This window comes from Chionomys nivalis, chromosome 18, assembly GCF_950005125.1.
Source record: "Chionomys nivalis chromosome 18, mChiNiv1.1, whole genome shotgun sequence".
NCBI classification, from domain to species: domain Eukaryota; kingdom Metazoa; phylum Chordata; class Mammalia; order Rodentia; family Cricetidae; genus Chionomys; species Chionomys nivalis.
Genome location: NC_080103.1, coordinates 52,447,240 through 52,519,328, shown reverse-complemented (window position 1 = coordinate 52,519,328; position 72,089 = coordinate 52,447,240). Strand labels below are relative to the sequence as shown.

At 41.9% G+C, this 72,089-nt stretch overlaps 2 protein-coding genes across 7 annotated transcripts in view; one reads left to right on the top strand and one right to left on the bottom strand.

Moving 5' to 3' along the window:
• Nucleotides 1-20,046: 20,046 nt before the first annotated feature.
• Odf2l (outer dense fiber of sperm tails 2 like) lies at nucleotides 20,047-52,942 on the bottom strand. Of its 6 annotated transcripts, XM_057793235.1 has the most exons (17): nucleotides 52,400-52,521; nucleotides 50,383-50,544; nucleotides 48,770-48,902; nucleotides 47,842-47,967; nucleotides 45,004-45,063; nucleotides 44,814-44,885; nucleotides 43,896-44,012; nucleotides 39,639-39,824; nucleotides 36,658-36,767; nucleotides 35,720-35,855; nucleotides 32,514-32,624; nucleotides 29,997-30,101; nucleotides 27,921-28,079; nucleotides 26,249-26,334; nucleotides 25,952-26,114; nucleotides 22,926-23,051; nucleotides 20,047-20,666 (listed from the first exon to the last, which is right to left on the bottom strand). In XM_057793235.1, the coding sequence occupies exons 2-17, from the start codon at nucleotides 50,487-50,489 to the stop codon at nucleotides 20,538-20,540; spliced, it is 1,926 nt and encodes a 641-aa protein (XP_057649218.1). In that variant the 5' UTR covers nucleotides 50,490-50,544; nucleotides 52,400-52,521; the 3' UTR covers nucleotides 20,047-20,537. The 6 variants fall into 6 exon arrangements, with proteins under 6 accessions (XP_057649218.1, XP_057649214.1, XP_057649216.1 ...); XM_057793231.1 differs by lacking the exons at nucleotides 27,921-28,079; nucleotides 52,400-52,521 and adding an exon at nucleotides 52,545-52,942; XM_057793233.1 differs by lacking the exon at nucleotides 27,921-28,079 and having other exon boundaries at nucleotides 50,383-50,591.
• Nucleotides 52,943-63,125: 10,183 nt separating this feature from the next.
• LOC130890132 (calcium-activated chloride channel regulator 2-like) overlaps nucleotides 63,126-72,089 on the top strand; it is a 22,843-nt gene continuing 13,879 nt past the window's right edge. Inside the window, exons 1-5 of the mRNA XM_057794121.1 lie at nucleotides 63,126-63,311; nucleotides 64,143-64,280; nucleotides 66,134-66,284; nucleotides 68,627-68,735; nucleotides 70,407-70,566. Of these exons, the coding sequence (XP_057650104.1) occupies nucleotides 63,126-63,311; nucleotides 64,143-64,280; nucleotides 66,134-66,284; nucleotides 68,627-68,735; nucleotides 70,407-70,566 (744 nt within the window). The remainder of the gene's footprint in view (nucleotides 63,312-64,142; nucleotides 64,281-66,133; nucleotides 66,285-68,626; nucleotides 68,736-70,406; nucleotides 70,567-72,089) is intronic.

The window sequence follows — 72,089 nt, the reverse complement described above, 5'->3', positions numbered from 1 at the left end:
TCCGTTTTCTGAATACAGTTTTCACTGAAAACATCACAGATCTTTCTTTCTAGACCAGCAGGGGCTCTTCTCTCCCAAATACTTTCTCTTTAGCTGATCCTAGCTCAGCTTAAGAATACAAACTCCTCATCTACTCAGTTTCTCAGACAGGGGTGGTGGGAGTTCTTCCTTGAGGGCTGTGTGTCATTGAAGTTTCAGGTGCTCAGGCCCAATCCATCAACGATTGTTTCGACTTATATTCTAGTTGCTTTGCTCTTTGCTGTGACCAGATGCCAATAAGAAGCAACTTAAAAGAGGAGAATTTTACTTGACTCAGGGTTTGAGAGGAGACAAACTCGCCTGGTGGGGAAGGTGTGCTGTGGAGAGCTGCCTGACAGGAGCGTGTGGTGACTGCCTGTTTACATCTCTGTAGACCAAAAGCGGGGCTAGAATGGAACAGGAAGTTGCCAGTGACCTACTTCCTGAAGCTAGACCCATTCCTAAAGGCTCTACATCCTCCCAAACACCAGCAGTAGCTGGAGACTAAGTGTTCAGATGCACAAAGCTGATGGGGCATTTCACATCCAAATCCTAACAACTTGTAGGAAAACGGGGAACATCTGCCCCTATGATTTTATCTCCAAAGCCATCACACTGGCCCGCGCATGTCAGTTTCTGTCTTATTCTGACGATTGTATCTATCCACTCATCAGCTCTCTCCCTCAACTCCACCGCGTACTCAGCACAGCTACCGCCTAAGCGTCCTGCACATTTGCGCTTACCTTTGCCTCTGAATTGTGATTGGCATGTGGTTGGGGAGTTGAGGAAGGAGGCGGATTCTCAATGAGGAGGCTTAAAGCTTCCAAATACTACTCTTTTCGCAAGCTATACGCAACACTGCTCAGCTAGAAAGGAACCAAAGGGCTTGCACTGGCCGCAAAGCTAAAAGAGAAATTTCCTTTCCCTCCTGAACCCTAACGAGCACACGAATCTAAAAGGTAACCCTCATGAAAAAATACAGATAACTACCCTTTCCTGGCCCGAAGCTACCAGGCTAACACGTAAGCTCGGCAGGCAGCACGAAGGAGGATCTGTGTCTGTGGGGCAGCTGGGGAAGGCCGCTCTCTGGGAGCTTCCCATCCAGCCTTATCCCACCTCCTTTAATTCTTGCAACAAACACCACCAGATGCTCTTCCCATTCTTTCTTCTTCACTGTGTCTCACCCTGCCTCCCCTTCCATTGCCTGAGCAAGCTAGCACCCACCTGTGGCCCTGGTACTCCCACCTCCCGCTGATTGGAATAACCGTTACATGGCTGTCTTCTGCCCAATCAGGTTGAAATAAAATTGCTCCCTCTTTAAATAAGTCGGCTGGTGTGTCAGTTTGTCAGTTCTCTGTTTTATTGATATCTCACCCAATATTTATCAAATGAATGCCTTAAAAGCATGCTCTGTAAAGCGCAGGAATGAAGCCATCCATTTGGTGGGAACTAGGGAACTAGTCACAAAATCGCCCTTATGATTGGCAGCTCATGACACAAACTTATGTCTCAGGGAAGGAGCATCAAGAACCTGAGCAAGGTCAGCTGGGTGATTCTGATTCATGCATGGTCTCTAGGTCTCTCCTAAGGCCAAGGCATCAGGAAGGACCACAGAACCAGTACTCCCAGCCAGCTTTGGTAGGAGGCTCCAGCTTCTCATTATGGGATCTCTCCCGTAGGCATTAGAGGGTGCTCGCAAAACATGGGCGGCTGGTTTCCCCTGAGTGAAGGATGAAGAGGGAGAGAGGGGAGTCCAGGAGAGAGTGAACTGTAGAGTTTCGTACCCCGATCAATCAGAAGTCACACACCCTCATCGCTGTTGTATTCTATTGGCCTACAAGCTGGGAGAGGAACCACACTGGTATAAAGGAGACAGAGGTCCTTGTGCACTATCTTGGAGATGTCACCATAAACTGAAGTCGGATCTAGAACTATACCTACTACCATTTGATTATATTTCCTCACTGACACGTGCAGCTACCAGTGGTCTGCTTATTCTATGCGTTGAGAAATCCCGAAGTGGGCAATACACAGATGCTGTAGTGGGATCATGGGCACCTCTGAGGCCCCAGGTCTCTCTCACTCCTTGCTCTAGACAGCCTCAGCACTTCCAGACACACTGGGAAGAGATGGGGTGACATCAATGTCCTATCGCTACCCATTCATACAGTATTTATTTGCAAGGGACAATAGGGAAATTGAATATTTAGCTACTACAACACCTGTAATAGACGAAGACAAGGAGAAACAATCAAGCCTGTGTATTAGACAAAATTAGGAAAAACAGGTATAGACAGTGATAACAGTGTCTACTTCTGTTCCAAATTAAGGAGAGAGCCTTAAACATCATAGGTGCTAATTAACTATTTCTCAAATGAACACATTTGCTGTGGAATATTATTTTAAGACGTGTTACATTTATTTATGCTGTGGAACATTTGTTTAATGATGAAAAGATGTGTTGCACTCTTTTACGTTATATTTATTTAACTCTGTGAAGCTGTGTTATTGTGCCTGCCTACAACACCTGATTGGTCTAATAAAGAGCTGAACGGTCAATAGTGAAGTGGGAGAAAGGATAGGCAGGGCTGCCAGGCAGAGAGAATAAGTAGGAGGAGAAATCTGGGAAAGATTGAGGACTAAGATAAAGAGGGGAACTCCAGGGCCAGGCAACCAGTTACACAGCAAGCCACAGAGTAAGAAGTAAAGAAAGGTATACAGAAATAGAAAAAGATAAAAGTCCAGGGGCAAAAGATAAACAGGATAATTTAAGTTAAGAAGAGCTGGTTAGAAACAAGCCAGGCTAAGGCCAGGCACTCATAAGAAAGGAAAAGGCTCTATGTGGTTTATTTGGGAGCTGGGTGGCGGGTCCCCCCCAAAGAGTAAAGAGCAAAGAGTCAAAGAGTTAAAAACAACAACAACAACTACACATACTACTCAACATCACATGCCTTGTGCATCTGTAATTAGCATTTCCCTGGAGCAATATTTCCCCCAGCTTTGCATGCTACACATTTGTATTAAAGAGGAAAACAGAATGTTGTCCCATTACTGAGAGTTAAATATAGTAAACAGAAACAGTAATTCTGTGTGATATATTTTCCTCTTATCTTTTCAGTTTGTACTTATGTTTTTGTCAGTATGTGAAATGCTGGGCCTATTTCCTTTCCAGAAAGATGTTTCTCCAACCATAGCTGAATCTCCTAACCTCCTCCCTCTCCCCTACAGTCCTGCCTTATGAATATATTTTTTTTAAAAAAAATATGGTTTTCTTTGATGGGCGCAAGGTTGGGGCTGTTGTTTTATCTTTGAGACAGGGTCTCATGAAACCCAGGATGGCTTCTGATGTACTATGTAGCTGAAGATGGCTTTGAACTTCCCAATCCCCCTGCCTCTGCCTCCCAGGTGCTAGTATTTCAGGCCTTCAGTTCCTTAAGCATACATTCTTTCCTATTATTTTATTTGCTCAGAATTTGCTTTGCAAAAATAAATAAATTCAAAAATAAAAAGGGATCAGGCAAATCTACTAAATATATTCATTCACTTTAGGACAAAGAAAAGCAAGCACGCTCTAAGAAACTACCTAAGTTCTGTGAAAGGGACCCAAACAACTCAATGCATCCCCCAAACACCCTGAAAAGCTAGCATAGTATTTCTGTACAAAAAACAAAGCAAAACAAAAAAAACTTTAATTTTTATACCAAAATTGACTTTAAAATTGAAGCTGTTAAAAATACACGCTTAATTTAGTAGCTTTTAATTAACTGAGCTTTTTTCATGGGTGGGGTGGCTGAGTGGTGAGTTGATTCCTGCCACAGAGGAGTAGCCTGCCTCTGTGAAAGGCGTGCTGTTTACTAAGAATAGCCGTGTGGGATACGGGATAATTAAAAAGCACTTGGCATAATTGAGGCTCTGGTGAGGAAATAATTAAAGTTGTGGCCTTGCATGCTGGGTGTACACAAACTACTTTAAGACTTCAGTACTGGAATGCATGGCCTTAAAAGGATTTTATTAAGATGAAAACGCCTTACAGCACCACTGATAAACCATACTTTCCGCCTTTAAATAGGCTGGGATCACTAAAATTACACATTCTATGCATAGAAAGCCCTGCCATGCTTTATATAGATATAGAAAATCACCCTTTAAAATCCGGTTCTGCTCTTATTTAAAAGAAACAATGGACTGTTTTTTTGTTTTTTTTTTTTTTAATGATCGCTTGCTACGTCATCTCCCGTCAATCTCTCTGCTGCAGGAGTTCGTCATTTCGAACGTAAGTGACTGAAGTTTCTCCTCACTTGTAAGAGTCTGAATATCTCTCCCCTCAGCGGGTTATCCAGAGAAGTGGACTTTCTTTCAGGATTAGGGAAACACAATGACAGTTAATTAGGGGCTGGGATCCAGATGAGAAGCAGCTGAGGTCTACTTTCCAACGCAGCATTGTTTCCATTGATTTTTCAAGTAAAAAAAAAAAAAAAGTAACTTTCATAACCGTTAACAGCAGACGAAGCTGGAAGCTTTGTGAGCACTGAGCACTGCTGAGGAGATGAAAATGAGTGGAGGAAGAGGGAGGCTTGAGAGATGGCTACTCATAGAGCACAAATAAACACATTTCAGAAAAATCCAACCCCAAGATGTGATCAGATTCAGACGAGAAAGCGTTGGGATGTTATTGCTGTCTGGAATATCTGTTGGCTGTAATGTAAATACGCCAGAGTGGATCTGTATCTGCTCCTTGTCCTGTGGAAATTCTCCAGAATAAAACAAAGGGAAAACAAAGACTGCCTCGGTGGGGGACGCTCATTCCTCCGCTGATGACTCAAGCGGCCATCTTACTTTCCTCCCATACTCCTTAGGTCAGGATAAATAACCAGTCGCCGGAGGAACTTTCCACATTGACTAAGCATGATAAGTAAATGTAGACAAATAATAGGAAAAAAGCAACCACCGTTTTACTACTCCCTAATGGAATAATGGATTTATGTGGGCGAGAATCAGCAGCTGCTTAAAGGCGTTAGGTAAAAAAGCTGACCTAATTCTTTTAATGGACCAGTCAGTCTGACGTCACCTGAAACATAACCATTTTAACCTTAATGGATGTGACAACCAAACATCACAGTGCCCTAAGTGATGCTCCAGGGACTGAAGCACAGCTCCACTCAAAGTATTTATGCCAAAAAAAAAAAAGTAAAACCTGAATTCAATCAAGGTTTTGGCTCTTACTGCTAGTTTACAGGAAATAGAGATGAGGAAACATATTAACTAATGTCATAAGAGTAAAATAACCAAATTCAGACTGTGGGAATTATATATGGTGAATGACCCAGCAAGTGTCATGAAAATAAAGGCAAGGATGATTACAGATGACAAGGACTCGTCTACCAAGACAGCTGTTCGGTCCTGATTGGAGCAAACCCATTTTTAAGGACATCCGGAGCTGATGTTGAATAATGGTGCAACATTAAAGACAATCCGGACAGTCTGTCTGTTTGTTTGTTTGTTTGTAGAGATGGGGTTTCTCTTTGTAGCCTTGGCTGTCCTGTAACTCACTCTGTAGTCCAGGCTGCCCTCAAACTCACAGAGCTCTGCCTATCTCTGCCTCCCGACCGCTGGGATTAAAGGTGTGTGCTACCACCACCCAGCTGGACAGCCAATTTATAGAAGTCACAAAAAACTTGTCAGAAGACTGACAAAATGAATCAGCACTATGCCTATGTCCAAGGTAAGAATTGCATCTTCTGTAAATTCTATGATCTATGAGGAACTGTGAGTTAGAAATTAGCATTACCTCCATGAAAGCACGAAATGCTGAAGACATGAAGACAACTCTACCAATAAATAGCTGTGAGGAGCTGGAATGAGTGAAACTAAGAATATGTACTTATCTGTAAATGTAACAAAGTATCATTAGGAATCATTACATTGACTTTTTTTTTTTTTTTTTTTTTTTTTTTTTTTTTTTTGACAAGCTGTGTTTGGTTCTACCCTAAGTCTCTGAGCCATTCAGCATCCAGTTCTTGGCCATGAAAGCAATGCTGGGCCTGAGCTCCCACTTGCAGCCTGGACCTTAAGATAGACCAATCATTGGTTGGCCTTTCTCACAAGCTCTGAGCCACCTCTCCCCTTTGCCTCCTGCTGGGTTGCTTCCTTCAGCGGTGACATCAGAGTTTGGGTCCAGTCTTAGCACATCTTGTTATGCCATGGACAGCTGCTGTCACTGGGAAGAGGAGAGCAGGGGATCTGTGGGAGAGGGGAGGCCGAGAGGACTGGGAGGGGTGGCTGGAGGAGAGGCTGCAGTCGTGACGTAAATAAAAAGACAAAAGAATGGCCATGTGATTACTCTCTGCAACTTAATTCTTTGTTTTGGTAAATATAACTCTCCCTATGAACCCCAAAGCCATATACTGAAGTGTGTCCTTATACAGTCACCTAACGACAGGAGGCTGGAGATTTGCAACCAGAGCCTTTCACCTTTGATGGATGCAGCGTAGCCAATTCATTTGTGGCATTGGGACTGCAGTCACAGCAGCCTTGTAAAGTTTTATATGGGAACCAGTCTTTACCATGTCCTGCGGCCTTGCCTTCAACCAGCGTTTGCTTGGCTCAGGCTTGCTCCTAGCATACCCATGTAGCCCACCAGTGGTGAGGCTTTCTTCAGCACCAGCCTTAAAGACTTGCTATGAGGCCTTACTACCTCAACCATCCCAATATCTCAATTGGAGTGTTTGTGTGATTGTGTTGTCAGCTATAATCTAATCCCACCAAGAATCAATTCTATAAAAGGAAATTACTTTCCCTACCTATTTATCTCACAAAAGATATCACCTCACACCAAATAGACTTCTCATATACGAATATATGCTGTCAGTCCTGCATATAATCCCTCAGTGAAGTATCACAGTAATATTCACAGTTTATTCATGGTTCAGCAGAGTCGGAATGTTGTGGATGCTATGTATGTGTGTGTCTACAGGTGTGTATACGGGTGCACTCACATGCATGCACCTGTGGAGGTCAGAGGTCTATATTGTGTCATCCCCTACCACTGTCTACTAGACCAGTGGCCAGCAAGGACCAGCGATCTGCCTGGTTTTAGCCTCTAGGACTGGGGGTATACTGCTGCTGCATTTTCTGTGAGTGCTGGCGATCTGAGCTCATGTCTCCAAAATTGTACAGTAATCAATTTACCCTATGCATGAGCTCAGGTCTCCAAAACTGCACGGTAAGCAATTTACCCAATGCATGAGCTCTTCGGTGCCATCTATTTTCAATATGGATTCTGTGGAGAGGGAAAAGACGGGGCTAAGGCAAAAACAGCCTGCTAAGAACCTGTGCAACTAAGTGTGAATGTTCAAGAAGTGCTATAGAACAGGAGTCCAGATTGACAAGGGATGTGAAGGGATCAGGCTTATTGTGTGTGTGTGTGGGGGGGGGGTGAGTGGTTGGATGGGTGGGTGAAGAGAAAGGAGGGGAGAGGGAGATAAAGAGAAGTAGGAGAGAGACACACACACAGAGAGGGAGAGAACACATATGCATGTATGATCTCAGGCCCAAAGCCCTCTATGCACCAAAGCTACGGATTGTTACCATGCTTCCCCTAGGGACATGAGACTATGCTCACAGGCTCCTTGCTAAGGAAATCCTAGAACATAAGAGGCAAGGCCAATGATGGATTCAGACACAAACGGATTATAAATGTGGAAGGCCCTACTCTCAGGAGAAATACAGAATGGCCTGGATCAGATCAACCCATACTGACCAGATAGAGAACTGGGCCAGAATGCCTAACTAGAAACAACCAAGTGGACTTTTAAAAGCAAGTTTTTCATATATATAAATATGTAACTCTTTATAACTCTGCCTACTGTTTGCTGTGGGTCTGTATCTGTGTCCATCAGTTGCTAGATGAAGCCTCGCTGATGACAACCAGGCCTGGCACCAGTCTGGTCACAGGAGAGGGTCAGTGCAGGTTATCCAAACTGGTTGTTAGGAGTCTTAGCTGGGTTATCCTTGTAGATTTCCGGAGATTCCCTTGTGCCTGGTTTTTACCTAAATTCAAAATGCTCCCCTCTTTCCAGTTGTCCCTTTCAGTACTCTCCCACTCTGTGGCCCCCAACCTGTTTGCTCATGGAAGCAGGGGATGTTTCTAACTGTTTTGCTGGCTTTGGGGGACCCCATTCCTCATACTGGGTTGCCTTGCCCAGCCTTCATACAAGGGGAGGTGCTTAGTCTTACTTCAACTTGATATGACATGTTTTTTTGATATCCATGGGAGACCTGCCCTTTTCTGAATAGAAATGGTGGAGGTGTGGGTGGAGGGGCAAAGAGGAGATTTGGGGAGGTGGAAGTGGGAGGAGAACAGGGAGAGGAAACTGCAGCCTGGATGTAACACACACACACACACACTGATTATTTTATTATTATTTTCTGCAATGGTTCTCAAAAGGTTAAGAAACTTTATCATATGTCACAGAAAGAGGCCTGAACCATCTTCCTGTGTTCAGGATCAAGTCCAGCCCTTGACACATAATGTTGTTCGCAAGTTTGCCCATTTCTTTATTCCCCTTCGGCCTGACAATACAGAACACAAAGGATTCACCACTCCTTCCTGTGGCAGATAGGCCACATCTGTAACTGGAAATAGCATTTAAGTCAGCAACACACCTACTTCGCCTATTTTTTTTAGCATACCCAACCATGCCATAATTTCACAGGCGCGGATACAGCACGGAAGAGCTGCTTTAGTGCAAGCCTTCCCATCAGAGCTGTATTCTTTGGAAACTGGCATTCCTTCTTGTTGTTTAAAAGTATGGAAAAGCAGGAGTGTTTTTCCTAATGCTGGTTAGTTAGTTAATCCATGATAATCACGCTTCCCGTTCTGAGTACGGGCAAAGAGCTTTGCAACCATCCAGACTTCTTGCAGATCTTTAGCTCCTCCAACAGTCCTGGTTCCCCCAAAGCCCTCCCAGTTTTGACACGGAAAGTCCTCTATCCCAACATCTATCTCGCTCACAAGCAATCTTGGATAGGTTGCCACTCCACGATAGCAAGAAAGCCCAAATAAAGTGTACAGATCTTTTTAAAAGGCAATGCAGAGCCATGGAAGCAGGGATGACTGAAGGAACTCATTTTCAGAGGTAAGCTAAGGATTCTCAGCTGCGTTTTTCCAGAAAGGTCACAGGCTAAGAATTTCGGCTTGGCCAGGCACAGACCCACAGCTGGTGTTCAGCACACTGGCAAAGGTGTTGGGGACCTCATATGGCTAAGAGTGACAAAGTTGGAGGCAGAGGAATCAAATGCATGGCTGGTTTATACTTCAAAATATTTGTCAGGCTCTGAAGCTACACAGGGTAGGAGACTAAAGAGCCAAGCAAAAAACCACAAAAGAGAGAAGCATAATTTCATGCAGACTCACACAGTGATGAAAGACAAAGACCTACTGAGGGTAGAAGCCCTCCAGCAAGTGGGAGGCGAGGGCTGGAATCTTTGGAGGGAGTTGCTTTTGGAGGGTACAACGGCCAATTCTGGACATGACTACAAGCTGGGAAATCAGGAATGGTCCTTAGCATGAGGCCACATTTGGAGGATAAGGGATATCAGAGAAACTGGCAGAGGCTTTGGTGGATAAAGTGGAATACAGGAAAAACTGAAGACAAACACAGCTCATGGTTTCGAAACGCTGGTCTTGAACACATACGGTGTGCGCCGATATCAAGACTGGGGAAACTGGCTAAAGTCTTAGGCTGAAAAGTTGTAAAGAACAAGGTAGAATTACATGTGTTCTGTCAAAGCTAAATAGGATGCAACTCATTAGGCATTCGGACAAAATCCCAAAGAACACATGGCTTCTCTGGACTGTAAACATGTTTGGTCCTTCCTCAACTGCTCTTCCTTTGTTGCCTGATATCTCTTTCTTCCACAGACAGATTGAATTAGGTTATACTCCAATGTTCCTAACAGCTTCATTTTAACTTGGTTACCTTTCAGATGATCTATCTCAATAAAGTTACATCCTAAGATGTTAGGGCTAGGCTTTCAACATATAAAATGTAACACACAATTCAATCTAATCATTGCGTTAGGATTATCAGTGCCTCTTTACACAACCTGCTTACACTCCCTCTCCCCACAAAAGGGAACTCCGTCCTGCTGAAAGTATGCCCTGTTTTAAAAATGCAAGATAATATCTGGAGCTCTTATGGCCTTTTAAAAGCAAAAGGGAAAGCGAAATGTAAAACATTTGACAATTTACAAGTGGAATCCAACAGGAGGAAAGGGAACATAAATGGATGGATGGAACAGAAGAAGAATACAAATAACTAGTAAGATGGTAGATATAAGCTGAACTATATTTAAACTATATTAAACATAAATAGGTTGATTATTTAATTAAAAGGTAATGATTGTCAAACTGAAAAAGCAGGCAAAGAAATAAAAAACAAACCAGCTAACAAAAATAGCAAGTTTGAGGCTAGCCTGTGTTGCATGGGATCCTGCCTCAAAAACATAGTTGGATCCAAGTTTACAGTCTCCTCTGTAACTCAAGGCAACTTACAGCTGTAAGCCTTTAGAAAGTAAAAATTAAAGTGCATACTTGCAGCATGCAATAACACAAAATAGCTGTTCTCATCTGCAAGGAGAAAAAAGGGAAAAGAGCAAGGTAAGATTAGACAGAAGACCAAAATTAAGGAGGGCACATATTAATTTCTGTAGTTTCATGATTCCACAAGTTGCTCTCTGATATACACACATAAAATAAAACAATATTTTAAAGTATTATGTGCGTACATGTCAAAACAAAGAGAAAAACACAACCACAGAGCCAAACCCAGAGATTGCTTAGACACTAAATTATCAAAAATCAACTTAAAAAATAATTATGATTAATGTTAAAGGAACTAGTGAAAGTGCATATAGAATGCTCCTTTGTCAGGCCAGAGAAAGAAAGGATGTGTCTTTAAGTATCTTTTATACTACCCAGTATTAACTTTGGTGTTTTGATATGGGTTAGCTCATTAGAGATTAAAATTCTTATTTCTTGGGGTGCTTTACTTGTCACATGAATGACTTCAGAAAGGCTGAATTAAATTCTGCAAATAAGAAAAATTCAAAATATAAAGCTGCTATATTGTTAGCCTAGAAATGCAAATTTATGAGCCTATACGTTAATTAACTATACTTACCCATAGAAACAGAAATAAATTAAAATAGATAAATAAGAAGTGTTCAAAGGGTTTACACACACTAAGTTAGTATCTAAGAAGTTTTGTTGAAGTGGGGCTACAGCTCAGTTTCGAGTGCTTCACATACAAGAGGTGCTGGGTTTCTTAGCATCAAAAAAGAAAGCCATCATCTTGTCACTATTATAATGAAAACTTTCAGTAGCTTCTGGGTCCAGGTCACAAAACTACTTCCCAGAGCTCAGGTCCAAGGCCACAGTGTAGCGAAGGAAACTTAGAAAGTTTCCGACCTGAGGAGTACAGAACGAACTCACACAAGCGCTGTCTGAGTCGTGCTCTTTATTCTTCTGCCTCTCTAATTCTCTTCTAGTTTTCTGTAATTTTCTAGCTTCCAATTCTTTAGTTCCAATTCTGTAATTCTAAATCTTTGGTTTCAATCTCTGTTTCAATTCTGTAGTTCTAAATCTTTTTTTTAATCCTCTGTTTCAATTCTTTCTTCTAATTCTGTCTGTTTCTCCATTCACCTATCTTAAATACCTTTTTTAAAAACAGGAGGCTTGAAGCAATAATAAAAAAATTACAAGAGTCACATCTCATTGGTCAAAAGCGCATTCCTTTGGTGAGCAACGTTCCAAGGCTTCTGAAGTGAGACCGTACCCAGAGAGATAAGCTTTGAGACTCAAAAGACAAAAAAATTGGCATATTTTTTCAGGCTTTTTTGTGTATATAACCTTGGTTAGACACCTACAACTCTGACCTTGTGCTTTGTGCTTAACTGTAAAGTTTTAAACTTAAGATCCACTTACAAAAGCCTTTAGTCTAGTTTGAACTTGATCTGAGGGGGAAAAAACTAAGCCAAATTGTGTGCAATTTGCCTTAGACTGAGGAGAAATTGTTATTTTCTTGTGTTAGTCTGAGTAAAGGAACAAAACAGGCTTTAATATCTTACAGCCTCATGGAACAATAGATCTAGTTATGAAGCATGTCCTAGCATATTTTCTACATATCAAAATTATACAGATTAATGAGAAGTCATCTTCCTGACCATCCACAGATCCATGTGTGCCCAGTAGATGGAATACTTTCATAAGATAAACACACAACAGTGGGAAAGTGACTTAGGGAGGAAATGAAGTGACTTCTGAGAGAAACAACAGAGACAAACAGTTATCTACAGCCAGTGTCCCCATAGCCCTCCCAAGTGAGGCTTCCCCATCAGAGAACCACTCATCTGGTAGGTCAGCCTATTGAACACTAGTTGTCACCTGCTGTATACTCCCATGGCCTCTGTCAGAAAACATTTTTTCCCCTAAAGATCATCTGCACTTGCTTACTGATCTGGATTTAGATGTCCTTTCTCTTATGCTCCTTTTTTAAAAGTGATTTTTACATTACATTATAGTAAGATTATTTTTAAAAAGTTGTAAAATAAGTTGTTCCCTGTATACAGTTACATTTCTAGCTAAATAGTTACACAATAAATTTGATCAGTGAGAGCTCACATATATGACCGTAGTCCCTTAAGGTTATTTCCCCTACATGGTTGCCTTAGTTTGTGTAAGTGTACCTAATTTGGGCTAAAAATAAAGCTGCGCAATAGTACATTCTTGTTACTAAACAATACAATAGGAAACCATAGATTTAATCTCTATGTTTTAAAAGTAATTATCAATAGCAATGTCATGTAGTAATAACAATATTTTTCCTACTGTTAACCCCTACCCAAATAATGCCAAAGTATAAATTAAGTGAGAAAAATGTTTCAACTATTATTGAAAATATCTTAAAACTTGAAGTTTTAAGCAAAATTTAAGAGTCACAATTAGTTATAGTAAATAAGCACAAAATATCGCGATTTTTTGAGAGCCAAGCACCTTCTCCAATTCAGTGATCTTCTAACGGTATCATGAAACACACAGGATTTTTATTTTATTACTTATTTATTTTATGTACATGGATATTTTGTTTGATGTGTGTATGCACACCATGTGGGTGTTTGGGGATACAGAGGCCAGAAGAGGTCATCAGATTGGGTGGAACTATAGTTAACAGGTGGTTGTGAGCCACCTATGGGCGCTGGGAATAGAACCCCAGCCCTCTACCAGAGCATCCAGGGCTCTTAACCGCTGGGTCATCTTTCCAGCCCCTCAGGATTTTCATTCATCAAAAAGAAAAAGAAAGTGGAAGAGAATGAAAGGAAGGAGGGAGGAAGGAGAGCCGGGAGTTATATAGCAACATCTTCTGAACAGTTCTATCCTGGAGGGTGCACCCTTAAGACTTTAATTCCAAATGCAAAATTTCCACAGTAGAGGAAAACCATTAAATCCCAAGAAGTAAACAACTCATAAATCTCAGGAAGTTCCCAAAACTTCTAAGAATCACAAGGCCCCTCCCTCCTCAAGGTTGTGCCATCATTAGAGTGCTGGGGGAGAAAAAAGACTTACCTGTCCCACGGAAACACATTGTGTGGAGAGTTGGGGATCCTGTTTCTGAGACCTCACTCACTGGAGGAGGCTTTTCATTAACGCCCGTATTCCTGAAAGGAAATCCCAAGAAAACGTTAGTTGGTCCAGTTCAACTTCAGTAGAATTATTTCTTTAGTCTGTTATTGGTGCCCTGTCGGGCTCAGGGAGGAGGAGAAAGGCAAGGGGAGGAGCAGGAAGTAGCATGTCTGAAGCTACAAATTCAAATTGCCTTCAGGACTCTCTCCCACAGCTGTTTCAGACGTTTCCCTTGTGGCCTGTGGAATGCGCAACTGATTACATACAAGCTCTCGTGCACCCTGAATCTCTTACCTCTGATGAAAGCAAAGGCTCGCCCTTTCTGAGAGGTGATGCAGCGGTGGTAGCTGCAGTCAGGACTTGGTAACCAGCCCTGAGTGAAAGTTGTGGGACCTTCACAGCAGTCCTGAGACCAGCAGGCTACCACTTAACAGTCACAGCAGCTGAAACATCACAGCCGCCATCAGAGATCAGAGCTTCCCTTGTGGCAGCCAGGAACCAAAGATCTGGCAGCTGAAGACAAATTCAAATCTCTGGCACAGCAGGTGACCATTGGAGCCCCGACGGGAAACCAGGGAAACCAAGTGTTTTTCCAGCCACTTTATGTTATGACGTCATGGGTGTGGGTTGGTCCTAAGTGAGAACACTTTCGGGTTTGGTGGGCTTTTTCTTTCTTCTCTCAGGTTAGATAGCTCTTTCCTGATTGGTTCCACTTACAGTTTAACTGACTGTCAGTTGTGATCCTGCTGCCCCTAGGGATCTATTGCTACCTAGTTTGAATTTGTCCCATGTCCGCTGGTGATTCTGCCTACTCCATTCTTGGAGGGAGGTCAGAGGAGAAGCCATGATAGAACTGGCCACTTTTTGGGGGGTCAGTGTTGGTCATTCTTTCACATTGCAGTATCCCCAGTTTTTTTTAGGCAAACCCTTCCTACTTTGAAGCTCAGAAGGGTGGTATCCTCATCCATTTGCCTATTCATCCATCTATCCAGTAGATCTGCCTTTGCTTCGTGCTGTCTGCCAGACTCTGTTAGATACTACCAGAACAGTGAAGACAATCAGCAGCTAAGAGGGATGGGAACAAATGACCACGAAAGTCACCAACTGTCAATCATGAAAGAAAAGAATAGAAAAAATACCTGAGAGGAAGGAGCAGGACTTCAGCAAGAGCCAGGGATGAAGAGTTTGGCTCTCAAGGAAAACAAGCTGTTTCTACTGTGTGAGGGTGCTGGGCAGCATGGGACCTGCAGCCCTTGGGGACCATGCTGAGGACAGAAACTCCATTCCTTATCAGCCACCTGCTTCTGCTCAACTGTCCTCATGGGCACCTCTTCTCCACTCCAACTCCTGGCTGGCACACCAAGCCAGCTTCACCAAGGCTTCGCCACCTTTCTTTCGCCATCTTTCTTTCTTTCTTTCTTTCTTTCTTTCTTTCTTTCTTTCTTTCTTTCTTTCTTTCTCTTTCTTGTCTTTTTCTTTTTTCATTGATTTTTATTGAGCTCTACATTTTTTTCTCTGCTCCCCTCCCCTTCAACCCTCTCCCAAGGTCCCAATGCTCTCAGTTTACTCAGGAGATCTTGTCTTTTTCTACTTCCCATGTAGATTAAATCCATGTATGTCTCTCTTAGGGTCCTCATTGTTGTCTAGGTTCTCTGGGATTGTGATTTGTGGGCTGGTTTTCTTTGTTTTATATTTTAAAATAACTTATGAGTGAGTACATGTAATAATTGTCTTTATGAATCTGGGTTACCTCACTCAAAATGATGTTTTCTAGCTCCATCCATTTGCTTGCAAATTTCAAAGCGTTATTTTTTTCTGCTGTGTAGTACTCCACTGTGTAAATTTACATTTTCCTTATCCATTCTTCGGTCGAGGGACATTTAGGTTGCTTCCAGGTTCTGGCTATGACAAACAACGCTGCTATGAACATAGTTGAGCACATGTCCTTGTGGCACAGTTGAGCATCCTTTGGATATATACCCCAAAATGGTACTGCTGGGTCTTAAGGAAGGTTGTTTCCTAATTTTCTGAGAAATTGCCACACTGACATCCAAGGGGCTATACCAGCTTGCACTCTCACCAGCAATGCAGGAGTGCTCCCTTTGCTCCACGTCCTCTCCAGCATAAGTTGTCATCAGTGTTTTTGATCTGGGTCATTCTTACAGGTGTAAGATGGAATCTCAGAGTTGTTTTGATTTGCATTTCTCTGATGGCTAAGGATGCTGAGCATTTTCTTAAAGTGTCTTTCAGCCATTTTAGATTCCTCTGTTGAGAGTTCTCTGTTTAGGTCTGTACCCCCCTTTTTTAAATCTGACTCTAGTGGCTACCTTCCCTACCTCGGGGAGTCCTCTCATCACTGTCCCTCTTATCTAAAATTACTACAGCTTTAAAAATCCTATCGCAGCACTTCATTTTTGAACCACGACTTCTCACCAACCCCACGCACCCACTCTCCTCTTCCAGCTGACAAGTCTTCAAGGTTGTCATTTATCTTAGTAAAAAATTAACATAAAAGTAGTAAAATTGCATTAGGGATAAGCAAAACAAAGAGGAAGTTTAGTGGTTTCGTCAGCCTACCAAAGCATGGAGGCATGTCCACATCCCTGCAGCTCCAAACATCTGTCAACTTACATGCAAACAAAAAAAAAAAATGTTTACCATGAACACAAAATCTTGGGATTTTTTTAATTAAAAAAATAAAGACACCACAGATCAGCAGGCAAGACCCAAGTCTTTGAGGTGGTGCAGGTTCCTTCCACAATGGATCGTACTTTCAGCTTACTTCCACAGAAGAATGAAGACTCCATTGGTTGTGTGCCTACCTTTCCAGACCTGTTGATCCCAGAAGGACTTGAAGGGGTACCAATCTTTGTATTGAGAAAGAATGGTTGCTTATAACCAAAAGAGTCTGTGGGCAGAAGAGCTCCTTGCTGAGCCTCGGCAGATGGCAGCGTGGCTCAGAGCTCCCTGAGAACCGAGGTCTCCACACCTCTCACCACTTGGTCTGCCACTGCTCAGCAGATGTGCACAACAGGCTGTTGGCGGGTGCTGAGGAAACCACAGCCTTAAGCAGGCAAGGAAACTTGAAACTCACTTGTGAGGCTTGGACGGCAGGAAGGCCAGCAGACCAAAATAAGAGAAGCCTACTTAAGTAGAACCAATGGAAGAGACAGAAAAGGACCCTGACGAAAATGAAAATATAATGGAATTACATAACTCAAGAGTACTTTTAGGAATTAAGAAACACATAAGTTTTAGATTAAAAAATCCAATGTTCCAACCGAAAAGGGGAATTACACTCTTCCAAAACTTTATTAGTGGTCAAAAAATCAGGTGGACCCTTCCGAGAAGCCTAGTGACAGATCCTGATCCAGAGAACCAAAGGGAAGGGAGAACACAGGACAAAGTGATAATAAACTGAGCAGAAGAATAAAACTTGTATAAGTTAATAAAATCTCAAGGCCTGGATATCGACAACAAAGAAAATCCCCAAATCTACTACAACAATGAGGAGACAGTTTGCTGGGGTGGTGGGAAGCTGGGACACAAAAATTGCTCAGGGACACTGGGCACTGTTGAGGTCTTAGGAGTGCTGGGGCTCAGTGCTTCATAGGGAAGCACAAAGCACACAGGATCTGGCAAATTCCCACTATTAGAGTCTATCTAGATCCTCGTTGCAAAGTACCAACTATAAAGATGCTGTGAGACATCCTTCCTTTCACACTCCAGCTAAAACACTGAAGGTACAAATACTTAAAGGCTACAGGCGAAAGTTACTCTGATGCAGATGCACAGTTAAGGACACAAACCATCCACGCATACATAAGCGTATACTTGTTAGAGGTCATATGAAGACGGGATAGCCAGAGCATGTGGAGTGGCAGGCCTCCCGACTGCCAGCCATTTGAAGAGGGTGAGTTCCTTGACTTCTAAGTTCTCAGTTTCCTGAAAAGTGAGAGCCACTCACAGATCACATTTAGAACGGGACTGCATCAAGTGCTTCCTAGTTAACAGCCACCCCCTGCTCTGCTGTGGCTACAACAGGAAGGTGCTTCTGCATGCAGAACTTGAATTTGTAGTCACAGACTTGAGCTCCAATGCCAGCTTTAGAACTCAAGTTTCATACTGCAGCCATAGCAGTTGATTTCTTTATGCTTCTGTTTTGTTCTTATCCAAAACACTAACTCAAGCAGCCGTCTCTTTGCATAGCCATCACCCGAGTGCCTAGTGTACAGCAAAGCACTATGTAGGGCCCGAGACACCAACAAGAAGGCATGCATGTCTGCTGGTAGGAAGTGCTCAGGAGCCTTAGGAATACTTCCTTAGGCGCTAGGAGAACCAACAAAGAACTCAGGTGGACTAATCAAAGTAAAAGGACAACAACTGTGAGAGAAAACCAGTTTCTGACATTCTGTATTGTGCTACTTTAGCAAACTAGAAGCTGGATGAAGTGGGAAATGACTGGCTTCGGGAACTGGGAGGCTAAGGCAGGAGAGCCACAAGCTCAAGACTAGCCTGGGCTACAAAGAGAGACCTTGTTTGTCTCTATGAATGACTCTACTACTAACATTTATTTCCTTATTTTGTGTTATTATTTGTGGTACTGAGGCCTGAACCCAGAATTTACATGTTAGGCAAGAGATCTTCTGCTGAGCGATATGTCCAATCTTTCCTGACTTTTCATTTGTTGAGACAGGCTCTTACTAAGTTGGCCTCCAACCCATTCTGAAGTCTATACAGGTCTTGAACTTTCAATCCTCCTGGTTCTGCCTCCAGAGTAGTTAGGATATTAGTAAAGCCTGAGCCACTATGCCAGGCTAGGTGATCTTTGATGAGTGAGTGCTCTGTGAACAATACTCAGCCACTCTCCAAGAGGGGCTATAATCATTGATCGCTGTGGACCAATGTGGCACACAGTGGGTGGGACAACAGCAAGCAGATTCTTGAGCTCCCTTTGACTTCATGCTAATAGTAATAAAGACCTTATCCCATTGGGACTGGGCTCCTCAACTCTGCATTCTGACTGGATGTAGTTTTCTGTTACAAAGAGGAGGTTCCTTGATGAGGGGTGAATACCAATTACACTTATTTGTGGGTTTATGAGCAAATGTCTATAGATGGCTGTTAGGAATTATACTGGCTTAGTAAGTCAGTAGTTGAAGATTCTCTATGATTTTACTAGCACTGCATAGTCAGGTAAGTTTCTCAATACACCTACCAAACACGCAGGCTTCTCAGGCTCAGGGAACATTTTGGAAGAGGGGGCAGAAAGCCTCTCACAGCAGAGGAATCAAGGAATTTGGTGTGAGACTGTGTCTCCTAGTAACATCAGAAGCTGCACCCATAAGGTCTTACCAACATGGCTGCCCAATCATGAGCTGAACAAAGAGGACACCAATAGTCATGCCAAAGTGGACAGGGAAAAGCCCATGAGGCCTCAACCCTACACAAAGAAGTACAGGCAACTTTAGAGAGCTGGGAGAGGAAAGGCAGTCCTCCCCAGGGGAGAGCAGGCCAACCGACTGTCCAGTGCCAAATGGGAGCCCTGGAGACATACATATAAGTAACATTATATACACTGAACTGCTGTGGGACAATCATTTGTACCCTGCCTATCGTACTTTAATAAAACATCAATTGGCCAGTAGCCAGGCAGGAAGCAGAGGTGGGGCAATGAGAATTCTGGGAGAAGAAAGCTCAGTCTGCAGTCATGACCCAGCCTCAGAGGAAGCAAGATGTGACTGCCTCGCAGAGAAAGGTACCAAGTTACGTGGCTAACATAGACAAGAATTATGGGCTAATGTAAGCTATAAGAGTTAATAGAGTCTGAGCTAATAGGCCAATCAGTTTATAATTAAAGTAGACCTCTGTGTGTTTCATTAGGACTGAATGACTGTGGGAACAGGGCAGGACAAAAACCTCTGTCAACACTGAACAGCTTATATTTAGAAACACACACAGAGATGCAATAGCAATTTGTGGGGGAAAAAAGGTCACAAATTTGAAGGTGAGCAGTGACATTTTGGGGGGAAAGAAAGAAGAGGAAGGGAGAAGTGTAATTATATTATAATCTCAAAAAGAAAATAAAAGGCCTTATCCCAAAGCCTCTTAGTGTTAGGAATGAGTGATTTTAGTCATCCCCTGTGATTTGGCCATGGGAAGGGCAGAGTAAGCTGTTCTCCTCTTGATCCTCTCATTAGCACCAAGGCTCTAGGTATCTGTAGTAGCAACATCAGATAATCCCAACACAAGATGAAAGGAGCTCTGGCTTCACAGGATGGCCTGAATGCCTATAAAAAGGAACAGGCTAACAACATGTTTTGCTCTGCTACCATCAGCAGGCACTGAATAGTTATGATTTAATAGTTTACATATAAAGTCTCATAGAAATGATGGGAACTCAACATATACTCGGAACAATATAAAGTATGGTGAGACATTTGCTATCTTTAGAACATGTTATATCATTATTAAAATTAAATTTCTAAATATTTTATTTATATAGCATTACAATATAAAACAAGCAAACACATTACTTAAAACCATGTATTTGGCTCATAATTGGCCTAGATTATTACAAATTTATTTCAATGGTTCATAAGAATAATTCTGATTCTTGCATATGTAGATAAAAATACTTTAAAAATTAATTTTTTAAAAGAGAATTAAACCAGAGTTCAATGCAAATTATCTACCACAAAGGAATACTAATAGTTATCATTTCTTGAAGTTTCAATCAGATAATAAATTATGTCTCAAATATCTTCACATACAAACCCTAACACTGGTAACCTATAAACCATAAAGTATGACAATCAGCGATCATGAATTCAACAACTTATCTAAACATTGTTACATAGGAAATCTGAAGAAATTGCAGGTAATTCTTAATGCTCTCATTTTGATTCTCCGACTTCTCAAGACTGTGCTGTATTTCTTTCAAACAGATATCTTGGTGCTGGGCTTTCTAGATGAAGAGAGAACAGATACTCAATATGGCATTCATTTACAAGATGAAGTTATAAATATATACAAAATAATCAAATATGTCAATTTTACCAAAGAATTTTTAAATATTATCTTCCTTAAAACAATATCCTTAGCAATTAAAACATCTATGACTGATCATTCTACTTTGATTACATTACTGTAATACATTTACTTAGCCCTAGATTATTAGAGATTTAATGTGATTACGATAACTTTATTTAGGGCAGACATTACTAGTTCCTATTATGCTTCACATGACATCTTTTCATATTCTTTTTTGTCATTTTTCTGCGAAATATATTTTATCCCAAAGACCTTCAATGTTTTAAATTTTATTTTATAAATTGTATTATGAAAATTTTTGCAAGTAATTAAAAATAGCAAGCATCAAAATTAACCAGACCCAAAGTCTACACAGTTCAAATATCTGTTGTACCACTAGAATATGCATTCAGAAAGGAAGCTATTTTAAAAACTGACAAAACTCTAGTTTTGATAAAGTGAACCTTTTCCCCTAAACTCTTTCAAAACTTAATTCATGTCCTTGGAGGAAGAAGTTCTAAATGCATACAGGTTTTTGGACTTTGGCTATGACAGGTTTCTAGGTGGGCAAGTGCAGCAAGCATTTAGAAGATGCGTTTCACCTAAAACCGAAACACCCCAAGAACAGAGACAGACCCTGTGGGTTTCTCCCAGCAGGACTTCCTACACAGCAGCTGAAACTGAGCAGTGCCCAGCAGAAGCAGGTAGTGTGTGGTGATGCAATAGATCAGACCACACAAGTCACAGAGTAAATGGGGATGGTCTTTATGGAGCATCGGTGCGGAGGAAATAGTAGCCACACAATCACACACTGCACAGCAGAATGCAAATGCAAATGAACTCTGAAAGATGCTGTGGCTTCTGTAGGGTTGTCATGGTTGTAAAGCTGTGCATCTACTCCACCTCCCGACCAAAGTATTCAACCAAAACCATGAGAAGTCTTGTCGGGGAGGCAGTGTACTGTGGAAGACACTGGAGACGGTCACTATGGCCAGGCTCAGGCTCTCTGAGCACTTACGACTTGGCCTGGCCAATGTATGTGCATGTGAATTCTAATTACCAACTGAACTGTCTGTGCCCTGGAAGGCACAGGACACATGAACTCATCTCTAGCTCTCTCTAAACTTAGGCTCAGAATTCCAGACTGTGTACTAGTGGAACAATTATGAGGTCTGACATCAGATCTTAACCCATTTATTTTAGTAGATAGCAAAGTCTTAAATACAGCACAGAGAAATCCATCTCATCTCAGTCTATTTTTTTTTCAGGGGCTTCAATTGCACAAAGAACATCACACATATTTTACAATACTGGGAATCCTGAAGAGGAGTTTGCTTATTTGTTTGTAAGTTTAGAAACCCAGCAAACAGCTGTGTTAAATTAAAAATGATGAATGTTTTACTGATTAAGTTTTCATTAAACATCTGAAGGCAATAAGACTAAACAATGTATGTCAAAATAATTTAACTTTTTGAACCTTTTAGGTTTACATCTTTTTAAAGGAAATTGAAAAAGAGTTTTCAGAGCCTCCAACTCCTGGAAAAATAAAGCACCAACATTTCCTATGTAATTATCAAGTAGACAGTTATTAAGTAATTTAAGCACGACCAATGCCAGATTGAAGATTATCCTATGCCAATAGACTATTTCATGAATATTCAGGAAAATATGAGAGTAGTTAAACACAGTCAATTTGGTATTCTCATTTCACGGTTGAGTGGACCGAAGCATCCAGCACTTATGCAGATTGAACAGTGGTGAATATTAAAATCATATCTTTCTAAGATATACTTATTAATCAAGACAGATATAAAATCCAGTTCATAACTTTAGATTGCATGTATCTTTAAAAGATGAAAATTTTAATAAAATTTTATATTTTCTCATCAGGAGCCTTCCCTGATGAGACTCAGAGGCAGTGTAACTGAAGCTGCCACCCAGCAGGGCAGTGAATCTTCTGGCATGATGGCAACAGCACATTCTTGCATTTTTATTATTTGTCATTTCTAGTATTTGCAGCAAAACAAGTCTTGACTTACCTCCATCTGCACTTTAAGATCTATCAAAGTTACAGGGAATGCACGTTAGATGCTCACCCTTATGAAACAAGCCATGTTAATACTCACACTGTTCATTTTTCAGGAAATGCACGTTAGATGCTCACTCTTATGAAACAAGCCATGTTAATACTCACACTGTTCATTTTGCCAACAAGTTGATTTTGTTCTTCATTTTTCTTTCTAAGCTCAGTTTCCAGATCTAATATTTTAATTTGTAAAGCCCTCTCTCTAGATGACATTTTCTCTACTTCTTCAGAAACCTGTAATTTTCATTAAAAGAATAAAGTAAATAAATGTGCTTTCCTTAAATATATTTTGAAGCCCTGATATAGCCGTAGTACACTACTTTTTTCCGAGTAGATTTAATTGGGTGTTAAACAATCCCATCAGAAAGTATCGAATGTATTTTATCTTGAGTTGGGATACAGCTCGGTGGTAGCTGCTTTCCTAGCTTGTGTGAGGTCCTAGGTTCAGCCCCAGTACTGCAAAGGGAAAAAGGAAGAGTTTAATCCAAAGAAGCACAACAATATATGAGTGTATATGCACCATAATTATCTGGAAAATTAACCTGAGATAGAGAGGTGTGTGGGCCTGCACTGCTTCAGACATACTAAGACTAATTGCCACTTTTGGTAGTATTTATAGTCATGTGTAACTGGGTGGTAGTGGTGGAACATAGCAAGGTCTCACTGAACACCGATTACATGTCTGGGATACCCAGTGTAGGGGCAGTGTGCACACAGCACCTAGACAGACACACGAGACTGGCGCTCCATCCTTCACTTTCAATGCAGCCTGCATGTGAGCTTTTCTATTTCTCTTGCTTGCTTATGTTAACACAAAGTCTAGCCCAGCTATATTCATCAGAAATTCGGGGAAGAGGAGGCCCATGTGTAAGAACGTTGGTTTGGAGCCACAAGTGTGAGCGCAGAAGTCAAAGCTAGATCAGAAGAAAGAGCTAAGCAGGAAGGATTGCTCGAACAGTACCCTGAGGACTCAGGTCTAAGTTACTGTGAACCAACTCATAGACCTCTTCACAATGCAAATGTAAGGACAGCCGTGAGCTCAGAAGCCAAGAAGAGAGGAGAGGGCTCAGGGAAACCCCTATGCCCTCAGTGCAGACGAGGGTAACAAAGCAATGATGGCCCTTGATAAGAGTCAGAAATGGGAGACATTCCACCAGTGCAGGAGAGGGAAGGGCAGGCAACTTCTGACCACTTTGGGAAAAAGCTGGAGAGCATCTGGTATTGACAAGGTCTCATTTCTTCCCAGAGGCTGGTGCAGCGGAGAAACCTGCAGAGCATGTCGACAATCAGCACCGCTCTTCGTCACTTAACTTTTAGTCAATGATGTGTCCCTTAGAACCAATTTGGTTCCTGGGGCTTAGGAAAATTCAAAACTGTGGAAGATATCAGAGTTTAGCCTTGACAGAAGTGACACTAAGGACTTGGGGGAACAGAGTAAATAAAAGACAGGAGGAAGGATTCAAAGTTTAGTTTTAGACATGTCAGGTTTGGCAAGTCAGTGTTAAATAGAGATGCCAAGCAAAGTAGACTTCAGTGGGCTCAGGCATGAGTCCCCAGGGTAGAGATGGTCACTTTTTAGGCTCACATACCCTACAAGTGAAACCCACAAGACCCATTTGCCAATTAGAGAGGCAAACCTGCCCTTGGTGAGGGTACCATGCATCAGAGCCAGGATCCAAACCCAGGTACTGGGACTCCAAACCTCACCCTGATATGGTCTTTCAATTCGAGATTTCAAGCTATTGATTTTATTTTGTTTTAATAAATTTATTCGTTTTACATCCTGGCTGCAGTTTCCCTCCCTCCTGTCCTCCCAGTCCCTTCCCCCAGCCCCTCTGTTTCTACTCCCAATCCACTCCTCCATTTCTGTTTAGGAAAGAGCAGGCTGCCCACGGGTATCAGAGCACATCAAGTTGCAGTAAGACTAAGCACCTCCCCCCCCCCCCATGTATTAAGGCTGCTCACGGTGACCCAGTATGAGGAGAAGAATCTCAAAACTCAGTAAAGAGTCAGAAACAGCCCCTGTTTCCACTGTTAGGAGTTCAACAAGAGGACCAAGCTACACAACTGTAACAAGTATGCAGAGTGCCTGGGTCAGTCCCATGGAGGCTCCCTGGTTGTCAGCTTAGTCCCTGTGAGCCCCCATGAGCCTAGGTTAGTGAATCTGTGAGTTTTCTTGGGGTGTCCTTGACCCTGAGATTCCTACAATCCTTTTTCTCCATCTTGTAAAGGACTCCCCAAACTCCACCTAATGTTTGGCTGTGGGTCTCTGCATCTGTTTCCATTAGTTGCTGGATGAAGCCTCTCTGACGACAATTGGGCTAAGCACCAATCTGGTCACAGGTGATGGCCAGTTCAGGCTCCATATCACAGTGCTAGGAGTCTTAGCTGAGGCCATCCTTGTAGATTCCTGGGGATTCCCTTGTGTCGGGTTTTACCTGACCCTGAAACATACCCCATTTCCAATAGTCTCTTTCAGTCAAGTTGTTTGATGAATTCATCTCTTCTTTGAGGTCTTCCCACCATTGCCTTCCACTCTAATTGAAATACCCTCTTTTTCTGGTGCCACCTGAGCCCTCCTCTACTGTAGAACCTGCAGAGAGGATGGTACCCCTGCTATACTGAGTGCCCCAGGAGCTCAGTCTGGCCTGTTCATCCTTGCCTGTGAAGCACTATCAGAGTGCTCACACTCCAAGAGGCTGGATAGGCTAAATGCTGGCTTCATGGATTTAACTTGAATGTAATTCTTGTATGTACTTGTTTGTGCAACAAATATTTGTCACAGTGAAGTTGAGCTTTAGAGCTCACTGGATCTCAATCAAGACGAAAACCTTTATTATTCAACTGCACACACACACACACACATGCACACGCACGCAGGGCAGGTGTGTGGAAGGAGCGTGCTCTCCAGATCATTCCCATCTCTGCCCACTCTCTCGCCACATCAGCCCTCATCTGGAAAGGCAGTCCTGGCCCAGGGGTATCTGGGCTTTGCTCTGAGGGAAAATTAAGAACAAAAACGGAGCTGCTCCCTCCACCCTGCCATCAGCATCCAAACAATAGCTGTAGGCTTGGCAGTGGGAGACGACTCTGGCAAACTAATTAGGAAGCGTCTAAATAAAGGCCATCTGTACCTTTTGTCTCCCCTCTTCCAAAGCGGCTTCCAGCTGCCTGGACAGCACTGCGTACTCTGCAGCCTTCTCTCTCAGCTCCAGGTCGCTGCGCTTCAGATACTCCTCCTGGTCGGCCAGCTTCTTCTCTAGTTCTTTATTCTCTGCATCCATCTGCTCTAACTTTCTTTTTACAGAAATATGTATATATGATATATATGCATATATACACACATACATCTCACACAAACATACACACACATACAAACTATAGTGCATGGGGAAAATGCACCATCAATTTTATATCAATTTGATACTTACTCTTTCAAGTTCTCACACTTTAACTGAATGAGATAATTCTCCTCCTCAAGAGAAAGCTTGGTTAAAAGGCTATGGTTCCCATCAACCTAAGTGGGGAAAAAAAACAACACTTTTTCAGTAATTTTTTTCATTGACTTCCAAGGAAATAACACTCTATTTAGAAGCACAAGAAACAAGAAGATATAAATACATAGACGGACACCAAGCCATTCTACAATCTTAACTCAAAGTTCTCCAACTCCTCACTGGGTTGTAAAACTGATGCCATCTATGTTAGACAATTAACTACATTTCCCCCATGTGATGGTAACTGAAAATATCCTGGCCGGTGTTTTACTGAAGAGAGACATTTAGTTATGCAGGGCCTAGGGATGCGGCTCAGCTGCCGGCAGCTTTCCCAGCATGCAAGAGCCAGCGCTATACAAAGCCAGGTGTGGTGGCTCCTGCTTGCAATCCTGGCTCAGGAAGTAGAGGAAAGGAAATTAGAAATTCAAGTTCATCCTCAGGCTACAGCCAGCCTGAGCTACAAGAAACCCTGCCTCAAAAGCCAAACAACAAAACCAAAAAGAAAAAAAAAAAACTATGTGAAAATCTTTAACATTTTTAATCAGGTATTTAAGGTTTCTCATATCAGCGATGCTCCACTGTGAAGATAAAACTGAAAGTCAAACCCAAATAAATCAAACACACAGCTGCTCAAGTCAGGACCACTCTTCCCACTGCCTCAAAGTCTGACTTAAATAGTTTAAGTAGTTTAAATAATAAAAATATTGTCTCATCAGGGCTGGAGAGATGGCTCAGTAGTTAAGAGCACTGGCTGTTCTTCCAGAGGATCCAGGTTAAATTCCCAGCACATGTGATGGCTCACAAGCATCCCCTAACCCAGTCCTAGGGAATATAGTGCTCTCTACTGGCCACTATGGGCACTGCATGCATGTGGTACACAGACATGCAGAGAAAACACCCATAGACATAAAATAAAAAAAAATAAAAACCATTTTCCCCCACACATTAAAGTAGCAACTTAAGTAAAATATAATGATTATTTTTCTAGAAAAATTTCTTCATGGAAATTGGCTTGGTATTTTTAAGAGGTGAACACGTTCATTTGGAAGACACAGAGTGAAGTCTTCCTGAAAGTGTAGCAAGAACAGAAACAGACTGGCAGCCAGACGCAAACATGCAGTAACCCTAAAACACGTATGAGTGCTTACTGGGTGATAATCCCTGAAGGAGGAGCTATAAGCATGGTGATTAAAAAGATACACATGGTCCCGGTTCTGATGGGTTGATAGGTACTAAGTAAAAGGATGGAATCAATCCAATAAGCTTGACGCACAATTCTAACTAAAACGCAAGGTAAACTATTACTTCTCTCATGCTGATGTCAAGAAGCAGACATGCAAGTCCCCTTTGCCCTCCTCTCATTCATCACTGCACTATGTTCTCCACGTCCAATCACAGACTCACATAAACACCTGGATCAGCTATTTCAGCCCCCAGTGTCACCAGGACATGCTAAAGGTAACCGGAGAGTATCTGCAGGAAAATATTTCCATCCCCTGATATAGACAGGAATAAAAAGTTCAACCCGACCCGAGTGCCCTCAACGGGCGAAACGACGTCAAGTTTTCCTTTAACGCATCTTCCAAGACTAAGAACGATGGGACACCTGGCCCTGGAGCTCCCTAACGGTGTGCGCCTGCTCTGCACACTTCTCCTTGCAGCGCTGTAGCTTCTCCTGACACTCCTGAAGTCTCTGCTCGGCTGACGTGAAGGAGTGGCGGGCTCGCTCTACCTGCTCCAAGTGAGACTCCACCTGGCCTCTCATCTGAGGTGTGGCATCAGGGGAAATAAAGGCAAGGTCACACATTTGGCAGGAACAGTCTTTCTACCTTAAAGACTAGACAGACTTGCTATCAATAAGCACTTTACAAATGTTAATTTACATGAGACATAGAACCAGAATTAATTCACTTTCACGACGGTTGTCAGGCGAGGGAGTGTGGTGACATCAGCCAACTTCAGGTGTCACAAGCAATGAATGTGACTGAGGAACTGATGTGCTTCAGCCCTCGGGTGGTCATCCCTTCATAACTCACACAGGTCCTTCAGCCCTCGGGTGGTCATCCCTTCATAACTCACACAGGTCCTCCAGGCCTCGGGTGACCATCCCTTCATAACTCACACAGGTCCTCCAGCCCTCGGGTGACCATCCCTTCATAACTCACACAGGTCCTTCAGCCCTCGGGTGGTCATCCCTTCATAACTCACACAGGTCCTCCAGGCCTCGGGTGACCATCCCTTCATAACTCACACAGGTCCTCCAGCCCTCGGGTGACCATCCCTTCATAACTCATAAGTCTTCTAACTAGCACAGGCCCGTTCGGTCTTGCTGGCCCAAGCAGTGTTCACCGAGCACTGCTGTAGACAGTTAACCCATCTGTTCTCACTCGGCTGAATACGGTTACTGCCCTGCCCTGTGAGCAGATCTAATCTTACCCACGGCACTCCCCTCACCTCCCGCCCTGTCTCACTGCAGCGCTTCTGTAAACTATGAAGAAGAGAGCCGCGACGCAGCTTCAAAAAGGCCACACCGCTCTCTGCAACTATAAACAGCTAAAACGTGGCGTTTACGATGTTCCCATAAAGGAAACGCAAGCGGGAAAACTTGCCTGAGTTGGCGACACCCACAGGTTCGGTGCAACATCTGGCCATCTTCAGAACAAGAGATAAAACCAGAATAAAGCACACCTCTGCATCCCTGGACCAGCTAAGAAGCCATGAGAAAATCAGGAAATTCAAGCAATGGCTAAGTAAAAAGAATTTCTTCTTGAAAACAACACTTTCCTAGTTCTATAGCCAGAAAACGCGTCAGGACAGCAGCTGGAAAGCCAGGCTCCTCCCCTTGTGCCTCTGAAGAGGTTTTTGACAGGTTTTACTGTCCTTCCTCGCAGGGAGGGGAACTTTTACAACTGTGTCCTGTGAGAGACAGAACGTGAAATAGCATCTTCTTTGTCTGCTAAAATGGCTGAGAAACAGTTCTAAGAAAGGATCAGGTTCCCCATGTGGTGGCCTGGTGGCCTGCCCTGGCCAACCTTGTCTTAGCAGTGATAGCTCCCTCTTAGTTCCCAGCCTCCAATGTGCCAGCCGTGCAGCGACAGTAGGGCGGACTCCGGGCTAACACCCCGACCTCTTAGCCAGAATCCGGTGTCCTGTGACTCTCTCACTGTTTCCTTACCAAAACAATGTGAAATCCAAAAGGGAATGTGGTTCCATCTAAAAACTAAAAATATTCACAAAAACACCATCACCTGCCAACACTGGCTTCTCCTGCTCCGGTTGCAACCGGGTGAATAAAAGAAGAGGATTTTCAAGATATCATTTTTCTTCCCAAAATGCATTTACCAGAGAAATTTTACTTTGCAATTTTTTAGACACAAAAAATGTAAAAATATAAAAAAAAAGAGACTAGTTTGCATTTTACTGCTGATAGATCTCAGTAACAAATAATTGGGCCTTTATTCCTGTGTCAAAAAAGTAAAGCATTTATTCTATTTCTCAAACATGAATAACAAAAAAGACATTCCCACAAATAAACATTTCAAGAGGAAATACTGAACTCCCACAGAGACTCTGCAAGGGCCACTCCAGGCACGCACTTGGGAAATGGTGAAGAGACAGCATGACAGCCGGGGTCAACGGATGCACACATGTGAAACACTGTAGTACTCCTCTTCACACTTACCTTCTCTAACCTCTTGTTCTTGTTTCTTATTATTAGGTTATTCTCATGTAGCAAATTTTTACATCTGCTTTTTACCATTTCGGCCGCTTCTTGCAATTTTTGTACCTTAAAAAGAAAAAAGAAAAAACAAAAAAAACCTCACAGACTGTAAAGTACCATGTATTATTTTAGGAATAGCATGAGAAGAAAGTTAATCATGTGTTTCCACTTATTTCACTTTGAATTTGTAGTCTAAAGAACTCACCATTTCTCTCTCAGTGCTAGATAAGCATCAATCCTAGCAGGACCTCTTGGTGTCCAGTCCTAACACCCTTCCTCCTCAGTCTTTTCTGGCCTATGCTCTTGTTCTCTCGAGCTCTAACTACATCAACCTTCACTTTCAGGTCCTTGCTACTTTAAAAAAACTGGTCTCTCATTTCCTCTTACATCTGTCAGAGTGGCTAAGATCAAGAAAACAAGTGGAAGCTCATTCTGGCGAGGATGTGGAGCAGGGGAAACACTCCTCCATTGCTGGTGGGAGTGTAAACTTGTACAGCCACTGTGGAAATCAGTGTGGCAGTTCCTCAGGAAGATGGGAATTAATCTATCTCAAGATCCAGCTATACTCTTGGGCATGTACCCAAAGGATGCTCCATCCTACCACAGAAGGAGTTGCTCAGTCATGTTCATTGTTGATCTATGCATAATAGTCAGAAATTAGAAACAAGCTAGACGTCCCTCACAGGAAGGGAGCGGATCTGGAAGAGACAGGGAGGAACTAGGAAAAGTAGAAGGAAAAAAGAAAACATAACCAGGATATATTATGTGAAAAAAAAACCCTATTTTCAATGTAAGAAAAGGAAACTAGCTCTCATTTCAATAATTTTCAGAACATGGGTGAGCTGTGCACACTGGCCAGCAGCCACAACATGGACATCCAGATGGGGCATTCTTGCTGAGGTCTTAAACCCAGTCAAGCAGGTGGGTTACAGACAATGTGCTTGGCACCACAGTCCTCCAGACTCCATGTGTACCCCTACCTGCAGTACTTCAGCTGGGGATCTCAACTGGATTTTGCCACCCAACCCATCTAAATGCAGCCCCTCTTGCTTGCTAGACTTTACTCCACCTTGGGCTTTTACCCGTAATACACTTTCCTTCCTTCCTCCTTGCTTAGTCCCTCTCCTTCCCACAATGCTGGGGACTGAACCCAAGGCCTCATATTTGCCAAGCAAGCAGTCTCTGACTGTACCACACCCCCAGCCCATCACTATTCTTTGGTGCACACTCTTCCAATAATAGCACATTCCTTAATGACCAACTTGTGTTCCAGCACGCAAGCGTCTGGACACATCCAGTCTTTCCCACAAAGTTTTCCCTCAATATTGCATTTCCAAAACTGAAAGTTTAACTAAAACTTATCATTGGTCATACATTCTGTTTTAGATAAACCATTGTGTGTTCTTCTGTGTATCTGTGGTGCATATGTGTGTGTACATATCTGCATGTGTGTGCACTTTTGTGGGGATGTCAGAGGTCAGTACTCGTGTCTTCTCTATCATTTCCTACCTTATTTTATGAGACAGGGTTTCTCATTGAAGTGAGTTACTAATTTGGCTGAGCTACCTGGAGAGTGTTACAGGAGGAGAGGCTGCTTGTCGTCCCTGCCAGCTTACAGCTGAAAAATCACACAGAAATTGTATTAATTAAATCACTGCATGGCCCATTAGCTCTAGCCTCTTATTGGCTAACTCCCACATCTTGATTAACCCATTTCTATTAAATCTGTGTTCACCACGTGACTATGACTTACCAGCAAGATTCTAACCTACGTCCATCTCAGGCAGGAGATTCATAGCATCTGCTACTCCGCCCTTCTTCCCAGCATTCAATTCTGTCTACTCCGCCTACCTAAGCTCTGCCCTATCAAAAGGCCAAGGCAGTTTCTTTATTCAACCAATGAAAGCAACACAAAGACAGAAGGACCTCCTACACCAGAGAGGAGCTCCAAGGACCCTTAAGTCTCTACCCCCACCCCCAATGCTGGGTTACAAATACACATTCGGCTTTGTAGTTGGGTCCTGAGGATCTAAACTCAGGCCCTCATGCTTGCATGGCAAGCACACTGCCAACTGAGTCATCTCACCAAACCTCATAGGTTTCTTTCCATGCATTTCATGTGGATACATTTTAATTATACATCACTTATTAGGAATAAGTAAGTACTTGGTGACAGTTATTGTTTTAAATCAATGTCATTAAATATACTAACAAGATTCTACATTAATATTCTCATCACACCTTTTCCAATCAATTTTAAATTTCCTCTTAGGAATATCTAAAATTTCTGTAAGTAGTGCTAGCACCATGAACCGGCAGGACTACCTTTATGAAGGCGTGTGGGGTCTTCAGGAATGTTTGAGATGCACTGTGCTATGTTACAGATATTTATTCCATCTCTTCAGTTCTGTCAGTTTGAAACACAGTGTTTTAAGTCATCTATGGATTTTAGTAAACATTAAAACAGATGCAAGTCACCTGAGTCTTATAGACGTCAATGAGAGTTTTCTGTTGTTTTTCTACTTCCTGCAATTCCACAAGTTCATTTTCAACAGAAACAACTTCATCCTTCAAAGCATCAAGAGTACTCTAGAAAGAAATTCATGATTAATGGGAGTTTTTCAGTCAACAGAACATTATAATCCATGTTGAAGAATTATTAGAGCATAGCTCATTCATCAACATCAATGAAATAATCATTTTGATGGCATATAATTGCCACTTCAAATTAATGACTCATACTCATGAATAATTTCATCAGTACACAGGACAGAATTTTTTTTTAAATTACTGACAAATAAAAGAAAGCTTAAAGTAAGATGTGTTCTAAATAAAAAGAATCAATAACATTGACATGTCAAGTTCTCCACATTCATTTAACACTTTTCAATCTCAACTAAAAGTATGACAGCTGGAGGCCGTACAACAGTGTTAATTCAAAACTCACATGGCAGCTGGTCATGGTGGCCCTGACTATAAACCCAACACTTACAAGGCACAGGCAGGGGAACTGCTGCAAGGTGCAGGCCAGCAGAGCCTGCTTAATAAAACCCAGTCTCAAAGTTAAAAACAGAAATAAAAAACCTTATATGAGAGAGTAAACAGAAAAGACCAAACAATTTATAAATGATACTATGTGAACAACATCTGTGCTTACTACATAATGAAATATATAAAGAATCACATTATCAAGACACTAAGAACAAAGAAGACAGCAGAAAAGGAAAAGAAAAACACACACAACACAGTATATGATCAAGGCTGGGTTTTACAACACTGGGGAAAATGTGGGCTGTAAACAAATCTTGGGTAACCTGCAACTGCTAGAGAAACTGGCTAACCACCTGCCTTGGTCCACTGCCATGGAAGCATCAAATGAATTAGATGCTTGTATATAAAGATAGGAAAGAAGATCCCGACAAACCATGTGTGGTTTTAGAACAGCAGTCTCTTATGAGATGTGAAGGCTGGCAAGGACACGCTCCTCATAAGCATGCCAGTCAGTCTTCCACAAACACTAGTGTAAGGCAGACCGGGCAAGAGGCTGGGAGCCCTATGACTCATAGCAGAAGCAGCAAAACCATAGGGATTGCCTTAATTTCCTAAGGCACACCTCCAATGGGTAAGACAAAGGAGCTGATGACAACTACATATGGATTAGGATGTATTAGAAGAAAGCAAAGTTCAAAAACTCATGTCTGTTCTTTGTATGAAAGAAAACTACTGGTATCTCCTGAGGATGCTGTCCTCATCAGCCTTGATTGTTAACACAGCCTACAATCAACTGAAGGACCGCTCCTTCAGGCTGGCCTGCGGGGATATCTATAAGGGTTGTCTTGATTATTAATTGATGAAGGACAGCCCAGCCCATTGTAGGCAGCACCACTCCCCAGGCAGGTGGTTCTGAGCTTTATAAAAAAAAATCTAGTCCCCCCCCAAAAAAAGCTGTATAAGAACAGAGACTGAAAACAAAGTATCAGTCCAGGCCAGTAACTCATTAGTCCAATCAGCAGTGTACCCTGAACTCAGGAAAATGGAAAGCGAGGGGAGAGAGAGCATTCCAAAGAACCAAGACACGAAGAAAACATACCTCTACACGTGTGTATAAAATCTTCTGTTCTTTTTCTTTCCTTGTGTGTGTGTGTTTCAAGACATTAGCTGTCCTAGAACTATAGCTCTGTAGACCAGGCTGGCCTCAAACATACAGAGATTCACCCGCCTCTGCCTCCCAAGTGCTTAGACTAAAGGTGTGCGTCACCACTACCCAGCGTATATGAAACCTTAAGACAGCAAAGACAAAGGAATACTCTGAAAATCCAACGTAAATTTGAAGTAGCATTTCCACAGAATAATAATCAGCCACAGATTGTTTTCTATTGACAACTCTAACTACAAAAGACCCTCTCCCTGGGATGTTGTATCTACTTGAAGGCAGGCAAATGAAGGCAGAATAAAGGTATTTTCAGACATAAAAAGGTATATTCCAAACCTTTTTACATGCACTTCTTCCAAGTTAAAAAACTTGAACAATATATCCTAACAAAATGAGAGATACTACTAAGCTAGGCGGTGCAGGCTCAAGGAGGAGAGGGGAGAGGCAGACATGACATGCCAGGACACCTGGAGACCAGCCCACTGAGGAGCTCCTGCACATGGCATGAGTTGAGACGGCTTTCCAGAAACACAAATATGAAACAGAACTTCTGGAATTTTCATCTTTTAAGAAATGAAGCATTTTCTTTTCTTTGCATTAGAAACACACTTGTTTCCTTTTCTTGAAACGATTATGACCACGGGATGTTTAAAATTATGTTCACATTAGGAAAATTTTGGTGGACTTTTTAGGCATTTATTGATGGATTTTAAAAAAAAAAAATGACAGGATTCCAGACTTCGAATTTCATAAGTGTTGAAGTTCCCTTGGCCAGGGGATGGGGGTGGGGTTGACATCCAAATCTTTCCTCCTCTTTCTAAACTTCTATTTCTGTTTCTAGAACATGGATCTTGTAGAATTTTGTGATAATTACATGGCTCAAACACTTCTTTCCTGAGTTCTGTTTTGTGGAGCTGAGAATGGTGCCCTCGTGTTCAGTCGAGTCCCGTCCAGCCACAGGCAGGTCTGTGTCTAAGAACTCAGGTTCCTCTTTCCTCACAAAGTCCAAAATCTTCCTTGCCCATCCCTTCCCTGGGACAGATATAAAACAGTCACTCCTGGGACTTGGTTCAGCTGGAAATTCTTTCTCGTTATAAAGCAGCCAAGTACATACTTTTGGGTTCCAAATAGACCTGGCCTGATGGTGTGTCATATGGGGACCACGACACCTACAGATAGCTCTGTGCAGTAGAACTAACGCAACTCTGGATGTTCCACGGGTAAAACCAGAGTCAGCACACTGTTTTAAAGTTGAGACAAAGAGAGAGTTGTTCAGCCTCATAAGCCTTGCTTTGCCCTGCTAGATGCAATTTAAACTTATTTTTGCATTCTCACTAAAAACCTTAAAACTTATATACACGAACAGACATTATCTGTGTATCTAGAAATTATTTATCTTAATAATACAAAATCATGAGAAACATGAAACACAATACAATACATGAGCATTATCCAATAATTTTTTACTCCAAGCTACTGCTACTAAGTGTGCACACATACATGTACACACACACACACACACACACACTACCTTTAATTTCACATTCTCAATATTTAGGGCTTCGTTTTCATCTTCAAGTGAGTGAAGTTTTCTAAGAATTTCTTCACATGATTTCTTTCCATGAGTTTCCATTTTCTTCAAATCTTCCATAAGATTAATGATTTGCCTTTATAAAAGAAGCAAAAACATGGAAAATTACACTCAGAGAACAGATGATGAGTGGTTTGGAAGTCATTCTGGTAGGGTGCACTGGTTGAAATGGAGAAGGTACGGGAAGGCGGCAGGATGGACGGAGCAAGGGAGCAGAAACAGGAGTGACCCAGGGCTGTGTTTGAAGCAGCCAGGATTAGAAAGACTCACCTACTGATGACGCCATCTACCGTCGCCCACAGGATGCATGTCTGCCTGTCCTTCTCACACACACACATGCAAACACACACACACACACACACACAAAGACAAGTTTAAAGGAAGGATCAGGGGAGGCAGTGACACCTCATCTTTAGAAGAAGATTACCTGTTAGTTTTCCATGATCAAGCACAAGAGCACAGAAACAAAACTCAGAGCAAACCTTAGGGTCTGTTACTGTCCCTTAGCAGCAGTGCCAAAGAACAAGATGTACACACTTTACTCATTAACTTTCTCCACTACACACTTTAGTCCCTTGGATTAAGGGATAATAAATTTTAGAATTGTGAAACACTTATGTTTTAAACTTTGTTTTGTTCATATCCTTGTTTAATTGACAAACGTCACTTCTACTTGGAACGAAGTATCTATAAGTTTTGCCTTTGAAATGGGAATAGCGATGTGAGTTAAGGGGTAAGCTCTGGTTTCTACTGGAGAAAGAACAGCTTAGTCACTACCAACAGCCTCTTTACCACACACAGAAGAACCGAGACATGCAGTGTTAGGGAACAACCAAGTCGCCTCTCATTAGACAATGGCAATCTAAATTCTTACTTACTTTTTCATTGTTTCGATCTGAACTTCCAGTTCAGTTTTTTCTATTACAATTTTCTCGTAATGATTCTTCCAGGCATTGGAAGCTGAAACCGTTTCAGACAACTTGGCTTCCTAAAAATACATAAAGCATTCATCTTGTAACTTAAGTGTTTTTTCACAGGTTTTAGACACAAATATACTGTAAATAGGAAAACACTCTTCCAGCAAAGCATACAACTTTTCTTGTGGAGAAACTAGGTGTGCAGCTTCAAATGTAAGAAATTTTTGAATAAGCGTTAATAAATATTACTTTATGTACACACAGTAAAGTTCCAACTTACTATTTTATGGTGTTGATGTGACTAGTTTTAAGTAATTTCACAATTAACAAAATAATTTCTATTTTACTTATGAATGCATCTTCATTTTCCATTCTTGACACAGAAGAGCTAACAACCACCTACATACGAGAAGAGGGTTTCCCACAGCACACGGAAACTCCTGCAACCCCACAGCATCTCTGAACGAGCCTTACTCGTCTGTCTAGAGGTTACCCATCGGCTTGCCAACACTGCTACTGTGCAGAGAGGAGCAGCAGGGGCTCAGCCAGCTTGAATGTGAGATCCACAAAGGAGGATTTTGTCTGCTTTCTTCATCACTACTTGCAGGGTTTGGAATGGTGCCAGGAACACACAGTAAATGCCAATGGCTCTTTGCACTACTCTGTGGCTTTGTCCACATTCTACAGAGAAGCAAACTCACTAGTTAAAAGAATGCCAGCTACCCATGAATCAGAGGACCCACAAATAGTTTGAACAGCAGTTAACATACTATTTTCCTCTGTCCTTCTATCATTCATTCATAGAAAAGAGTTTATTGGTCATCTACTATGTACAAGACATTGACTCTGTTTTTCACATAAATGTTTGCTACACTGAAGACTAGTATCTTATTTCATATATTGTACAAAATAAATTTTAATATAAATTATGAAGTAAGAGGTGGCTATAACATATATTATAAAGTCAGTTCCTATTATAATATATATAATACAAGATTTTGAGGAATTAAAAATCCATGTAAGGAATGTATATATTAGGTATGTAAAGCTCTCACTGCTTCTTCCACCTGTCCTTATGGAAAGACACAGGGCAAGAGCCCCTCACCGCCCACCACACTGGAACTGCTGCTGAACTCGCACTACGACAGCCTCCTCATTACTGCAGACTTCACAGATCCTTCCTAACCCCCTCCTTGATTCCCGTGCTGTATTATTGCATGCACATGCATGGCAAACCAAATAAGAATTCAATAAAATGTCTCACTTCGGAACTCATTTGTGTTTCAAGCTTAAGACATCCTTGAGGAGGGAGGATAGTAAAACATGAGATAGTGTCGGCATGAAATAAATACCATAGAATTCAGACATCACTATGATTAACTGTTAAAGGGCTGCTACTCAGTGGGTAGTAAGGGAAGGCCATCTCTGGAGAGAAGGCAGTTGAAAAGGGGAAAAGAGCCAGTGACAAAGAGCAAGGAAGAACTTAAAGCCAGAGGCTGCAGCTCCACTCACTGAGAGGCACAGAGGACACAGACAGCACAGAGCAACCCCATCTGTTTTCTCACGCATGTTCATACAGTCACAAGGTGAGCAGCGCTCTTATGCCCTAGCTTACAGAAGTGAAGGGCAGAGAGGCTGAAACGCCTCTGTAAAGTGCCCAGGGCTAACCAGTGCAGGAGTCTTTCCAAACTGGCTTGGCGTTCTGGCAGTGCTAACTCAATGGGAAAGCCAAGAGCATCCTGCCAGGACTGGTGCCCACCACTCCAAGCATCTGTAGGTATTCAGCCTGGTTACAGCCTTGCAGGTGCTGAGCCTAGTCTTCAATTCAATATCCAGTTATACTCAAGTGTGTATAAATTAAATATTAGAGCCTTAAAATGGTGACATTTGACCTTATAAAATATTAACTTGTTTTGTTTGTACAAGCTTTTATACAAGTTTGTTTTCATTTCCCAAAGCCACTAATAAATCTATAAGCCTTAGCATACGTTCTTAAGAGGTGGGATACTAGTGAGCCACAGAAACAATGAATATTTTAATGGTTGGCAACTGAATAAGAATAATGATTTGTCAAGAAGAACAAAGTCCTAAGTCCATTTTTCAGCTCTGTGTTATACTCAAAGATATCTTTCACATGTTTTGTTTACGTCAGCATATGGTTTCAAATGCATTACAGAGGTTAAATGAAGTGAATTACTGAATAAAGTCATATGGTCTAATAACATAAATCAGCATTTTCCAAACTGATATTTCTCAGAACCACTTCCAAGAGCTGCTTTGTGGGTACAAGAAGAGTTCTGTGGTTAAGTGTGGGAAATTCCTACTTCCATGCTCTCATAACTGTCTTCTGAGAGCCTTTTCAGGGCCCTTAATATGCTAATATGCACTGTAACTTTCCAGTGGGCAAGATGGAGGAAGCCTTACTCTTAGCTAGCCATAAAAGCTTTTGGTGTGTGTGTGTGTGTTGGGGGGGGGACATGTACGGAATGGACATTTCCTTACAGTAAGCCTCAAAAGTGCTATATAATTCAAATGTTGTACTTTATGATACATCATCTTTCAAAATAAAAGTCTAAAGCAAAAAACTGAGCAAATATCTATAGCATTTATAGTAAGATGAGTAAGAATGATACCATTATCTAAAGCTTTACAACATTAACTATGCTATCTACCTATACTGTCTAACTAACTATGCTATCTAACTAACTATGCTATGTACCTATTCTGTCTAACTAACTATGCTATCTACCTATACTGTCTAACTATGCTATCTAACTATGCTACGTACCTATTCTGTCTAACTATGCTACCTCACTAACTATGCTACATACCTATACTGTCTAACTAACTATGCTATCTAACTGTGCTATGCACCTATTCTGTCTAAGTAACTCTGGTATTTAAATACCTGCAGCATCTTACACAAGAATGTGCACACTCACCTGATCTCTGATCTGGGAAGTGAGGAGTTCAATGTCCCCTGTAAAGTGCTTTAGCCGTTGTCTGTAAATTTTTGAAGCTTTTTGCAGAGCCGCAGCTTTCTGCCGACTTGCTTCTTTGATGGCTACAGCCTCCTGCTTATTCATTTTCACCTGCAAGTTCCACTTGGCTATTTGGGCTTCCAAGCTCTAAAAAATAATAAAAGCAATTAAATTATATGAAAGTTTCAAGGTATAATGCTGCAAAAACACATGCCACCTTCCACACAGATTTTATCTAAACAACTAATCATGAATAGTTAAAAAGTTAAGCAGTGATCAGAGGTGACATAGCCAAAAATTCCTGTAGCAAGTTAAAAAATGAAAACTCAAAATATTGCAGTATACATAAAACTAATGTGCTATGACTAGAGAGGCTAATATTCGTGATTGTGCCAAAAAAAGAATCAGCTTCCTTAAAGCCCCCATGATAAGACATCATTTAGCTCTTGTATAAAATACAATATTGAACAGCTGAATACATAATCTTAACCCTAGGTATGTAAAGCTCAAAAAGAACTGGTAGCTTGGCAAACACACAGGAGTACCTCAGGGGACAAGATGCGCAGGGCTTGGAGGACGAAGACAGGGTAAGCAGAGACCCAGTGGCCAATCTTAACTCTAGGATCAAAAGGCATCCGCTGATACTAGGAAGGTATAACCAGGAGAGCAAAAGTCCTGCTTCCTCCAGTAGTGACAACTCATGAAATGATCGACTCCACAGCCAAGCAGTGTAGATAAATCACTGGCTACCAGGTCCACACAGTCTGACGAAGCAGGTCAAACAATGTCTACGGGCAGGCTTGCAGCCACTGAGTGGGACAGTGCCAATGGCACCGGTTCCTGACACACGCTGCATAAAACATGAGAGCTGCTCTGGTGTGACGACTGTTACGTTGCCCTTTCAAATTATTCCAAGTATCCGAGCATCAAGTGCTCTGTGTAAATATTAATGAATATTAAGTATGTAAGAACTAATGACTAGAGAGTGTTATGCTTTTGTATGTTTAAAATTACATACATGTTAAATCTGACATTACAGAATCCATGCTTGATGCTTCATTCCCTGGGGCAGTCATTTCAACTAAAAATAAATTTAAGATACACAGTAGTAGACAGGCTTTTCTACTTAATCCTGTGACCAATAAAAAGCTATGGTTCCCTTCACTTTCTCCAACATAACTAAGAAACACATCTTTAGATTTCATCTCTTCAGACTGGCTAGGTAAACTTTGAAGCAGCAACTACCTTTTCAGCTGCCTCTACAAATATATCTTAAACAGACAAAAAAAAAAGGCACATAGAGCACTAGAGTAAAAGGGAAAAAACAAACTAGAAGGTCAAGACCATGTGTGAGCAAGGACCAGGCCACAAGAAATGCACCAGTCATTCCCCCATATGGCCACACGGTGTCACCACCACACTACGCTGTTTTTGCATTTACTTGAAGACTTCTTAGAAAATTTTAAAAGAAACCATAAAGTTAGGAAGAGTACGAGTTAGAGGGTGGTGCTGGCTGGGGGTGGTTATAATCAAAACACATTGTATACACATATGAAATTCCCAAAACCTACACTTCAGTATTCCAGGCATAAACTGAAACTGACAAACTTTAGTTTCAAAATAAAAACCCTCGGTCATTTGCCAAGAGGAGGGACACAGATGATATGGCACGAGATACCTGCATATCATGTATATCTGCATAAACGGTTATATAATGGAGTGCACATACGTTCTGCTGTGCATATGTGTGTGCGGACACAGTAGGACATACATCCTGCCATACAGACCATTATTCCGTTTCCTCTTAAAATATTCTAAGTCCAACCAACATACTATAAAAAATTAGAAAGAAAAACTGATCAATTGGGATGTTCTGAAAGATTCAAAATGTAAATTTTTAAAAGGCCCAATAAAAGACAACAAATAAAAACCTGAGATTTATGTTGCCAGACTGAGTTTTTATATACTTGAAAAATAAACTTGTTAAATTCAAATTCAAGTAACTGAATTCCCACATTATTCACTGCTTTAAGTTCTAAATCTTTTGTATTTATTTCACATAATATAATTAATGTGCATGAATGAATTTAAAATGTAATTAAAGTGTGTGAGAGAGAAAAGCAGGACAGCAAGGCCCTAAAGCCACCTCTGTTTACTGTCCCTTAGAAACGGCAGTGCTGAGGAATCTGCACCCAGTTTCATCTCAAAATGGGGGTGCCATAGCAGAGCTCTGGATTTTAGCCTCGTGTTCTGCCTCCAGACTGATCAAGTAGATTTTGTTTGTTTGTTTGTTTTTTGTTTTTCGAGACAGGGTTTCTCTGTAGCTTTGGTGCCTGTCCCGGAACTAGCTCTTGTAGACCAGGCTGGCCTTGAACTCCCAGAGATCCGCCTGCCTCTGCCTCCCGAGTGCTGGGATTAAAGGCGTGCGCCACCACGGCCCGGCTGACCAAGTAGATTTTAAAAGCAAAAAATATTGCTAAAACTTCTATTAGAAAATAATTCATTATTTCATTTAGAACTAAGAAAACATCCTCAGCTGCCATTTGAGGGCACTAGACTGTGAAAGACAATCTGAAGTGGAGACTGGCAGGTAGGTCGCACTGTTGCCTGCGGTGCCTACACAGCCCTGGGACGCACACCGGCCACTGTGTCCTCACCCATGCAGAGCCAAGAGGACCCAGCACAGCTACAGCGGGAGGTTCTGGGAGGAACAGGTACTGAGAAGGAATGACTCCCTCCTACTAACAGAGTCCAGGAAGGGGAAACCAATGCCTTCAGGAGGCTACACTACTGACACTGCCACACTCTGATGGCCACGCAGATGGCCAGGGTTAAACTGAAAGCAAAACTGAACATCAGGCATCTAGGGAAGGGGGTGGTAGGGACGGGGAGGGGGTGATAAGGACAGAAAAGAGATAGCAGAAGCCAGGGGGAGCGTAATCAGAATATACCAGACACAAGTATGAAATTGCCAAAGAACAAAACTAATTTTAAAAAATTACGTCTTCCATAAACCTGCTTAATGCCCTTAGAAAGGCAAAAGCTCTTTGCCACTGAAGGACAAGCAGGTGCTACAGGTTGCAGACTTCTGCTGGATTCAGGACAAGAACTAGCTGAGGTCTACCTAGACATCCTCACCCTTGGTCTGCAGAAGTCTCTGGAGGTAGCAACACTGTTTCTTTTCCTTTGGCAAAAAGTAAGACAGTGGTCCAATTAGGTTGTGACACATAGCAGCACCCTCAGGCTCTGACCTCAAAACGACTGTGGCTTGGACACCTTTCTAAACCAAGCATTCCTTCTCACTGCGCAAATACAAAGGGAGCTGCTCAGTGCACTAAACACAAAACTAAGCTCTTTCCCAATTTCTATAACTGGCAGCAAAAGAAACAACTTATTGATTGCCTATTAGATACATGTGAGAATACCTTAAAAGGCTACCTGGGCAGGGAAAAAGACCAGAATGCTCTGCAGCCAAATGGTAACAATCGTTTCAGTGTCCTTAAGCTATTTTAACTTATGTTTTCATAAGTTACAAAAGTGTCCATTGTAAACACAAATTAACTGTACGATGAGAAAGATTTAAAGTCTCTGCTGGGATAATCTTTCTGTATACTATGTGACAACATGTCTCTGTTCAACCTCACCCCCTAAGGCACCTTCTGATTGATTTAATAAAGAGTTAAATGGCCATTGGCTAGGCAGGAGAGGACAGGCAGGACTTCCAGGCAGAGACAGGAACTCTGGGAAAGAATTTGAGATGGAAGATTGGCCAGTCAGATGAAGAGGAAGTTGGACAGATGGTACTAAGGAGAGGTATGGGCCACATGGCAGACTGTAGATAAATATAAATTAATTGTATTAATGATAACTTAAGAGCTAGTTGGGTTAATTTAAGTTTTAAGAGCTAATTGAGAATAAGCCTAAGCCAAGAGCAAGCTTTCACAATTAATAACAAGTTTCCATATCATTATTAGAGAACTAGCAATATAAAGAAAGACATTCTTCCTAGATTGAAATATAAAAAGAAATATTTTCATACATATTCAGATCTACATATTCAGACCTACATATTCAGGTTAGATTTACATTCAGTGTTTTCCACAGAAACACAAAAATCATATACTTTTATTATCATTGAATTCTACAATTAAACAAGGCTGTTAAAGTTAGATTTTTCATTCACTTTATTCCTGAGACTATAAAATGGATATTCATAACCTTTACGTGCTCTTTTAACTTATCATTCTCAGCCTCCCTTTTCTGAATTTGGAGGTGTAGACGATCATGTACCACTTTGACCGACTGAGAAAACCGGTTTGCTTTCAAAGCCCTTTCCTGTAACAGAAAAGAAAAATGATAATAATAACTTACAGTGTCCCTTTGTCTTTGTTAGAGCCCAGAGTTTGACTGCAGCTGAGCAGACACTCTTCTCATATAAAACTGCAGGTAAAGCTCCCAATGACTTCTGATTTTCTCCTACAAACCTTCCCATCTCTCCTCCCAAGTAAAACTTAAAGTATGTGCAATATGTTCCTCCATATAACAAAACTATTTAATTTTTCCAAAAAAACCAAAAATATCAATATATAGTTCTAAGATGTGCATGTGTATACGGCAGGTGTTTTCAGCTGTGTACAGGCGTAGAGACACATACATACATACGCACAAATATGAAGTGTGTGGAATCACAGGACAACCTTGGGTGTCATCTTCAGGACCATAATCCAGTTTCTGAGACAGGTCCCTCACTGCCCTGGAGCTCACCAGCTAGTCTGGCTGGCCAGCCTGCTCCAGGGATCCCCCCGCCTCTGCCTTTCCAGGACCAGAATTACAAGGGTTCTGGGGACTAAGCTCAGGCTGTGCTCTTCCGACTGGCCCATCGCCCAACCTAGTACAGAATTTGTGGTGGCTTACGTCAAGTAGCCTAAGCAGCACAAAACTAAACTAAACTAAACAAACAGAAAACTTAAAAAGTTAAGGTGCTGTATTTGATACATAAAAATCAACACTGATCTAAACTGCCGAAACATCTTAATTGTGCTCATAACTGAGGATTCGAGAGCAGGGTGGGAGGAAGAGAAAGGGGGTCAATACTAACAAAATAGAAGTTAAGGTTAAAAATAAGAATGCGTTTACCTTTTCATTCTGAAACAGACATGAAAGCTCTTGGATATAGGCGTCTTTTTCAAGCACCTTCTTCTTAAGACTCTTCAGGAAATACAAAGAATGAGAAATTCAGAACGTGAATAATACCAGCTAAAACCACACAGTATTCAGAGGCGCCAAAGGTGTCACAAAGAACGGCTGTCAAGTGGAAAGCACTCACGGTGTTCTCACTCTCGTTGTCACTGAGGTCGTTCGACAAGCTGGGCGTGCTCTCTCCTGTCTGTGAGGGAGAGATGCGGAACACCAGTGTTTAAAACCACACGTCTGTTTTACGCATGATTACTGTCAAGTTTGGGAGCTCATTTTCTACTGATATCAACTCTGCAAGAAGCTTGCAAATATTTTCTCCTATTCTGTAGACTGTCCCCATACTGTTATCTTACTTTATTTAGAAGCTTTTTAGTTTGATGTAATCACATTTATATATTTTGCTGTGTTTCCTGTGTTTTATGTATCTTTAAAAAAAACTTAGCCTATTCCAATGTACTAATTCCACTATATACATATATTCATTCTCTTCCCTCCCCTCTGAGGATTGAGCCCAGGGCATGGCATATGATAGGTAAGCAGCCTGCCACTAACCTACATTCCTAGCCCTTAAATCATTAACTATTTCTGGAAATTAATAGTAAGGAATCTTAACTTGACTCCAGACTCCTACCGAGCCCGGAGATGGACTTTGTGGACTCTGAAATGCATACACGTCTGAAAGGTGTATGCAATCCTGCACTGTATGTGTATGTGCTTTGGATGAAAAGAATAAAACATAGCACAGGCCTCCCTTAAAAGACGAACATGGACAGCTACTATGCACAGTACAGATTCTATTGGTTAAAATTTTTACCTGAGCCGGGCGGTGGTGGCGCACGCCTTTAATCCCAGCACTCGGGAGGCAGAGGCAGGCGGATCTCTGGGAGTTCGAGGCCAGCCTGGTCTACAAGAGCTAGTTCCAGGACAGGCACCAAAAGCTACAGAGAAACCCTGTCTCGAAAAACAAAAAAAAAAAAAAACAAAAAAAAAACAAAAAAAAATTTTACCTGAGTGCTCAAGATTTTGCACATAATTTCTGATGTTACTTTGCTAAATTAATCTCAAGGAGTGCCACAGAAAGTATGGCCAACAATATAAAAATCTCTCTCTCTCTCTCTCTCTCATACACACACACACACAGACACGCACACACGCACACACATTTTCTAAGGAATCTCAGAATACTGCTTAGAAAGAGGCATTGTAACTCTAAAGTCTAGCAATAGGAAGGGGAAACAGGATATGGTAATGGGGACTGAACGATCAAAATGCATTATACACATGTTTGAAATGTCATAATGAAACCCATTATTTAATACAACCAACAAATGCTAATAGAACAGAGATAAAAATAAAACAAATTGAATAGGATACTAAATTCCTTTAATCATCAATACATCTAAACAGACATGTCTCAAGAGGACACAGATGGTACAGGAAAGTGCTCAGTGTCACTGGTCATCTGACAAAAGCAAAGGAAAACCAGACTAGGCTGGTGTGGGAAGTATTTCTGCCTATGTGTTGCTTTTATTGGTTAATGAATAAATCTGTTTTGGCCAGTGGCTTAGCAGAAATAGAGCTAGGTGGGAAAACTAAACTGGATGCTGGGAGAAAGAAAGCAGAGTCAGGAGAAGCCATGTAGCTGCTGCTGGAAACAGATGAGCTGGAACCTTGCCGGTAAGTCATAGCCACGTGTAATACATAGATTAATAGAAATGGGTTTAATTAAGATGTAAGAGCTAGCCAATAAGAAGCTAAAGCTAATAGGCCAAGCAGTGATTTAAATAATGTAGCTTTCTGTGTAATTATTTTGGAAATCTGGGCAGCCAGGAAATGAATAAGTGTCCTCTAACATTAGGTATGAAAAGGTTATGAAAAAGATGAAAAATAAAGCACTGGCAGGGATATGGAGACTAGGAAACTTATCTATGCTATTTGGCAAGAATATGAATTGGCCCATACAACTTAGGTGTCATGAACACATATAGGTGTAAATACACAATGGGATACTGTCCAGCCGCTTGGAAAATAATCTTGTCATTGCTTTACTAGGGATATAAGTGGAAATCATGTTAAGTGAAATAAACAAACACAAAAGGACAAGATCATGTCACTCATATGTGGAATAAAAAGTTGATTTTATAGAAATTGAGAGTTAAAAGGTAGTTACCATATGTCAGAGAGTGTAGCGAGGGGAGGGGAATGGGAATGGTTAATCAGTAAGAACTACGTCATAGAAAGGAGACAGAAGTGCTGTGTGCTCATCACAGTGGGGTGAAACAAAAAAGACCATGTATAGGACCTCTGATGGTAGGAGAGGGTACATAATTATCCACAGGAGAGCTTAAACTATAAGAATTTTACAAGTAGTAGTTCAATAGTTATATATCAGAGAAAAACTCAAATAATTACTTCAATTTCAATATACCAATATTTTAAGATTCACAGTTAGAGAAATAAAATACCCTCCAAGTGGGAGGAACACTACCATAGGAGCACACAACAGAGAGCACACGACATGGGAGCACACGACACAGAGCACACGACATGGGAACACACGGCACGGGAGCACATGACACGGAGCACACGGCATGGGAGCACAGGACACAGAGCACACGACACAGGAGCACACGACACGGAACACACGACACAGGAGCACACGACACGGAGCACACAACACTGAGCACACAACACTGAGCACACAACACGGGAGCACACGGCACGGAGCACATGACACGGGAGCACACGGCATGGGAGCACACGACACAGAGCACACAGCATGGGAGCACACGACATAGAGCACGTGAAACAGGAGCACACGGCACGGAGTACACGACGTGGGAGCACATGGCATGGGAGCACATGAAACAGAGCACACGACACAGGAGCACACAACACTGAGCACACGGCACGGGGACACATGGCACGGGGGCACACGGCACGGGGGCACATGGTACAGGAGCCTTACTTGTTCGTACTGTGTCTGTTTGAGTTGTTCTAAGGCTAATTTCACACGGTTAAAAGTGTCTAGTTCTTTTGCTAATATTTCCTGCTGTTCAAAAATCTTCTTCATACTGGATGCAGAAAGATTAACCTGACAAAATAAAAGAAGCACATACATACACATTAAGACAACACTAAGTAAAATACACTAGAATGGTATCATCAATGAGGAACTGTTTCCTGGTGTCAGCTGTAATCGTTATTTTATGTGTAGTACTGGTGAGCCCTGGCAAGTTTACCCATAGTAGACAGGATGCACTATGAGGTATGTTAAAATAGAATAAGCTGGACAACTCCACAGCTTTGCGGTATTTGTTCTACTAAACTACAGAGTGCTATCTATTCTTGTCCCAAATGGAGTTTAGCCATCTTCTGCTCCAAATGACACCACATAAACTAGGTAAAGGCATCTCTCAAAATTTTATTCTTTAAAGATCTATTTATTTTTATTTTATATAAATGAGTATTTTGCTTGCATGTTTGTACGTGCACCACATATGCCTGGTGCCCGTGGAATCTAGAAGAGGGCATCAGAGCTTCTGAAACTGGAGGGGATGGTCTTCCAGAAGTCAGCCAGTGCTGCTAACCCCTGAGCCGTCGCTACAGTCTGCAGTTGTAGTTTTAAATGAACTCTTCAGAAAATCTCCTTCTCTATTTCAAAGTCAGGTAAGCCACACATCAATCTGCAGTTTCCAGCTCAGTCTCTTACTAGGTGCATGTCTGAGAGATTTCTGCCTTTTAATGGCAGGATAAAGAACACTGTCCCACAGCCCAATTTTTGGTATCATGTACCCATATGTGGGCATTCCCATTAAGATCTGAGTCCCTAGTCAGGTCAATCTGAATGTTCTGCTCACTTTCCATCTCATTAGCCATTCAAGTGCAACACTTACATTTTCTAAACTAATTCCTTCCACGGTGTTCTTAAATAGCGGCAAAAGTAATTCGACTGAACAGGATGCCGACTCAGCTTCCTTAAGCGTTGCCTCCAACTCTGTCTTTTCATTTACGATGTCTTGCTTGAGGCTAATAACAGACAAATAAACTTCCAGTTACATCTAACACACAAACTAGAAACTTTTTAATGTACAATAAGAACAAACAAGCCCGCCTGCAGACTGCCATTAATTTCATTTGCAGATGCCCCTAGGGGAGCCTTATCACCAGGACCATAGGTGTCCAGGCCACATGTGAGCTGAGAAGAAGCGAAAAAGAGGTGGGCCTGGGATACAGTGATAATAATTCAGTTTACTTACATTCTGCTTTTATGAAATCATAAGTTATGAGCAATTAAAATTTATCTACAGGGCTGGAGAAACAGCTCAGCAGTTAAGAGCACTGGTGCTCTTCCAGGGAACCAGGTTCTAGTCTCAGCACCCACATGGTGGCTCACAACTGTCTGAAACTCCCTCGTTTGGCCTCCATTGGCACCAAGTATGAATGTAGAGCATACACATACATGGAGGCAAAATTTTCATACATATATAAATCAAATACATCTTTAAATTTTTAATAAATAAAAAGCTATGATAACTAAACTTTAAAGAAGCTTTTTCAGTATTTATAAACAAAACAGCAAGTTCTGTGAGAGCATGGCACTGTTTCTTTACAGAATGTTGGATTTAGAACTGATGGGGCAGGAAGGTAGCTCAGCAAGGGAAGGCTCAAGCCATGCAGCCTGGAGATCTGCTAAGACCCCAGACCTCATGGTGGGAGGGCAGAACAGACTCCCAGCATTGTCCTCTGACCTACACAGCACAAATCTCTCTCTCTCTCTCTCTCTCTCTCTCTCTCTCTCTCTCTCTCTCTCTCTCTCTCTCTCTCACACACACACACACACACACACACGAAAATAAAATTATTGGCATCTTACATATATGGCAAGGAGAAAATTTTGTTCTTAAATACCACTGGCTTAAAGCAAAAAGCTTATGATAAACTGTCCTTCATTCAAAACCACGGTCTGAAAATCAACAATTATATTTGGTGAAACACCATCTTCTACTTTTTGCCAGCTAACCTAGACACTAGACTATATTACCCATAATGACAATAATGACATTTTAAGATTACTATTACTATATTAACTCACACAAATAACAAGTAATTTCCAATTCAAACAAAGGAAAACAAGATAATCATTTGTTACACAATAATATACCAGGCAATAATATTTGCTTTACAAAGTTTTAATAGATTTGGTTGGCTTTCCTATTGCTTTCATTAAGAATAAAAACTTGAAGAATACACCTGTAATCCCAGGGTAAGAAAGGCCTGAGAGTTCAGCATCAGCCTAGGCTGCACAGTGAGGTCTTGTCTCAAAAAGTAAAGCAAACAAATAATAAAAAAATATAATAAAAAGACTGGCAACTGCTGTAAACTGCTAAATAAGCACTTTTATAATTAGGTTATATAGGTATATTTTAATGACTGAAGACTAAATGTGAGGATACTCCTGACTGATTACTGCACTTGATCTGGAAGTTAGGAAATGAGGTTTGGATACCTGCTGAGATGGCTCCCACTAGCACACTGTAGGACGCGTCCTCTCTCCGGTGTGAGATAGGAAAAGGTTCCCTCTGAGCAACTTCCATCACTAGTAGGTATCTCCATCAACTCAGTAGCTCTCTTCTAGGTGCTTCAGCAACTTTTCCACAGATGCTGAAAGCTAGGGACCGTATGTTATCACACATCATTTCTTCCTGCTGTTACCCTCTGAGATAAAGACCCAATCATGTATAAAATGTCTCAAAGACAATAACAAAATCACAACTGCTCTCTGGGCATGGTTTCACCTGCAAAAACTGCATTAAATTGTCTGATGTTTCTATATACAATGCAGTGACAAATATTTAGTAGCTAAAATTCAGAAGGAATAGTAGCCCAGAGATCCTGTGTCACTCTCCCTGGATCTCTGGCTTCTGAATTGTACAACATCTGTTACTACAACATCACACTGCAGAGAATATACAAGGGTATTTACAGCCCAGAAGAAGTGCAAACATACAGATCACACAAAAAGCCAAATAGGCTAAGGAAGAGCACGCTCTGCCAAGTCACCACAAACGCATCTGTGCATCTGTTTGGTTTGTAACTACCTCAGCTCTTCAAGGAGGAAATCACATTTATCTTTTACTCAATCACGTGTTTAAATGTTTATCTCTCCACGGGCTAGAATCTAGAGAAAGAATGTCTTATTTATAGTTGAGTCCCAAACGTCTACAAGCTGTGGAGAAGTAAGCAGTGCCTGGAAAGGCGTAGTACTCTCAATGAGCATGACAGACTACTGCTTTTCATGTCTCCTTCCCCTGACCGACCTTTCTGAGGGATTAAAACAAACAAAATAAAATAAAATGGTTTCTGTATTTAGAAGTAAAACTTAAAACCAGCATGAAATGATAGGGACCTTCCGTTCTTAGGAAATACTTTCTAAAACGAGAATCATGTGGGTATCAGTATGTTAAGTGAGTTCTCAGGTAGTTTTCCGGGCTATTAGTGAGTGTGCATAAGACAAATTATAAAGCAAAAATGTGCTTCACCACCTACAATTATTAACTACATCTTTAATGGTAAATAAAGTCAATGTGTGGTAAAATGGAAATCTGTGGTGGTTAATTTTAATTATCATCCAGACACAATCTAGAATGACTAGGAAGACAGTCTCCATGAGAAACGGTCTTGATTAGGCTGGTTAGTGGACATGCCTGTCTGGGATTGTCTCAGTTGGATTGAGGTGGGAAGAACCATCCAGACTGTAGGTGACACAATACTATGGGCTGGACCGGGTCTAAACAAAACAGAGAGAGCAAAGGGAAGCATGCATGCCAGCATGCATTCAGTTTTCCCCTGTTCCTGGTTGTGGATGTTTCTAGCTGCTTTAAGTTCCTGCTGCCTTGACTGCAGTGATGAGCTGTAATCTGCAAGTGTGAGCCAAATAAAGTTTTTTCTCTCAAAAGTGCTTTCAAGGTATCTTATCACAGGAGGAAATGGAAGTAGGATGGACTCTAAATGACTTCGGCAATACTATCATTACAGAATCCTCAAAGCACAAGGCTGGGAACTGGGTGAGTGTCAGAAACGCCCACAGAAGTTACAAGAAGTCATTTTCACCAACACAAAGATTATCCGCATGTTCAAAGCCACTTCACTGTTTTTGTGTTGTGACAATTCTATAACCAAAATTAGATGAGCAAAATGTAATACTTTAATACAAAAATATTTGCTGCTACACAAAATGGAACACTTTCCTTTAAAATAAAATATATCCTATCTTTATAAACTAAACTCTCTTTATAAACTAAACTCTCATTTCAGTTGAGCAATGTTTTTTTTTCTTTTCTTTTTTTTTTTTTTTTTTTTTTTTGCAGAAACCAGGTGCTGTCCAAGCGTTTTCAGTTAAGTGCAAAGCATGACCAACTGGCAAACACTGCACTTTGTACAACTTGTTAATGGTGAGACAAAGGCCCGTCCTATACAAGTTTAAGCAAATACTTAAAGTTCAATAATTCTTAACATTTTTTAACCTGCCAAGGGTATGCATGAAGCTCACATCCGGGTACCCCCGCTCTCCCGCGCCCCCAGCTTCCTAGGGTCATCCGCGGCCCGCGCTCAGAGCCCGCCCCGGAACGCGACCAACGTCGCCGTGACGTCATCCGCCGCCGCCGCTACCTGCAGGGGCCGTAGCGTCCTTCGAGATCCTGTCCGGCCCTGGGTCGCCTCGGCAGGCAGGGAGTGCGGAGGGAAGAGCAGAAAGGCAGAAGGGAGGACAGGGCGCGCGAGGCAAGAGCTGAGGAGTCACCAGAACGGGCGGCGGTGGCCACAGCCGCGCCACGGAAGAACCAAGCGTTGCTAGTAACCGGCCTGCGGCTTCTCTGGAAACGGACGCCCCGCCCCCCGTCGGCGGCTCCCACGTAGCTGATTGGCCAGGGCTCTAGAGCGCGGCGCCATTCCTGCTGTGATTGGCGGGAGCGAGAGGGCGTGGCCGGCGGGGAGCTTTGTTTCTGCTCTGGTTTCTCTGGTGAGGCTTTTAAAAGCTTTTGCTTTGAGAAAAAGAATAGCTTTGTGTGTAGTTCCCGAAAGTCTCAACCGCTCTCCTGACACTGGATCGAAAATGCCGTCTCTGCTTTTGCTTTTCTGCATGAGAAATTTGAAAAAGGCCAAGAGAAGGTGACTAAAAACCTCATTTCCGATGTATGGCATTGTCTCTGGGCGTCAGGGGTTTCCCTCTTCATTCTCCAAAGTGCCTTCCAGGTCCCAGATGACTTATATAAAGCTGCTATACTTCCTAAACTGCGAAACCAGCAAAACAAGATCTTAGTGAAGAAAGAAGAGGATCTGATAGTGCATTTTAAAAAAAATGAGATGTCAAGAATAGTTATAATATTCTAAAACTTAGTTGGACCTGATGGTGAACATGTGAATATGTGTTTGTGTGTATATTAAAGTGGCACTTTGAAGTTCTTTACAAAGTATTTAAATTATGGTACCACCATAAAAATTAATAATTAATGCAATGTTTTTCTCCCTGGAGTGCTGAAGAGAACAACTCTTATTCATAGATAGAAAAAAAAAGTGTTTAAAGATGACACAGAAAAATAATCCCGTTCACAATATGTTGTGGAATATTTCTTTGCACTGTGTGAAGATGTGTTACTGTGATTGGTTTAATAAAGAGCTGAATGGCCATTACACAGGAAGATGTTAGATGGGACTTCTGGGGACAGAGAGGTCTGGGAAGAAGGAGTCGTCAGCTGGATGCAGAGGGAGCAAGGCATGTAGGAGGAGAGGTGAAAGCTATTAGTCACATGGCCACACATGGATGGGTGAGGCTGTAAGAGCTAGCGGAACAAATTAAGCTATAGGTCGAGCTTACATAATTAATAGCAAGTCTCCGTGTTATTTTTTGTGAGCTGGCAGCCCAAAGAAAAGTCTGTCTGCATTTGCTGACCAACGTCTGACCACATATATCCACATAAGGCCTGACAGAGCGTCAAAAATAAGTAAAGTTTGGAACGTGCAGTCAAATTTGGCTTCGTGGTGACCACAGGCTTTTGGGTAGGCTTGGTAGTGTACAGAAATGCAGCTACCAGATGCTGCCTGCAGTCTGGAGTCAGCCGCCAGTGCCATGTACTGAGCTGAGCTGTGTGGTAGCTGTATAGTAAGTTTAAGATTTGTCTCATGCAATCAGAGAAGGCTGCAGATGCTCAGCAAAGACAGATCCAGACTGAAGAAAGCTCTAAACAGGTTAGAGTGTGTTTAAAATGGTACATAGGCTTCAGTGAGAGAAAAATGGGTGTAGACACATAGAAAAATAGTTTATAAACAATAAGATAAAGTCTTTAAAGAGAGAATAAAATAATATAAAAAGTTAGCCACATAAAAATGGGAAGTTCACAGAGCATCTGGATCCTGTATGGTGTCTTAGATAGGCAAACAATAGCGGCTGAGAGACTGGATTATGAAAACTGCTAAATTAAAACAACCATTATATATTTTTTAAATGTCTTCAAAATGGAAGTCAAAATATATTGTGTTGGGAAAGAGGCTATACTTTTCTTTCCATAGAAAACAAAAGACTGTGGATTCATTCAAGGTTAATAGAGATCATGTTTGCATGTTTGATCAGGGGAGATCCCCTGAAAATCATGGCTACAGATATAAATAAATAAGCCTAAAAAGGCTACAAGAAAGTTGACATATATTTTACCTTCTCAAACATAAAACAAAAAAAAAATGTCTTTGACTGGCTTGTGTACAACACACAGTCCACATTTGCGTTAATGAAGCTATGTGTGTTACCTTTGAAGGTTTGTGTGTTTTCAGAGTAAGGTGACCAGACATCAGTGAAAACAGGTACCCCAGGTGATCCAGCCTCTCAGAGTATCTCTGTTCCAGTTTCCTCAGAGTTCTGTATACAGAACACCTTCAAGGATGCTGGCTGAGATGGTCCAGCTTCACAGATTATTCTAGCCAGGACTATTGATAAGTCTTGCATTTTGTCCATGGCACAGAGACTGAACAACAAATGTTATGATTTGTTTTCCTGGGGCTTGACCGTTATCTCATTTTTTTCAGGTTCCATAAAGATGTCACTACCCCCAGACAACAGGAAGTAATTTTAAGAAATCGACACCCACATTCCCAAGAGGTGGAGTGGGTGGTTTTAGATTATTCTGTGGAATGGAAAAGAATAAAGGACCCAGAAATAAACCATGCATCTACACCCTTCTCATTCTCAACAAAGTACCAAAAACATTAGGACATGATGCTGGAAAAACTGCATATCTGCAAGTAGAAAACCCAATTTTTCATAGCACTATTCAAAATCGTTCAGTTACAGACTAGATGTCCGTAGATGGATGGATAAAGAAAACGTGTATCTACACCATGAAAGTTTTCCAGCCACAACGGAGAATGAAATTATGTATTTTTAGGAAACATGAAGGGAAGCAGACATTATCATGTTAAGTAAAATAGGCTGGAATCACAAAGAAAAGAATGAGATGTTCTCTGATATGTAGAATTTAGAAAACACCAACGACAACAGTAGAAAGAGGACTGTTAGAGAGGCAGAAGACGATCGGGGTAAGCAGAGGCGAGCGGGAATAAGAGAAAATGGGAGGGAAGTGATCAAATACAGTATATCTCATCATGTTTAATCAATATAAGCTGATAAGAATGCTGAAGAGGAACACAGACCATTTCCTGTGCCAGGGCTGCAATGGGAAGGCATTTGTGCCCCTCCCCTGCAACTCCTCTCACACTCAGAGGACTCCCAGTGTGACCCGCGGACCCCAGGCATATACATATGCGTAGACACGCGTTGCCGAGGTGTATTTTACATACCGGTCACTCTGTTCACGCTCAGCATAATGATTCACTGGTCCTCATTGGTAGAGTTCACTAATTAAAGATGTTGGTTGAACTAAAACACAAGCCTCCTTTTCACTTGTGCTTCCTCTTTAGGTGGTAACCATATAGTAAGCTGTATTGGAAATCTTCTGAGGTTCAGTAAGTATGCAGAATAATGGTCGCACCTTGACTTGCAGGGTCCGAACTTGCCTTTGAGCAGGTGATAATTTTAAATATAATAGAATTTGGAAAGTTCTCAATGAATTTTGTTGCATCATAGAAGCGAGGTCTGTGTGTGCCAGTTCCTTAGGCTTGAGAATTTGCTCTGAAAACTCAGGGGCCCAGAGGCCTGCACCACTTGAGCAGTGGGCTGAGCCCTAATCCAGGCCTTTCAGCTGGACCCTAATCCAGAGTCTGGGTCTCCAACTGCTTGGCTGACTGTTCACAGGGGTGGCTGGGTGAAATGAGACATTAAGGACAAAACAGGAAAGAAAGCAAACACGACCTGCCATTGCTTCTCCGTGTGACTAGAGGCAGCAGGGGAACCTGGCGAAGCCCTGGGATGGCAGGGACACATTGATGGCAGGGTCAGAGCAGAAAGCAAACTGAAGTGGAGAGTGGAGAGAAACTTCCACGGCCTTTCCAGTCCTGGTTACTCTTCATCTCCTCTAAAAATCCCCTTTGGCTTCTGCTAATCTTCATCTCTGAAAAATATCTATAGTAATAATAACATCTGATATCCAAGATATGATGTTGTATTCTACCGGGTTCAGATAAAGCAACATTTAATAGAAAGTAATTTTATGCCTGCTTTTCAAATGGGTACTGTATAATTCCTTTTCTCCAATTGTCTGTATTGTTAATAGTAATTCTTATTAGTCACTTATTTGACAAAAATAATCTCTCTCTCTCTCTCTCTCTCTCTCTCTCTCTCTCTCTCGTGTTGTTAATAAGCTATTTCCACAGTGAAGTTAGCAAGAAATGTGGGGGAAATAATTCTCAACAAGTGAACAAGTGAATCTCTTTATTTTGATCCAAGTCTCAAGAGTTTAACTGCTGTGATCAGACTTCTATATAAAATGAATGCGACCAGCACTCCCTGCTTTTTACATCACATGGAACATTCTACTGATCTTCACAAAATTATTTAGAGCCCCCATGACCTCAGTCCTATCCTTGAACTCAAGACAAGTCTCATTAAAATGATCCTTAGGAAAGATAACTACCTATATTTGATTTTTAATTTAGCAAAAATGAGGCATCATAACTCCTTGAGCCTTGTGGAGTAAGGTATGTGGAGGTGCTTTGAAAACGCCAAAGTTTTCTTTGGTGGGCAAAGGCTCTTGTCTCCAATCCCTGGGACCAACGTAGTGGAATGAAAGGAGTGATCCCCACAAGTGCCCTCTGACCTCCACATGAACACCCCATCACACGTGTAACCACTCACACCCCCAACACACACACAACCTCACACACTAAGTAAATAAATTTAAGAAATTATTTTTAAACCTGCAAAACACCATACCACCAACAAACATATTAGTTCTAATTATTTCCAAAGCTCCCAGTGTGGGAAACGTCACAGGATTCCAACTCAGTGCCTCCTCCTGCCCTGAAACATGTCCCTGTCTTATTCAGTTCTGTAATCAGTCTCTCACCAGCCCCTCCATAAGTAGCCCGCGAGAGCCACGTGCTGAAATGCTGCTTTCTGCCCTTGCTTCATCTCACCCCACCTCTTGTTCTCCATCGCCATGGTTTGACAAGGTGAAGACTCAAGAGTATATGGCTTTCCAGGAGTTATGTGGACCATCCAACTTGTCCCTGTCTTTGAAAATGAATATAAATTGAAATAAAATTTGATCAAGAAGGCATGGAATTTATCTGATCCCTGGGCAAAGCCTTACATTCTTATGGTGATCATTTTTTCCCACTTTTAACTTGATAAATTTCATAAACGCTGCATGAACTTCACATTTCTGCCACAGAGACATGCATTTTCTCCTTTTAAATGGGACAGTCAGAACCAAAGTGCAAAGAAAGAGTCCAAGACTTCTGACTAAAGGTTTCAGATCTGCCCTCTTCCCTGACATCCATCAGCTGCTTCAGTGGTTTGTCCCTTGCTGTGTGCCAAGTCTTCATGAAAAGAAACACACAGGTCCTCCAAGGGTCAAGCTGGCCAGCAGACCAGACAGTGAACAAAGATGGGTTTGATTCTTGAGTTAGTGAAATAGGATAACTTATTTTCTTGCTTGCAGATAAAAACAGGGCAGAGTAATAAAGTTCACGGAATGTTGAAATGTTGAAATGAGCCCTTGGAAATCGCAGGTCCAGTTTTTTTCCACTTCATCAGGCATCATCGACTCTGTGGACACAAAGGCTCAGTTCTTCACTGGGAGTCACTTTAGAATAGAACACTGTGCTTAGGACTTATTTTTAATTACTTGGCCAAGTCACTTTTCCCAACTTTTGTTTTTTGTTTTATTTATTGTAGGGTCATCAAGGAGAAGGAGAAAGTAGTAAAAACATCTCAGTATGCGGTCTGGTCCCAGCATGAAATCTGACAGCAAAGTGGATTCCAGAGGGCAGATATAGGTTTCAGAAGTGGGTTAGTGGCATTTCCCAAGGTGTAGTGGCATTTCAATTGTATTTTAATAGATGGCCTGAAGATCTGAGAGTAAAACAGTCCCACTGGTCAGCCTTAGAGACCAGGTTATGGTGACACACACCTTTAATACCAGCCACACTAGTTGCCATAGAAATCAGGTGGTACATGCCTTTAATCACAGTGGTGCACACCTTTAATCCTAGAGAAGATTATAGAATGGGAGGAAACCACTCTCAAAACACGGTCTCATTCTAAGATTCCTAGAGACAGGACCACCATTTGAGTCTGAGGTCGAGGTAAGAGCCAGTGGCTGACTGCTTTGCTTTTTGGATCTTCAGGATGAACCCCAAATTCTGACCCTGAACTTGTATTAGTCGTGCTTCATCAAGGTACCTTCAGAAAAATGAGTGAGTGGCTGGGAATCTTGTAGGGAACAGATGATAAGGGCAGAATCTAGAACAGTGACCAGAGGGAGGATTTGGTCCAGAACAAGGGAGATAGAAAGTAGAGAGACAAGAATGTTCGCCAAGCCTAAAGTATCAGAGCAACAGAAGAAAAGCCCCAACATACCTGCTTGGGTTTAATCAGGTGAAGTTGGACAAGACTACTTACTGACTTAAGATATTCTTTGCAAAGTTGCATGTATTCTGTATAGCCAATACTAGCCTTTACCCACATCAGTAATTGTTAGCTGTTGACCAAAACAGGAAGAGACTGAATGTGGGATTCCCCCTCTGTATGCTGTGAATATCATTGGTTAATAAAGGAACTGCTTTGGGCCAAAGCAGAGCTATAGGGGAATAGAGCTCGGTGGGGAAAACTAAACGGAATGCTGGGAGAAAGAAGGACAGAGTCAGAAAGAAGGCATGGAGCCCTGCCAGGGACCGGACACCAGAACTTTAGCTGGTAAGCCACAGCCACGTGGCAATACACAGATTAATAGAAATGGGTTAAATTAAGATGTAAGAGTTAGCCAATAAGAAGCTAGTGCTAATTGATTAAGCAGTGATTAAATTAATACAGTTTCTGTGTGATTATTTCAGGGTTAAGCGGCCCCCTTGCAACAACTGAACATGGTCCTCAGTTTTCCTCTCATCCAGTGAGTGATTTCTATGCATGATGGCAAGAAATGAGTTTTACTTCGTTTTGTGTTGCTTTGCTGCTGGGACTACTTTTTCTTAAAAAGCACAAGAGCCTGGCATAAGGAAATAAACTGGAAGAAAAGTGAAAACGAAAAGCTTTGTCCTGCACAGTGAGTCACCATCCACTGCTTCCCTTGGGAGTTGCCACATGAGCCAGTGGAAAAAAACCACACTGCAAAGGAGCCTCAGAAAGCAAGGTGTGATGTGAGCTGCAGGTGAGTGAGTTTGGCAGTCACACCGCGAACCATGTTCCATTCTCCAACACACCCAGAGAAACAGAAGACCCAAGAGCTGTCTGTCAGGCAGCAGCGAAAGGGAAATCTTCCCTGACAGAAGGCGCCATTTCTAGGAAAGAGAGATGGAGGCATGCATTTCAAGACATAATCCAGGCTCCTTCATGATCTAGCTCTTATTTCTCCTGAAAGAATTTGTTCATCCAGCAAATATTTATTCAGATTTGACAGAGCGAGGTGCTGAGAAAGTAGTAAGCGAAAGTAGACCCGTCCCTTATGTCATGCCACAGGAATCCAACATCAGGACGTAACGTGAATGGACCCAGGATAGGGCACCAAAGGAGAATACAGACAGCTGGGACTTTCAGAGCAGGAGGGAGGGAGGTTTGACTCATGGAGACACTCATGCAAGCAACTCCCAAGCCCATAGCTGGAACCGGAAGGAAAAGCTGGTGAACAGTCTGAAAGGGGGCTCTCTGGAAAAGGACATCAGGGAAGTGTCCCCTCTCTATCTCTAGTGTTGCAATGAGCTCTTAACCCTGCCCTTCATGCCTGGGCACTCAGAGTGTGGTTCTACCCTCTGGATGATTGCTCTGGAGAGTCCCCCAGCCCCAGGCTCTCTTTATCTCCTACCATCTACTAGCCTTTCCCAGCTCAACTTGCATGAGACTCTTTCCCTTCAACCCCTCTTGAGCCACAGAGAAATACTTCCCAAGTGATGCAGTTGCCTCTGAGGCTTAACTTCGTAAGTTAGCGCCTGTCCTGTTGGACTGTGAGCTCCCTGGGGACTGGAGTCAACCTTATTCTTTGTGATCCCAGCGTTTTTCATAGTACAGGAATCTACAAACAATAAGTATTAGTGAGAGAAAGGAAAAAAAATAAGAGTTTCGTGTCTTGACGGTGGAAGTAACCATGAACGCTAGTATTTGTTATTTATTTATTTATTTATTAAAGATTTCTGCCTAGTATTTGAATGCTACTCTGTATGCTAAGGGCTGCTATAAGCATTTGAATACTCTCATCAACCAGCCTAAATGGTGGATGTTAACCTCTCTCTTACAGGTGTCATTCAAGCTTTTGATTCTAATCTGTCAATTGCAGATGTTAATAAAATCTATTTTTGAAAATGAGAATTATAGAAAGTGTTTTGGTTTGACTATGAAATGTCTCCCACTGGTTCATGTATTAAAGCCTTGGTCCCCCACTGGTGGTACTAGCTGGGAAAATTCAGGGTACAGCGGGAAGCGAGGTCTACCTGAAGGAAGCAGGTAACTAAGGTCACACCTATGAAGTTTATAAGGTCCTCAGTCCCCTCCTCTCTGCCTTCTGCTGCCTGGGAAATAAAGACGTTCTTCAATGGCATACTTGGCTACCATGGTGCTCTACCCAAGCTCATGGAGTCAAGCAAATGTGGACCAAACCCTCAGATATCTACAAGCTAAAATAAATATCCCTCCTACGAGTTGCTTATGGCAGTCACTTTATCACGAATCCAGCAAAGGAAATGCATGCATGGCGAGTCGTGGCTGAAGACTGCACGCTATCATGACAACATGCAAGAGCAAAGGTGGGAGCCTAAAGTCCTGGGTCAAAGACTCCACTTTTTAGGGAAAGAAGAATGACAGTGAACCTACCCTGAACACAGGCTTGGTGTGACCTCCACTTTGAGAGCAGCGGCAGGTTTTTTCCTTGGCCTGACACCCTACAATCCCTAGAGGCCCTCAGCTATGGGTCACAGCCAGGCAGGATGTGCAAGCGGCTGAAGGGCCCCAGATGTGCTCTCTGTGCAAACAACTTTCCCTTGGCTTTGGAAGATTCACAGCAGCAGTCGCTGTGTGCGGAGCCTGTCAGCGGGTCCAGCCTTGTGACACTGACACACGATGTCATCTACGCCGCTCCATAGGCCGCGGGTTGGAACGCCTGCGAGAGAAGGACAGTCTGGAAATGTAAAACATGATATAGTGATAACCCCCGCATAAACCATCGCTCTTGTTTAACAGATGCTGCTACTCCCGATTTTAACCGTTCTTTAGGTTTTCCTGAGCCTTAGCTTTGATACAGTATTTGTTACTTTTCTGTTGCTATAATAAAACACCATGACCAAGGCAACTTAAGGAAAAAAGGGTTCAAAACCAGAAAAAATAAGAAACTATAAAATGAAGAACGTGTCCCTTTGGCTTATGGTCCCAGAGGTAGGTACAAGAATCCGTTGAAATGGGACGGCATGGCAGGGAGCATCAGACGGTGCCTGCAAGAGTAGACAGAATTAGCTGGAAACGGCACAAGGCTTTAAACTCTCGAAGACTACCTCCAGGGAAATTCTTTTTCTCCAGCAAGACCGTACCTCCTAAGCTTCCCCAAACAGCCCCACCATCCTGGAACCAAGTATTCAGCTACCTGAACCTATGGAGGACATTTCCTATTCAGCCACCATAGTCACTCACAGGTAGGGATGGTATAATCCACCATTCTATAATCGTATGCATTCTGTCTCCCGCTGGCTAATTATCAGAATTTGAAAAGCAGGAATAAAAGTGATGTCTGCATCCAGGGAATGACATTTAAAAGGGTTCAACTGCAAATTCCAGAGCACTGGGTTGTTAACAGAGATCATAAACAAGGCATAAAATATTTGTGAAGCCTGCTGCTTCATTCTGTGATGTTGCAGGAGATACAAGTTGATTGAATCAAGCCCTTATTCCCAGGAGAGCCATGCTTAGAAAGAAATTCATTCTTCTCCCTGGCACTAGGAGTAAAGGCATTGGGGACAGGGGAAAGGCCTTGGCCTGCACAGCATCCAAGTTCCTGGCACTTGGCCCTCCCTAGGGGGTATCTGGTCTCCTAACCCCAGCCATCAGCTCAGAGCTTGCCCAGACTGCCTGGCCCAGGGCTCTAGGGACAGGCATACGGGGTAATTTCCAGATCTTCAAAATAAGCAAGCAAGGGACTGTCACAACAGGCACAGTGTCCTGAGTGAAGAAGGGAAGTGGTGTTGATGGAGGAAGTTGCCAGGGACTCGGGAAGGAAAATCACTGGATGCTGAGGAGGCCTGATGGATTCCAATGCTCTGATTGCCGTGCAGACAGGCCCATTGCTCTTAAGCTCCTTCTTGCCTCATTTCCCTTTTCTCTCTGAAAAGATATGAAGTTAGTAAGGGGTGGAAGTCTTCTTGTTCAAATATGATTCAGGAGGAAGCTTAGCCACAGAACAGGAGAGGATTAATTACCGCCTTAGAGAAGAACTTGCAGCAACAGGTCCCAGGTAGATCCACCCCAGATTTTCCAAAGAAGGCAACTCCTTCATCAGGTATTGTCAAGAACTTCCAAGTTCAGGAAGAAGCCATCTGCTTCCACACTGATCAGATGACTCAAGGTACCCAGCAGGCTCCCTGTGAGTAAACCAGAGGCTTCAGTACAAGATGGCCCACAGGAGTAACACAGGACCTGTCCACGGGCTGAAACTTGTGACTCTTCTATTTGCCCTAAGTCCAGAACTGCTTCTCCCGGGAGCAGGAGTGAAGCTTCAAGACAATGGCTACGATGGATTGGTTGTTGCGATTAATCCTCAGGTACCTGAGAATCTGAGCCTGATTGCAAACATTAAGGTGAGTGTCAATTATACAATCAATACCATTAGCCCATTAGTTCAGACCTGTTGCCGTGTTTAGGAAGTTAACCCCACCAGCTTTGAACTTGAGCAGTACAGAGACCAGTATTTCTTGAAGACAGCGCAGACTGCAGAACTGTGAGTATTCTGGCTAGATCACATAGCTGGGTAGAGTCTCCACTCATAGAGCCCTCTTCTGTCTTTCTATTAATTACCATCTGTTAGCTGTAGGGTATAATTGTAGTTTTTATATGTGACTCTCCTGGAGAACAGCTTAGAGAAACCAAAGTTGGTGATGGTGAAAGCAAACCGGATGGTTGAATGACAGAAGAGCATGGGGGTGTGTGTTAAGATCATCCTGTGGTATCTCATTTCAAGGAGAATTACCAGGGAAGAATTAACAAGAGTCTATGCAGACTGCCAGAGAGAAATCCCTTGTTTTCTCTCGACGTTCTTTGAAATAATTGACAGTTTTTACTGTAGCATGGTTAGGAAGCTTCATTACCTAAGAGCCTCTTTGTTAGTTATTGCTTAAAGTGAAAATAATATCCTCAGAAGGTGCAGGCCCAGACATGCCCATAGGTGTGACATCAGGATGTGTTCAGTGAAAGCTTAAAACCCTTTCAGAAACTTGGGGAAATCGTGAGGGCAAGTTCTGACATACAACCAGTGTACTAACAATCTCTTACAGATTGCCATTCAATGTCTTTTCCAAGAAAACCTTCAGGGCTTCATTCAGAATCTGTTTATGTGTTTTTCACTGTGGTTTATGTGTCTTCAGAGAAACAGGGATTTGTATACATGTGCCAGTGTTTCTGCTTGGTTATAGGAGATGCTAACTGAAGCTTCCTTTTACCTGTTCAATGCTACCAAGAGAAGAGTGTTTTTCAGAACTATCCAGATTTTAATTCCTGCCACTTGGACAGCTCATAATTATAGCAAAGTCAAACAAGAATCCTATGAAAAGGTAAGGATTTGGGATTCTCTTAAAAGAGCCTAATTCAAGTTGAGGGAGAAAAACTTTTCAAATCTACTTTGCCATTGATACTGGGACAGATCTATGTTACTGCAAAGAATGTTGTTGAGAAAGTGTGTGGAATTTATCCCATAGACCTCTATAAATGATTATGAGAAAGAAAAATGGAAACTAATAAGTGTGAATTATTCAGTCACAAACTAAGCCATGTGCCACCATTTAATCTGCTTCTCGGGACATCTCTATTCTGTAATGCACATGATCCTGGCTCAGTTTTTAGTAGAGGAAAGAGTCAGGTTTATCCTGCTGAGGGTGAGCAGGGACCAGCCCAATCCAGCTCTGACAATCTTCACTTGCATTGGTTGGGAAAAGTCAAGGCAATGCTGAGAGCCATCCATACGTGTAAAAATACAACTGTGGAATAAAGGAGCATGCTTTCGCCCTTAACTAAGGCCGGCATGCCGATTCAAAGGAGAATAGAGAGGAGTGAGCAAGAATAAGGGGCAAGTGGTTCCATCTTCTTTTCTAACCACAAATATCTTAACTTTGAAGAACACTAGTAAACTGCAGGTGATATGAAATATTCATTGGTGTGCACCCATAAATAAATACATGCTAAAGCATTTGAAACTTACTGTGAATAAGAGTCCATTGCATATATGAGGAGAGGTAGGAACAGAGCATGAAGAAGAACATAGGGCTTCAGCAATAGAGTGGGCTTGCTGTCTGTAGCTATAGTACCATCAGGGTAGTTAGGGCACGGAAAACATGTCTTTTAAAAAACTGTGTCACTTGGCTTAAAAATTGAATGGCCTAGCAATGTAGACTGTAGCCCAAAGGCATGAAGCTGCTGAGAGGTTTACAAAAGCATTTGGGTTTTCATCAGACAGAAGCATTTGACAGAGCTTTCATGAAGATAAACAGGGAACTGGGAATAAACTGGGAAAATATAGAGTTTATTAAACTTCTATTAAGTACCTTCAATTTGGGCATATAGATGTGTGTTTGTGTGTGTGTGTGTGTGTATCTGTCTATAATTTAATGCCTATGCAACCTCAAGTTAGTTATTATTATCAAAAATTAATAATTATGTTCACATGGGGTAAGGACTTTGTTCCATGCAAATAAGTAATAATTACTGATCCAGAGATTGAATATCTATTCAACTTCAAAACCCATACTGTTTATACCAAGCTACACAGAGTCTATAAAGATTACATTAGTGAACTTGCCTTTCAGTTCTACTGAGAAGTCAATGGTGGTACCCTGATCCTATGAAATGTTTAAGTTCAGCATATGTAATATCATCAGATGTCTTGGATACTATTTTCCTTAACATCATAATGTCAGTTAAGCACAATTTAGTGGATGATACTGATCTACCTGGCTATGGAAATGAATGATGGGGCTACAGTATTTTATACTCAGTACAGAGGAGGCCTCACAAGCACTGTCCTGCTGCCCTCGCTGATAGAGTAGCCATGGAGACTTGGCTGAAACTGTCACAGTTCTTCACTGTGCAGTTCTGGGTGATGTGCAAATACTATTACATGTTCCCAACTTTATGACTTTTATAGTGCCATAATATCATAATTTTACAGTGTTGATGTCTGAGAATATTTTGCTCTGGAAAATGAGAGGGTAGTAAAGGAGGGAAGGAAGTTCCATGGAAACTAGTTAAACTTTTAAAGATCTTTCTGAAAGTGTCAACAAATTCAGCTAATGTTTAGCACTCAGAATATCTTAACTCTTAAATTCAAAGCACTCCTTCTGCCTTTAACCTGTTGTAAAATCATGCATAATTACATACAACAAAATTGTAGCTTAAATTTGTTCTATTTTAGGCAAATGTCATAGTGACTGAGCAGAATGGGGTACATGGGGATGATCCATATACCCTACAGCACAGAGGGTGTGGAAAAGAGGGGAAATACATCCATTTCACTCCAAACTTCCTACTAAATGATGAGCTAATAGCAGGATACGGCTCAAGAGGTAAGTTCAGATAATAAAAATCCAGCCCCTCAAAAGTACAGTAGCTTGTGTTTGGTACAGAAGAGACCTCATAAAACATTCCGCCTGTCAGGAGGCAAGCCATGTACACAAGGAAGGAAAGGGACGGAATGAGCCAGGAAGACCAAGAACCAGCTAAAGTATAGAGTAGCGCACTGAGAATCCAGGGAAGACAACTAAACCTAGGGTTGTCGGGAGACGACTCACAGAGAGCTGAGCAACACTTTGCTTGGTGGAAAGAGATTATCAGGAAGCATGTGAAAAATACGGAAGCTGCACAGGGACCCAAGGCTGTTGAGGGAAGAATTAGACGCACGGACAGGGCATGAAGGGAAATGCCAATATGTCCCCTGCAACCCGCACCATGAAGTCCCCACTGAAGGCTCACGTGTGTGGGAACAACAGGACCATACAGTTTTCAGAAGGTGGATCTGTCTGTGTGTGTAAGTGGGCTTGCTAGGATCAATGAAGGAGAAGCTGGATGCGGAAGGATACATCAGAACCCTGAAGGGGTGGGATCAGGAGGCTTGAGTTGGGCATCAAGAAGGAAAGGACCCCAATCCAGAATACAAGCAACAAGGATTTCCCATGCCCAGAGGTTCTGCCAATTTCATTTAAAGTATTTTCTTATGAAATCTGAGTGGTCCAAAGTGCTGAGTAGTCCAGGAAGGAGTTCCGGCTGGCTGGCTGCAGAGTAAGAGCTGTGTGCAGACGACGTCGGGCTAGAGATATGGCTCAGAGGTTAAGAGCATTGCCTGCTCTTCCAAAGGTCCTGAGTTCAATTCCCAGCAACCACACGGTGGCTCACAACCATCTGTAAAGAGGTCTGGCACCCTATTCTGGCCTTCAGGCATACACACAGACAGAATATTGTATACATAATAAATAAATATTAAAAAAAGAACAAGAACGGGGCACCTGGGGAGAGGGGAAGTCATGGGTCTGGATTAGGCAAGAAGATGGTGGGGAGCAGGGGAGTGTCCTATAGATGACTGGCTGTGGTCAGATATTGGTGTATGATACTTAGGAGAAAGGTCACAATCACCAGTCTGCAGACTGATAGACCGTGGGTGAGGTCTACCAGTCTGAGAGAGATACTAGAGAACAGGTCAGCTAGCCCAATGCTCGCTCTAATCTGCAATTTTATTTTTGGTTAAATTTTAAATAGGGGGCCACGCGGTGGTGGCACATGCCTTTAATTCTAACACTTGGGAGGCAGAGACAGGCAGATCTCTGTGGGTTCGAGACCAGCCTGGTCTCCAACAGCAAGTTCCAGGACAGGCTAAAAAAAATTAAGTAGGGCCCTTCAAAGATTTTTATTTTTTATGAAATTTAAAACTAAGTAGACTTTGTTATTCCTGCTTAGCAAGCAGGAGGTAAAGCAATATACCATAGGATATTTTATAAAATTCTTAAATGTTGTATTTCTCTATCTGGTAACTAACCTCAAGGCTGGTGTTCTCTGGTCCTACCTAAGACTTGGTCAGTGTCGGTAGATTCATGAGTCGACACATACTTTCCCTGTTCCTCTCAGCTATGGCTGTTTCCTCCCTAGATGCAAACATTGCACAAAGTGCCCCAGCCTGAGTCTCACAGCAGACAGTCCCTGAGTTACAGGACCTAAATTAATTCAGGCAAAGGGAACGGGTGTTTTGGTTTGGGAAGGGCATTGACCTGCAAAGTTTCCATGGAGAACAATTAACTTCTGAGCTGAAGTCGGAAGGAAAGGAGATCTAAGATTAGAGAGGACAAGATAAATCTGTGAAGGATTTGATGTTAAGAATGAGAATTTCCAAGAGCAAGGGTCAGGAAACAGGATCAAAGAGAAAGGAGCATCAAGGCTGGAGAGGGATGCTGTGATCTTTTCAGTTCCTTCCTTCTTCCCTGGTTGCTAGGTTGCAATCACTGATGTAGACAGGGTAATGCCCACAAGAGAACAAACATGCTTAGGCACAGACTAAACTTAGAAAAGTTATTTAATTGCAAAGATGTATGTCTTCCCTCTAAGTCCTGAACCTACAGGGCTGCATGCAAGAATCTAAGGAAAAACTTGTTAGACAACTTCAGGGAGAAAGAGAATGTGGGACTCCTTGTCTCTTCATCAAATGGGCAATACCTCACGGTCATGGGAGCAGTCATTTTCATGCTGTCATTTCTATGATGGTAGAGGATGAGGTAGGTAAGAGTGAGGAAAATGACCAAAAAATCTGACTTCAACTGTTTGGAGCAAGAATGTAGTCAGGCAATACTACATTGGCGTTGATTAGCAAGGCCCGTTGCTGAGACTTTAGGCGCTCAAAAGGCCACAACTCTCTCTTCCACAGGCAGAGTGTTTGTCCATGAATGGGCCCATCTCCGCTGGGGAGTATTTGATGAATATAGCAAGGACAAGCCATTCTACCTGAATGGGCGAAATGAAATTCAAGTCACAAGGTCAGTGCTTTCTCTCATATTTAAAATTCACTGCTTGTAAATGAGTTTTTCTGTCCTGCCCTGCCCCATCCTGTCCCATAGTAACTTCTAAATAATCACTTAGAGGTTTAATACTACAAATTGTTTGGCCTATGCTTCAGGCTTATTACTAAGTAGCTCTTACATTTAAATTAACCCATTTCTAATCTATGTGTTGCCATGTGGCCGTAGCGCTACAGATCTGTTGGCATCTTGCCTCTTCAGAGGCTGGCTGGCATCTCCCCCAGACTCCGCCCTTCTCCTCTCTCTATTTTCAGTGTGGCTTTCCCACCTGGCTTTCTTCTGTCTTGCTATAAGGCAAAGACAGAACCATTATTAACCAATGAGAGGAACACATATTCAGAACATATAGAAGGGTTATCTCATAGCACTACTGATTGAGTGCACTGAATATTTAAAAAACTAGGAGGGTTTTAGAATATTTTTCATGGTAAGTGGCTAGACACATTGACACATGCTGCTATAATCTCAGCACTAGGGAGACAGAGGCACAAGATGTGCCTTAAATAAAGGCCAGCCTGGTCCACACTGAGTTCTAGATCAGCCGGAACTACATAGTGAGACTTTGTCTCAAAAGGCTAAAAAAAAAAAAAAAAAAATCAGGTGACAAATAAGAAAATAGACATTTTTTGTCTTGACTTAAGTATAATGTGACATAAAAATAAGAAATAAAAATAGATTAAGGACAAATATTAGCAAGTAAAATAAATTATTCTGTTTTATTTTTAATTTTCATTGAGTTTTAAAATGGGCAAATATTTATGTGATTCAAATATGAACAATGAGGAAGTTGTGTCCTTCACTATCTTACTGACCACCATCTTCATTTTGCTTCCTCTATGAACTATAAAAAGTTATATTCTTCACTGTTTGACCACTGTCTTCTTTCTACCTCCTATTATCACCTTTGAATAACAATATTGATTCATTTCTTATTTATTTTGCCTCATCAACAAAATTTAAATAAATAGGAATATATATTTTACTTACCCTTTTAAAAATTATTACACAGTGTTCCATTGTGTTGTTATGCCATAACATATTCAACTAGCCCCTCTTGTTGGACATAGTGATTAATAGCAACCTTTTGTGGTTTTAAATATCACTGATGTTCATAGCATCATACACATGCTACTTCAGATTTGTGCATGGAAATCCATATATCTAAAAAAACTCCCAAGAATTCTGGAGCAGAGAGCATCCTCACTAGTAGACAGACATACATCATCAGTATTGCTTCTAAACGGCACCATTTCTCACTCACATAGCAATGTTCAGAATATTTTAATGAAGATGGAGTCTTTCCAAAGTTCACTCTCTTTCCCTGATGTCCAGTGGAGCTCAGGATGTTGCTGCCCCTGTCTTCCTTATCCCACAGTCCCTCTGAGCTCCCTTCCACTTTGTCTCACTCTGTTCACTAAAGGTTTTGGCGATATAAAACTCCCTCACCCAAACTCAAGGGCTTTAAAATGAAAGAGAAAGACTATATTTATAAGCTAATAAACTTCCTTAAGAGAAGACTCTAAAATGCTTGCACATGTCTACTGAGCTATAATCCATTAGAAAAGATAATCAAGAAAGAAAAATATTTCTAAAAATGCCCAATTCCTAGTTTCTCCTTCCATTTTTTAGGTGTTCATCTGGCATCACTGGGGTGTTTGTGTGTGAAAAGGGCCTTTGTCCCCATGAAGATTGTATCATGAGCAAGCTTTTCAGAGAAGGATGCACATTCCTCTACAACAGCACCCAGAATGCAACTGCATCAATAATGTTCATGCAAAGTTTGCCTTCTGTAAGTATGTACTTGGAATGACAAACTCCTATAGGGTGCCACATCTTTCTAAGATACACAGATCTGTTGGAGGGAGGTTGCTTGTTGGTTCCCAGCCACCCGGCCAGCTTAGACCAGAAATAATCACACAAAAGCCATATTATTTAAATCACTGCTTGGCCCATTAGTTCTCACTTCTTATTGGCTAACTCTTACATATTAAGTTAACCCATTTCTATTAATCTGCATATCACTACATGGCAGTGGCTTATGGGGTAGTGTTTCGAGCATCTGTCTCAGGTGGAGGATCCATGGCTTCTCTCTAACTCCACCTTCCTTTTCCCATGCTATAGGCTAAGCCAGTTCTTTATTCATTAACCAATAAATGCAACACATAGACAGAAGGACCTCCCACACCACAGATCTGCTTGAAGTGTGTAAAAATCAGGACAAATAAGAGTCACTATAATAGAGTCTGAGGGGTCTACAGTTAACTTAGTCTTTATCCTACATTTTAAAAACAAAAAGAAAATCTGTCTCTTACAAATGATAGCAAATACAGATTGTTTTTTAAAAGTGAAAATCCACTTTCCAGGAGAATGTCCAAGAAGAGGTCCTTTGAGGCCACAAAATGAGCTGCCCATGTGGCTCCATTCCTTTCCTGTGTCATTTCAGAGGAAGAGGTATGAGGTTTGCAAGAATGAAGGAGCAAATAGCAATATTTTTCTCCCTTGGGGCTCTTTCCTTTGTTTTGAAAAAGTCTAGAACTTCAAAGACAGGCAAACTAGCCCAGGGAAGTGAACTGATCCTCAGCTTTGTACCTAAGTCTTGTCAACTACTATTTCATATTAACTCACAAAAGATGAATGTGTAACTCCATTTTAAAGCTGATACTTAAGAGTATTCAGTTACAGTATTTCTCCCTGGCCACTTAATTTTCTTTAAGAAGTATGTTACACATATAGTCAAACTGTCACCGGAACCTTGCGCTAGGAGAAAGCATAGAATCAGGAAGGAGGGAGTTGGCTAGTTCACAGACTTAATGGGACCCGCCTGTGTGGCTTCATTTGTCTATTGCACTTTCCGAAGACCTGAAAGTCACTATCTGTAGATCTTTTCTCTGCTGGGCAGGGGGTGTGGTGGGCACATGTCTTTTTGGAGTGTTCTCCCTGTTACACGGCTGACCAATCCTATTTGCATTGGAAACATTCTCCCTCTATCCACTCCCTTTCCCCCTCCATCCCTCCCTTGAGCCCATCTTTTCTTCCTTCTTTCCTTCATTTTACTAACTTATTTCTTCAGCCTGGTTTTAGTCAACGGCAGGAGTTCTTTGCAATGTGAACATGACTGTTGGTATTTCTTTCCTTTATCTGTTTTATTTTTTAATTTATATCTTTCATATATGCCCTGTACCCAGTTCTAGATAGGTGATCCATGTTATCTGTGATTAGATAAAATCTTTGCAATCCCTTGAAAAGAAAACCTACTCAAACATATCCAGTCACAAAAATTTAAAAATCACCTTGTACAGTCATCAAATGTCG

Excerpts from the sequence above, each read along its gene's own strand:
- Odf2l (XM_057793235.1), bottom strand. The coding sequence starts at position 50,489 with ATGGAGATACCTACTAGTGATGGAAGTTGCTCAGAGGGAACCTTTTCC. Across the intron at positions 47,968-48,769 it reads AAGGAATTAGTTTAGAAAAT|GTTAATCTTTCTGCATCCAG; the intron begins GTAAGTGTTGCA and ends TTATTTTGTCAG. Across the intron at positions 44,886-45,003 it reads ACAACGAGAGTGAGAACACC|AGTCTTAAGAAGAAGGTGCT; the intron begins GTGAGTGCTTTC and ends TATTTCCTGAAG.